The sequence below is a fragment of the Populus alba genome, chromosome 1 (genome assembly GCF_005239225.2).
Source record: "Populus alba chromosome 1, ASM523922v2, whole genome shotgun sequence".
In the NCBI taxonomy this organism is placed as follows: domain Eukaryota; kingdom Viridiplantae; phylum Streptophyta; class Magnoliopsida; order Malpighiales; family Salicaceae; genus Populus; species Populus alba.
In genome coordinates, this window is record NC_133284.1 from 3890663 (window position 1) to 3957808 (window position 67146).

General features: G+C 33.6%; 4 protein-coding genes and 2 pseudogenes across 7 annotated transcripts; 4 read left to right on the forward strand and 2 right to left on the reverse strand.

The window, feature by feature from the left end:
- LOC118033914 (wall-associated receptor kinase-like 22) overlaps nt 1-1385 on the forward strand; it is a 4214-nt pseudogene extending 2829 nt beyond the window's left edge.
- A 22834-nt stretch (nt 1386-24219) lies between these two features.
- LOC118033903 (wall-associated receptor kinase-like 8) lies at nt 24220-28642 on the forward strand (annotated as a pseudogene).
- Nucleotides 28643-37594: 8952 nt separating this feature from the next.
- LOC118033898 (wall-associated receptor kinase-like 8) lies at nt 37595-41148 on the forward strand. Its single transcript, XM_035039037.2, has 3 exons — nt 37595-38661; nt 38839-38952; nt 39817-41148. The coding sequence occupies exons 1-3, from the start codon at nt 37761-37763 to the stop codon at nt 41028-41030; spliced, it is 2229 nt and encodes a 742-aa protein (XP_034894928.1). The 5' UTR covers nt 37595-37760; the 3' UTR covers nt 41031-41148.
- A 1842-nt stretch (nt 41149-42990) lies between these two features.
- Nucleotides 42991-45629, reverse strand: LOC118033875 (uncharacterized). Of its 3 annotated transcripts, XM_073410989.1 has the most exons (3): nt 45320-45629; nt 44334-44698; nt 42991-43605 (listed from the first exon to the last, which is right to left on the reverse strand). In XM_073410989.1, exon 3 carries the CDS (start codon nt 43564-43566, stop codon nt 43282-43284), a length of 285 nt encoding a protein of 94 aa, XP_073267090.1. In that variant the 5' UTR covers nt 43567-43605; nt 44334-44698; nt 45320-45629; the 3' UTR covers nt 42991-43281. The 3 variants fall into 3 exon arrangements, with proteins under 3 accessions (XP_073267090.1, XP_034894912.1, XP_034894907.1); XM_035039021.2 differs by lacking the exon at nt 44334-44698 and having other exon boundaries at nt 42991-43600; XM_035039016.2 differs by lacking the exon at nt 44334-44698 and having other exon boundaries at nt 45320-45626.
- Nucleotides 45630-46769: 1140 nt separating this feature from the next.
- On the forward strand, nt 46770-50429 carry LOC118033855 (uncharacterized). Of its 2 annotated transcripts, XM_035038997.2 has the most exons (8): nt 46770-46925; nt 47012-47210; nt 47299-47538; nt 48092-48203; nt 48301-48475; nt 49382-49622; nt 49923-50239; nt 50374-50429. In XM_035038997.2, the coding sequence occupies exons 2-7, from the start codon at nt 47027-47029 to the stop codon at nt 50213-50215; spliced, it is 1245 nt and encodes a 414-aa protein (XP_034894888.1). In that variant the 5' UTR covers nt 46770-46925; nt 47012-47026; the 3' UTR covers nt 50216-50239; nt 50374-50429. The 2 variants fall into 2 exon arrangements, with proteins under 2 accessions (XP_034894888.1, XP_034894879.1); XM_035038988.1 differs by having other exon boundaries at nt 49923-50429.
- Nucleotides 50430-52570: 2141 nt separating this feature from the next.
- LOC118033867 (ubiquitin receptor RAD23b) lies at nt 52571-57559 on the reverse strand. Its single transcript, XM_035039009.2, has 12 exons — nt 57402-57559; nt 57153-57314; nt 56273-56308; nt 56093-56169; nt 55959-56000; nt 54407-54584; nt 54192-54332; nt 54034-54105; nt 53479-53526; nt 53290-53399; nt 52955-53033; nt 52571-52842 (listed from the first exon to the last, which is right to left on the reverse strand). Exons 1-12 carry the CDS (start codon nt 57465-57467, stop codon nt 52726-52728), a joined length of 1128 nt encoding a protein of 375 aa, XP_034894900.1. The 5' UTR covers nt 57468-57559; the 3' UTR covers nt 52571-52725.
- Between the last annotated feature and the right edge of the window lie 9587 nt (nt 57560-67146).

A 67146-nucleotide genomic window follows, 5' to 3' on the forward strand; every position in this document is an offset into this window, starting at 1 on the left:
TCTTCGTTGTAAATAATGCAGTTATAGGCGCAGTTGTCCTGGCATTGTCATCGCTGATGGGCATTTGGTGGTTGTATAAACTTGTAAAGAAATGGCAAAAGATTGAACTCAAAAAGAAATTCTTCAAACGAAACGGTGGGCTATTGTTACAGCAGGAATTACGTGCTGCTGAAGGTTGGGTTCAAAAAACAAAAATATACAGTTCAAAGGAGTTGGAAGTAGCCACTGATCGTTTTAATGTGAATAGAATACTCGGTCAAGGTGGTCAAGGCACAGTTTATAAAGGGATGTTAGCAGATGGAAGGATTGTTGCTGTTAAGAAGTCCGTGGTCGTTGATGAAGGAAAGCTTGAAGAATTTATCAATGAGGTCGTCGTTCTTTCACAAATCAACCATAGAATGTGGTTAAGTTGCTCGGTTGTTGCTTGGAGACTGAAGTTCCGTTGCTAGTCTATGAGTTCATTCCCAATGGAAATCTTTACAAGTATATCCATGATCAAAACGAAGATCTCTTGTTATCTTGGGAGATGCGATTACGGATTGCCATTGAAGTTGCCGGAGCACTTTCCTATCTACACTCAGCAACATCCATTCCGATTTATCACCGTGATATCAAGTCTACAAACATACTCCTAGATGAGAAATACAGAGCAAAAGTATCTGATTTTGGATCTTCAAGATCTATATCCATCGATCAAACTCACTTGACCACTCTTGTGCAAGGTACTTTTTGGCTACTTGGATCCCGAGTACTTCCAGTCTTAGTCAATTTACAGAAAAGAGTGATGTTTTATAGCTTTGGAGTGGTTCTGGTTGAGCTCATAAGCGGACAAAAACCGATATTTTCTGTAAGTCAGACAGAGACTAGAAGTTTAGCCACGCATTTTATTATGTTGATGGAAGACAATAGACTGTCTGATATTCTTGATGCTAGAGTTAAGGAGGGCTGTCAGAGTGAAGAAGTTATCTCTGTTGCTAATCTTGCGAAAAGATGCTTGAATTTGAATGGGAAAAATCGACCTACAATGCGAGAAGTCACATCAGAGTTGGAGAGGATAAATGGATTGTCTCAAAAAGAGCTAAATATATTCAAGAGAACTGTAAAATATCAAAAAACACCATGGATGATGCAAGCAATGATTGGGATGCAGTTTCGACATCAATCAGTGGTGAATTTGATACTGGCAGGACTACATCATCCGATGGTGAACCGTTGATAAATATTACAACATGCTGATTTTTACAAGACATATCAATCGCTGAAAACATTCATGCGTCTCTGTTTTTCTTTTCCCTTGTTCCCTTCTGTTGGTTCAAATTCTTATGTTTGAGATTTCGGTTAAATTTCTCCATGGTAGAATTTCAATAAAATATGATTAATCAACGGACGAAAATGGAAATTTCTTAGATATATGGACTGGATTTGATGTGTTGACGATCCTATTTATGGGATCAAACCTTTATGTGTGTTAGTGTGTGTTTATATATAATATAACAAATTATTAAAAGCAATCTATCTATCTATCACATTAAAATGATACTCTTCACAAGTAATATTATGGGCAAAGTTTTCATTTTGACATATGGACATGCCAAAATATGCCAATGATTCATAAACTTGCTCATCATAATATGCCACATGTAAAAATTATAAAATGAGATAAATCTTTTATTGATGTGGGATATGTTGTGAAGATGTTTGTAAAAGATTAAACAAGACAAAGCTAATGAAGAACTCAGGCGTATTAACTAAAGCAATTATAACTTCAGAATATTCAATAAGCCCAGTTTTATAGAAGGGTTAGCTTACTGTAACTAGTTAAGGTCCGGAAGGCCTTCATATTAGGCATAGAATGTAAACCCCATGTTAAACAACACCACTTCCAAGTGAAAAATAATAAATTTAAAAGAAATTTTGTCATGACTAGGGGTGAAAATCCATGGTAATTAGCAGGGGTGTTTAAAAAAACCAATTAACCGAAAAAACCGATGAAAAATTAACCGAGAAAACCGAATTGCAATGAAAAACCAATTAAACTGATTTTTAAAACCATAAAATCTTGCCGGTTCAGTTCAATTTTGGTTTTACAATTGAAACTGGTGAACCAAACCAAACCAAACCAACCATAAAATAAAAGACCTATAAATACTACAGTAAACCTAACCCTAATTAATAACATTACATGAAAAGCCGCCGCTCAGACCAAAGATGATTTATCCCTTTCTTCCTTTCCCTTTCAATTTTCATCCACTCTGTGATGCAAATCAGGAGGAGACAAAGGAAGGAACCCTGTAAAACACAAAGATTACTGGAAGACAGAAACATGGGAAACCAAGGAAACGTGAAAGCTGATTAAAAGCTTACTAGCTGTAGTTTAATATTTCCTAGTCAGGTTGATTAAGAAAACTTATCAGTTGTAGTTATTATTTTCCTAGTTAGCTAGCAGTTTCCTAGTTAGACTAGGATTAGAGTTCAAATATGTATTAGATTATAATTCATTAGTAGAGGGTATTTAAGAAGAGAGCATAACATAAGAAACGACAGTTTTTGTAATCAGGCAATTTGCTATTCTTAATACAAATTCTAGAGTGATTCCTCTACAGAGAGATTCTGCCTTAGATTGTTGTTCTTATTGTAAGCAACAAAAGGTTGCAAAGAGCAATTACACTACTCTGTGTCTCTTCCCCCTACATCTATCTCTTCTCTAACAAAACAATAACCCACATCTCCATCTAGTATACTTGTAGCCAAACAAAAACCCTTGGGTTCTCTCTTCACTTGCAACAGAAAGAGAGGGCTCCTCCATTAGAGAAAAGACGGCAAGGTAAAGTTTATCCATGTGTTAATTCTGGCCTTCGTGTGCTTGTATCATTTGTTTCAAACTTTCATGCTTCTCTGACCTTTTCTTCTCCTTTTTCTATCCTCTTACAACTAGGGTTTTTGCATATTTCTTCAAGTTCACCCCCCTCCTCTCTCCTTTATCTTGTTTCAGTCATGCCTTTTGTCTTATTTGATTTTCTTGAGTTCTTGATTCCTTTGTTTAGTATTATTAACTTTAATATGTGGTTTTGATTTGTATTATCAACTATCAATCCGTTTTATCCTGATTGCTAGTGCCTTTTATTTGCCTTGAATTGATAGACTATTTTATGGTCAAGATTTTGTTGTTGATTTATGGATAGACTTGAGTTGGTAAAAGCTTGTTCAACTATCAATTCTGTCAGTATGGTTGATGTAGTGGGACAATGGATAGGTTACAAAGTTGGCTATAATGTGAAACTATAGTTGTTGGGTGTTATGTTATATTTATAATAAGTTCAAGTTTACTGTTGATTTTTTTGACTTCATGGTTTGTTGAATTTTTAGATATTGATTGCTTTGTTCAGTTAAAATTATTGTGTGTTTTTGCAAAACCTTTTCCATGGAAATATTTGATTTTCATGTATGATCTATTATAAACCATTGTTCCATTATAATGTACACCTTGTTTGAAATTTTTTTGCCTAGTCAGATGTTGGAGCTCATTATGATGTGTATTTCTATGAGTAGTATACAAGTTTTTTAGAATAGAGAGGTGACAGATGCCTTTTTGCAATTTTATGAACCTAACATGATGCTCAACTTTTGCTTGATTCACCAAAAGGCTTTTTTCTTGCTTTTGCATTAATTGGCAGAATAGTGGGCAATTGGGTAGAATAGTGGGTTTTTTTTCTTGCTTTTGCAATTGGAAATAATTTCTGGTCTTTAAATCCTCTTTGCAATTGAACATGTTAGCTTTAACTTTAAAATTCATGTTTTTTATTTTATTTTTTATTTTTTATTTTTTATAATTTTAGATGGGTAATCGGGAAGATCCTACACCAAATGAATCAAAATCCTTCAAGTTCGGATCCTAATTCTTTGCCTATTCCAGTTCCAGTTCCAGGTGCTATTTCTAGTACAAATAGCAACACTGAAAGTGAAGGTAATCCACCTTTTAAATCTAATAAAAAAAAACATCCCAAATTTGGGATCCTTTTAAAAAACTAGATGGTAATCCTAAAGCTCATAGGGTTACATGTATGTATTGTGGAAAAGACTATGCATGTCATACTATACTTAATAGGACTAGTAACTTGTGGAGTCATCTAGTTGTATGCATAAAATTTCCTTTTGTGATTGACCGAAAATAAAAAAACTTTAGTTTTAAAAACCTAGGCTTATAATAAAGGGGGTAATAATGGAGAGGAAAATTTGATGACTATTAAGGCAGTAGGTTATAGTTATGAAGAGTGTAGGAAAGCCCTGGGAAAAATAATTATACTTGATGAGCTACCTTTTAACTTTGTTGAAAACCAAGGATTTAAATCATTTTGTCAAGTAATGTAACCTAGATCTGATGTTCCTTTTCGTTTGATGATTTGGAGAGATTGTTTGAAAATTTATGTAGATGAGAAGGAAAAATTAAAGAAAGCTTTTAAAGATCAACGTTTATGTTTAACAATCGATACTTGGACATCAATCCAAAATATTAATTATATGTGTTTGACTGCTCATTGGATTGATGAAGGTTGAAATTTGAATAAAATAGTTCTAAATTTTTGTCAAGTTTCTAATCATAAAGGTGAAATAATTGGCCAAGCAATTGAGAGTTGTTTATTGGAATAGGGAATTGATAACATTTTAACAGTTATAGTAGACAATACAAGTTCAAATAATTTGACAATAAAATATTTGAAGAGAGTAACAAATAATTGGGCAACTAATATATTGTCAAAATACTTCATGCATGTTAGATATTGTGTACATATTGTCAATCTTATTGTATGTGCGGGATTGAAAGATATTGATGATTCAGTTTGTCATAACCCAATTCTGGGTTACTCCCAAAAATTAATTTCTTTTTCAAAAATTAAAATAAAAAAATAAAATAAAGGCTGACAACGTTGAGAAAGCAAATCGGGGAATCAAGCTGCAATTTTGAAGAAAATTCAAGGCCTAATTGTACCTTATTATGCCCAAAAAAGAAGAAAAAATTTCAAATTCAAGGTCAAATTAAATGATTATTGGACGAATTTGCATAAAAATTACGTTCAAAGACATAATTAAATTTTTAATAGGCCAATTTGATTTGATCATAGCCCAAATTAAATTTTAATTATGTTTAAGAATTAATTTAGGTCCAATTAAAGGATTTAATTAAGTGCAATGACTTAATTATACTTTAAATGGGTCAAATTAATTTTATTTTGGGCTTAAGTGGTGAAAAATTAAGTTTGAGAGCTTAATTAGGGTTTAATTAAGAAGATTGGAATTTTAAGAGATCAAATTTGATTTTAAGCAAGATAATTGATTGAAATTAAGGGCTTAATCGCATTAAATAAAAAAGGTTTAGGGTCAATTAGGGTTCAATTGACAGCAATTGAAAGAGAAAGGACTGAAATGAACCTTGGCCAAAAACAGATTTCATCACTGTTCATTATTTTTTTTTTCTTTTGAAAAAACTGGTCCAGTTGACTACTTTGCCGCTGCATTGAATGTATCTAATATCCACCAAATTTGACAAATCTTATACTAAAATGATCCTTTGCACTTTCTCTGCAACTCCATGTGACCCGTTCAGGCTAAATGACAATATATTAGCACTGGTGGCAGCCTAAAGAGTCCTACTCAGTCAGCTTTTGTCTGCAGAATTGCGACCCATGATGCCTAAGTTAAGCCAATGGTTGGGATTCTTCCCAACTAAATGAAGGGCTGAAATTTCCCCCCCATGTAGACAAGATTGCCCTCTTCCACCGTCTATAAATAGAGGTGGATTTCATGGCCTGAGAGAGGAGAAAATCGGGTCTAAAGTCGGCAAAAAAACTAGTTTTTCTTCCGGTTTCTGCACATTTCTTCTTTCTCTCTCTCTCCATCGTGGCCTTCAGCCACCACCACCCTCATCACCGGTCTTCCCACCATCATCTGTACCACAAGAAGCCAACGCAACCACTAGCCGACCACCAAAAGCCACCGTCGGTTTCTCTCTCCTCACTGCAGCCCCTCTCGCGTGTTTTTTTCTTCTTTTTTTGCTTCCTCTGCAACTTTTCTTCTTCCCGCCGTGACCTGCAACCAACTCCAACTGCCAGCCACCAACTCTTCCATCGTCCTCAGCTAGACCAATGACGGCAGCCACCACCACAGTTTACATATCCACGGTGATTGTGGATAGACTAACAAAGTCTTCTTTGTTTTTGCCTATGAAGATGGGGGATTCGGTTGAAAAACTAGCTCAATTATATATTAAAGTGGTGGTGAGATTGCATGGTGTACCAGTTTCTATAGTTTTTGATAGGGATCCTCAGTTTACATCAAGGTTATGGCCGTCTATACAACGGGCTTTGGGTACTAGATTGAATCTAAGCACAACTTTTCATCCACAGACTGATGAGCAATTTGAAAGGGCAATACAAATTTTAGAAGATTTGTTGCGGTCTTGTATTCTAGAGTTTGGAGGTCAATGGGAGGATCACTTGCCATTAGTAGAATTTACTTATAACAATAGTTATCAATCTACTATTAGAATGGCACCATATGAAGCATTGTATGGACGAAGATGTTGAACTGTAGTATGTTGGGATGAAGTTGGGGAAAGAAAATTATTGGGACCTGAACTGGTGCAAATCACGGTTGATAAGGTGAAGGTGATAAAGAAAAGGATGAAAGAAGCTCAAGACTAGCAAAAGAGCTATGTAGATAATCGACGGAGACCTCTAGAGTTTCAAATTGGAGATACGGTATTTTTAAAGGTTGCTCCATGGAAGCATGTGATTCAGTTTGGAATGAAAGGAAAATTAGCACCCAGGTATATCGGGCCTTATAAAATTATAGAAAGAATTGGGACGGTTGCCTATCGTTTACTGCTACCACCACATTTAGATAGGATACATAATGTGTTTCATGTCTCGATGCTGCGGAACGCAAATTTGAATCCCACACGAATTTTGCCACAAATTCCGATGGAAGTGCGGGAAGATTTAACTATGGAGGTACAACCTGTGCAAATTATGGACCAAAGTATAAAGGAATTACGAAATAAAAGTGTGCCGTTAGTAAAAGTATTGTGGAGAAACTCTCAAATAGAAGAAGAAACCTGAGAGAGAGAGTCAGAAATGATGAAGAAATATCATGAATTATTTTCTTATATATAATTATTAATTTAAATTTCGAGGATGAAATTTTTTTTAGGAGGGGAGAATGTAAAACCTCCAGATGAAAAATCATAAATTGACTAGTTTTAGGTAAAACAAAAAAATTTGTAACTCTTGATTGGGTGATCAAAAACTTCTAAAAATTTGTGTGGAGCCTTCTAATATCATGCTTTAGCTTGGGTTAAAATTTCATAATTTTTAGAGAAATTTAGAAATTTGACGAAAAATCATAAGTTGACTAGTTTTAGGTAAAACAAAAAACTTCGTAACTCTTGATTGGGTGATCATAAAATTCTGAAACTTTGCGTGGAGCCTTCTAATATCATGCCTTAGCTTGGTTTAAAATTTCATAATTTTTAGAGAAATTCAGAAATTTGACAAAAAATCACAATTCGACTAGTTTTACGTTATTGGACGTAATTTTTAATCCGACCATCGGATTGAACTGAAATTTTATGAGGAACCTTAAAATATACTGAATAAAATCTAGTTAAAATTTTAAGATAAATGGAGCTCGGCAGTGCTAGCAAAAAAATAAGGACCGTCAAATAGAGGCAAAAATACTCATTAAGGGTAGAATAGTTATTTGCCATTGAAAAGAAAATATATAAGCCCTCCTTCTCTTTTATTAACTGCCGAATGGGCATAAACAAAAAGATGAAAAGAAAAAAACAGAGCATAACGTGAGAGAAGGAGAGAAAAGTAAGGAAAAACAATAAGGAAATTGAGAGAATAACTTTATAAACTTGCAAGTTCAACCTATAAAACACTAAATCAAGTGAAGGAAGGAGGATTTGAGAAGGGGAATTCAGCTAACCTTGGAAAACAAGAGAAATTGGAAGAAAAGCAATAGGTAAGTGTCGCACGTGTGCGGCGGCGCGACGATCGTCCACCCTCAAGGAATAATCGGAATATTTATTCCTGGAAAATAAAATAGGGAGAGACAAGGAATTCTTGTCTCTATATGTGAAAATATGGACTGGGAGTCGCCACCTAGTATTCTGGTTACTAGGAACCTTAACTGGTCTTTAGAGATCGGGTACGGAGACTGGTTGCGTAAAGGGAAGGTATTAGCACCCCAACTACGCCCTACCTAAGGTAAGCTGCATTGTTTTGTCTGATAAAATCTAAAGTCTTGTTGTGGTTTGTAATTGTTCGGAATACGCATTACATGTAATGTCATACCCCAGGTTCGATTGTCCGGAAAAAAAGAATTAATATCCAGAATATGCATTACATATAATGTCATACCTCGAATACTAAGAGACAAACAAAATAAAGTTTTTTGTTGTTTTTGAAAATTTTGGCCAATATTCTCTTGACTTTAATAAACTGGTTATTAAAGCCAAAATGCATGCTAAAACATTGTTTTTTTTGGTGTATGAAAAATACAATATGATTTTTTAGCTTTGAGACACTTGGCCGTATGCACAAAAACATTTTTTCTCCTTTTTTTTAATTTTTTTTGTATTTTTGGAAGTTTTTGATGAAAAACCGGGTAGTTTAATACCAGATTTATATTTTTACGACATAAAACTACTACCCGATATTAATAAAAAATAAACATAAATCAACAGTGGGAACATCATAAATATTTTTTTAAAACAATAATATTTTTTTTCTATTTTTTTTACAATGGGCCGGATCAGGCCCAATTGCATGGGGTGGGCCAAACCTGGCCCATTTACATGGGCTGGCTGACGTCCCAGCCCAGGCCCAAATGGGCTGGTTACTGTGCACACAGTAACCAGTGAATTAATTAGCCAGTTACTGTGCCCATGCACAGTAACCGGGTAATTAATTCATGGCTTGCAGAACGTGCACAGTGCACGTTCTGCATGCAAGAAGATGAACAGTAAAACGAGATAAGGGGTTGAGGGCTGACCTGTGGTGGCTGTCGTTGATGGCGGAGCTGCTGGTGGCGACAGGAAGCGGCGCTGACAGTGGGGTGGCCGGCGGTGGCTCTGCGTTTTCCTTCTCTCTCTCCTCTGTTTTCTTCTCTGCTTCTTCCTTTCTCTTCTCTGCCTTCTCTCCTCTCTTCTCCCTCTTCTCCCTCTCTTTGCTCTCCCTTCTCTTCTCTTCCCCCTCTCTTGGTCTTCTCTTTTTTTTTTCTTTTTCTTTTTTTTTTTTTCAGCAGCCCTCCCCTGTATTTATAGGAAAACAGGGGGGGCGAATGGTGGGGCGGCCACTGTTGGCCGCCCCTGCACTATCTGTTCAATGGATAAAAAGGAGGCAAGTGGGCGTCGAATGGTAGGCGTCTTATTGCGCCAAATCCGGGAAAGAAGTTCGGCGAAAAGTGGAGAAGAAAAATTCTTCTCCCCTGTTCTTTGCGTGCGCAGGGAAGAAGACGATGGTGCCGTTTCCAAACAGCACCGTTTTGCGTTTTTTTTATAATATATTTTTTGAATTTTTTTATTTTTATTATTTTTTATGTGGGGACCAAAAAATGGGTTACAACAGTTGCCCCCCTCTTTACAATGCTTACAGAGCAAAACTTTGTGCATAGTAAGTGTTGTAAAGATAAAATAACATTGGTCTTTCGAAACTGGTCGTCTCAAAATTTGATTGACCTAAAACTTCAACCGGACCCAAAGTCCTGTGTGTGGTTGGGCTAAATTGAGATTCCTTTCGCCAATCCCCTTTAACCCGAAACTTCAATACTATGTGTGTGTGGTTAGGATAGACTGAGATTCCTTTCGCCAATCCCCTCTAACCATAATCAAAATCCTGTGTGGTTGGGATAGACTGAGATTCCTTTCGGCAATCCCCTCTAACCAAAACCAAAATCCTGTGTGGTTGGGATAGACTGAGATTCCTTTCAGCAATCCCCTCTAACCAGAACCAAAATCCTCTATGTGGTTGGGATAGACTGAGATTCCTTTCGGCAATCCCCTCTAACCAGAGCCAAAATTCTGTGTGGTTGGGATAGACTGAGATTCCTTTCGCCAATCCCCTCTAACCATAACCAAAATCCTGTGTGTGGTTGGGATAGACTAAGATTGCTTTCGGCAATCCCCTCTAACCAGAACCAAAATCCTTTGTGTGGTTGGGATAGACTGAGATTGCTTTCGGCAATCCCCTCTAACCAGAACCAAAATCTTGTGTGGTTGGGATAGACTGAGATTCCTTTCAGCAATCCCCTCTAACCAGAACCAAAATCCTATGTGTGGTTGGGATAGACTGAGATTGCTTTCGGCAATCCCCTCTAACCAGAACCAAAATCCTGTGTGGTTGGGATAGACTGAGATTCCTTTCGGCAATTCCCTCTAACCAGAACCAAAATCCTGTGTGTGGTTGGGATAGACTGAGATTCCTGTCGGCAATCCCCTCTAACCAGAACCAAAAAAACTGTGTGTGGTTGGGATAGACTGAGATCCCTTTCGGCAATCCCCTCTAACCAGAACCAAAATCCTGTGTGGTTGGGATAGACTGAGATTCCTTTCGGCAATCCCCTCTAACCAGAACCAAAATCCTCTATGTGGTTGGGATAGACTGAGATTCCTTTCGGCAATCCCCTCTAACCAGAACCAAAATCCTGTGTGTGGTTGGGATAGACTGAGATTGCTTTCGGCAATCCCCTCTAACCAGAACCAAAATCCTGTGTGTGGTTGGGATAGACTGAGATTCCTTTCGGCAATCCCCTCTAACCAGAACCAAAAAAAACTGTGTGTGGTTGGGATAGACTGAGATCCCTTTCGGCAATCCCCTCTAACCAGAACCAAAATCCTGTGTGGTTGGGATAGACTGAGATTCCTTTCGGCAATCCCCTCTAACCAGAACCAAAATCCTGTGTGTGTAGCTCGGTCAACCTAAAATCTCATATGGAGATTCCCTTTAACCAACGCTACATGAGATCCCATCTGGCAACCTCATTTAACCAAAACAAAAGAAATGTGGAAAAAAAAAAAAAAACAGTCTTATTATAATGGGTGACCTACCCAGGTGGAAAGAATGAAAAAAACGGTCTCATTATGATGGGTGACCTACCCAAAGAAAAAGGAAAGAATGTGAAGTGCGGCCTCATTGTAATGGGTGACCTACCCAGATAAAAAAAACATGGAGAAATGGATGGCGAGGGCTTAAAGGCACACTCAAAATGGTGGTGAGGGCTCAAAGGCGCACTCAAAAGGAGGTAGGGTTAGAAAACGCACTACCAAAGGATGAGGGCTCAAAGGCGCACTCAAAAGGAAGTAGGGTTAGAAAACGCACTACCCAAGGGATGAGGGCTCAAAAGCGCACTCAAAATGGAGGTGAGGGCTCAAAGGCGCACTCAAAAGGAGGTAGGGTTAGAAAACGCACTACCTAAGGGAATGAGCGCTCAAAGGCGCACTCAAAATGGAGGTGAGGGCTCAAAGACGCACTCAAAAGCAGGTAGGGTTAGAAAACGCATTACCCAAGGGATGAGGGCTCAAAGGCGCACTCAAAATGGAGGTGAGGGCTCAAAGGCGCACTCAAAAGAAGGTAGGGTTAGAAAACACATTACCCAAGGGATGAGGGCTCAAAGGCGCACTCAAAATGGAGGTGAGGGCTCAAAGGCGCACTCAAAAGAAGGTAGGGTTAGAAAACACACTACCAAAGAGATGATGTTGAAACAATGATTTGTCAATGTTGAAAAGCAAATGCATTATGATTGATATGCATGTATACTTACCTGAGAAATATAGGCCCCCATTTCTTCATGGTGTCTTTTTTTCTCTCAAAAGTTTTAGTGTTGGTAGTAACTTCAACGGCTTTTCCACTTCTACTTACTCGGGGTACATATTGTGATCTTGACCTCTGGGAAGGGTTTGATGTCATCATCATACATCTTTGTCCTTCACCCATCTTAAGAGTTACCAATTTTGCCCGACATTTTCCTTAGAACAGGAATTATGGAGTCAGTCCTACCATGTGTGTTTGATTGCCCCCCAGCTTGATCATGCCCCCCAAGTGTTCAACTTGGGTTTAGTGTGGGGTGAGGATATGTGAAAGTAAGTTTGAGGGTTTCTTGTACAATGAAATGTTTTCATGCAAAATTTTTGAAACTTCCAAGTTATTCCAATCACAAAAATGATTTTGATATTGGTTCAAAATAAACTTGTTCTCAAAAATTCAAGTGATTCCTATGGACAGGTTTCTTGAAGTGATGAAAGCTTTTTGCTTTTGGTTTTTAAAGATGAAGTGACATCTGGTTGGTCACAAAAGGTTTAAATTTCAATTTGAGGGTTATTGAGAACCAAATTGAGTCAAAACATTTATTTTATTTGCATGAATAATGATTTGACTTGCACATGAAAGCACTACCTACTAATCTAGATTGCTTGCCTTTGATCAGAAAGGGCTTTATCAGGTATGTAATGTAGGCTTTGGCTATTGGTTACAAAGAAAAGGATATGTTGCAGGCTCAAAAGGTGTTTAAGGGATTTCTCGACTAGGGATCAATTGTGCTTGTTTCCTGACCTTTTATCTTTTGGATTTGTTTTTTTTTTCAAAATATTCTTCATGCCCCCCAGTGTCGGGTTTGGGCTTTTCTCTTTGTTTTCTCCATTTTTGTTTGGTTGAGCACGATCATATCAGTTGTTTGTATGAGAAGCTCAAATCTTTTAGATCCTTTAGATCTTCTTCTTTTCTTTTCTTAACCAATCACTGCTTTATTTAGATGATAATGAAAGATTAAAAATTACATGATCAAATCCAGCACCCATCTTCACTGCTTTGTCTGGATGGGTACAAACTCTATTATTTTGCCCCCCCTAGTGTGGGGTGTGATCCTAGTCAAGGTTATTTTCAAAAAACATTACTAGGCTCAAAATGGGACTGCAAAGGATATATTTTAGCCTTGTGAAAGGATTATCAAAGATGGCCTTTCCTCATCTCAAACTCATGCATTGAGGATCGATAGGTCTTGCTTTCATGCGCGTATGCCAAATGATTTATTCAGTCAAATAAAACTCAGCTTTTGAGTCACCTCATAGTGTTGTTTGTCTTTGTTGTCTTTTTTCTTTCAAGTTTTCTAGGTGTATATGTACCTATGTAAGGAATCACTTGAATTTTCAAAATGCATTTGTTTTGGACAAATATCAACACTATTTTTGTTTTTTTGTACTCACTTTGGAGGTCCCAAAAAATATCCTTGAAAACATATGAGATTATGTATGGGTTTGGAAGAAAGGAATACCAAAGGATTCTTCATGTTGTAGAGTTGTGAGCAAAGTTGCGCTCAAAATGTTATTTACATGTAATAACAACAAAGAAGAGAGTGATGTGAACACAAGAAAACACATGATCTTATTTCACAAGAGAAGCTCATTAACAGAGAAAGTCTTGTTCAAAAGCATTAACAAAAGGCAATAACAAGGCAGGCTTTGGTGAATATTTTCATAGGCTAAAACCTCCTCTCAAAAGCTCTGCGTAGAGGACTCAAAGACAATGCGGAACAACAGCACGGTCAAAAGTTGAGCTATCATGTTGGACCATTGATGCTTTCCAATTCCCCAAACTTTCCATCCTAATATGCTTCAAGCATGATTAGGTAACGGGTTCGTATTCACATTGGGGGCATCTTCCAATTCTATCCACCCAGCCTTGATTAATTGCAGAAGCTTTCTCTTGAAGGCATTGCAGGTATAGATGTTATGCCCAGTAATACCGGCATGGTATTCACAATTGAGTTTTGGCTTGTACCAATTAGGATAAGGTGGCTGCAGAGGTGTTAGAGGTTCTGGAGCTATTTGTCCAATGCTCAAAAGCTTTTGATACATCTCATTCAGGGGTAACGGTAGTGGAGGTAGTTGTTCTTGAACCCTTTGGAAATTTCCAATTTGGCTTTTGGCTTGAAAGTTTTGGGGTTCAGGTTTTCTGATGTTGCCAATTTGGGATGGAGTATGGTAATTTTGGGATGTATTTGTTGTTTTACCCATGTAGCCATCTTCAACATGGTGAACCTCTTTTCTTTCGACGCCTCTTTTCTCGGTTTGTGCAGCAATTCTACCACTCTTGACACCTTGCTCTATACGTTCACATACTATCACAGCATCAGTGAATTGTTGGGCTGAACTACCCATCATATGTTCGTAATATGGTGCTTTGAGTGTGTTGGCAAATAAAGAGACCATCTCTTTGTCCAGAAGTGGGGGATGTACTTGAGCAGCTAATTCTCGCCATCTTTGAGCATATTCCCTTATGCTTTCTTTATCCTTTTTCTCTATATTGGACAAACTGGTTCTGTCGGGCGCAATGTCCATGTTGTACTTGTATTGCTTGACGAAAGCATCCACAAGATTTTTCCAGTTGCGAATTTTTGTGTTATCCAATCTCATGTACCAACTCAAAGTTGCCCCACTTAAACTGTCTTGAAAAAAGTGCATTAGTAGTTTTTCATCATGTACTACCTCAACCATTTTATTGCAGTAGGACCTGAGATGAGTCATGGGGCATTGTGTTCCACTGTATTTGATGAATTCAGGAACACGAAATTTCTTTGGGATAACCACATTTGGGACCAAACACATCTCTGCTGCCCGTACCGGGTCATATAAGTCTATCCCTTCAATGGCTTTGAGTCTGGCTTCCAGCGCCTCTATCTTAGCTTGTTCAATGCTATCAGCTGACTTAGCTTTGTGGGACTCATTAGCAGATGCCTTCACGACTGTTGGGGATGGTGCAGGTGTCGTTGACTGCATAAATGTTGGATTTTGCTGAGGTTCTTGACCATGTTCGCTCATTCTTTCCTCAGGCTGAACTGTAGTAGGAGCCGGATCAAAGGTGATCGGTCGATTAGAAGGACCTTCATCAGAGGTATTTCTTAATGTTTGCTTGAGTAAGCTAGTGAGGTGAGCCACACTTATTTTCAGAGACTCCAACTCGTCGTGCAAATAGGCCTCATGTTGGGCACGCTCTTCATCTTCCATGTTTCTTGCTCGAAGTCGGGTGTTGTAGACTTTTTGGGGACCTATATTTCAATCTGACATGTATGCATGTTAAATGTATGAACATGTAATTTATATGATGAAATTGCCCTTAAAGGGGTGACATGATTTTTTTTTTTTTGTGTTTTTTATTTTTGTATGACATATTTTGTAAAGAAAGATAGCGCATACAAACTAAAGACAGGGTCTATTCATGAATAGGTTTTCTACCTGGTCTCAAAAAGGTCTCATATCTGCCCAGTGACGTCCTTCGTAAAGGCAGTATGGGGGCGTTGCAAAGAACAGTTAAGGCACGTATGCCCACTATTACCAAGCAAGCTCTCAGATATGAGTTGGGTGTTTCACGCATCTAAACCCGACCAATAGTCAAGGGCAGATCGTTAATTCCCCACTTAACTTAGAAGCTTGTGTGTGCTTGAAAAATATAAAACATGTGATGCATGAGGCAGTTCTATGCATGTATGAACAAATATGTACAGAAATTAAAGCGCGTAAGAAATAAATAAGGAAATGCATATTTAAAAATAAACACGCAAACCACAACAAAAAACATAATAATCAGACAACAACAAAGCTTAGTCCACAAGGTCCCCAGTGGAGTCGCCATTCTGTCGCACGTGTGCGGCGGCGCGGCGATCGTCCACCCTCAAGGAATAATCGGAATATTTATTCCTGGAAAATAAAATAGGGAGAGACAAGGAATTCTTGTCTCTATATGTGAAAATATGGACTGGGAGTCGCCACCTAGTATTCTGGTTACTAGGAACCTTAACTGGTCTTTAGAGATCGGGTACGGAGACTGGTTGCGTAAAGGGAAGGTATTAGCACCCCAACTACGCCCTACCTAAGGTAAGCTGCATTGTTTTGTCTGATAAAATCTAAAGTCTTGTTGTGGTTTGTAATTGTTCGGAATACGCATTACATGTAATGTCATACCCCAGGTTCGATTGTCCGGAAAAAAAAAGAATTAATATCCAGAATATGCATTACATATAATGTCATACCTCGAATACTAAGAGACAAACAAAATAAAGTTTTTTGTTTGTTTTTGAAATTTTGGCCAATATTCTCTTGACTTTAATAAACTGGTTATTAAAGCCAAAATGCATGCTAAAACATTGTTTTTTTTTGTGTATGAAAAATACAATATGATTTTTTAGCTTTGAGACACTTGGCCGTATGCACAAAAACATTTTTTCTCCTTTTTTTTAATTTTTTTGTATTTTTGGAAGTTTTTGATGAAAAACCGGGTAGTTTAATACCAGATTTATATTTTTACGACATAAAACTACTACCCGATATTAATAAAAATAACATAAATCAACAGTGGGAACATCATAAATATTTTTTTAAAACAATAATATTTTTTTTCTATTTTTTTACAATGGGCCGGATCAGGCCCAATTGCATGGGGTGGGCCAAACCTGGCCCATTTACATGGGCTGGCTGACGTCCCAGCCCAGGCCCAAATGGGCTGGTTACTGTGCACACAGTAACCAGTGAATTAATTAGCCAGTTACTGTGCCCATGCACAGTAACCGGGTAATTAATTCATGGCTTGCAGAACGTGCACAGTGCACGTTCTGCATGCAAGAAGATGAACAGTAAAACGAGATAAGGGGTTGAGGGCTGACCTGTGGTGGCTGTCGTTGATGGCGGAGCTGCTGGTGGCGACAGGAAGCGGCGCTGACAGTGGGGTGGCCGGCGGTGGCTCTGCGTTTTCCTTCTCTCTCTCCTCTGTTTTCTTCTCTGCTTCTTCCTTTCTCTTCTCTGCCTTCTCTCCTCTCTTCTCCCTCTTCTCCCTCTCTTTGCTCTCCCTTCTCTTCTCTTCCCCCTCTCTTGGTCTTCTCTTTTTTTTTCTTTTTCTTTTTTTTTTTTTTCAGCAGCCCTCCCCTGTATTTATAGGAAAACAGGGGGGCGAATGGTGGGGCGGCCACTGTTGGCCGCCCCTGCACTATCTGTTCAATGGATAAAAAAGAGGCAAGTGGGCGTCGAATGGTAGGCGTCTTATTGCGCCAAATCCGGGAAAGAAGTTCGGCGAAAAGTGGAGAAGAAAAATTCTTCTCCCCTGTTCTTTGCGTGCGCAGGGAAGAAGACGATGGTGCCGTTTCCAAACGGCACCGTTTTGCGTTTTTTTTATAATATATTTTTTGAATTTTTTTATTTTTATTATTTTTTATGTGGGGACCAAAAAATGGGTTACAACAGTAAGCATGAGAAGTTTGGATTTAATGTTGATTTAGATGTTTTCCTAAGCTTATTTGATTAAGTTAGGAAGTAATTTCATGAAACTTTACCTTAGTTTCCCTTAAATCCTAGATTTTTGAACTTAGGGTTCTTATGTGAATTTGGGGGAATTAGGAGGGGAAGGGAAAATGATGAAATTGAAATGGAATAGAATGAAAACAAGTTGAAATAACAAAGATTTGGGGGAGGAAAAAGAAACACCACATTCGGCCAATGAAGGGAAAAAAAAAAAAGGGAGAATGAGTTTTGATGTTAATGTTTAGAAAAAAAACCATGTTTAATCATGATAAATGAAAATGTAAGAAAGACTAAATGAAGAGATAGCATTTAAGTTTGAGAAAATAATAATAATAATAATAATAAGTAAATTCAAATTAAAAGAGAAATAAACTAGTTAAAAGAAAATATGAAGACAAGATGCCTAGATTGTGTTTGAATATAGTATTTAGATTAAATAAATAATATGATGTGAGGGTATAAAGAATAGAAGAATTAGTGGATGGAGGAATTATGAACATAGAGTAAGCAAAGAAGTAACTTGAGTTAAATATGAGGTTGTATGTAAAATAATGATGTTATATTTGAGAATGAATTTTTATTAGAACAAATTACAAATAAAAATATTACGTACTTTGTGTTTCGGCACGTTAGAAAAATATTGATGGACTAATGATATAATGACATTTGATTGATTCAGGAGCTGTGTTTGGAGCTGGTTATCAGACAGGAGGAGCTGGGTCATCCCGAGCAGAAGGTAGGTGATTCGTCACCTCATTTTGTAATTTTTAGTTTCCCTAATTATCGATGCTGCTTATTTATTTGATATTAAACGAATGGAGCAAATGAATAATTTGAGTTATGATTATGTGAAATTACCGGTTTTACTGGTTAACAAAGAAGTTAACTGGATATGGGGTAATTTTAACCGGATATGGGGTAATTCGTATGGAATTACCGGATTGTTTGGCTAATAAAAGAGATTAGCCAGATGCTGGGTAATTCGAATGGAATTACCGAATTAATTGGCTAACAAAAGAGATTAGCCGGATACTAGGTGATTCATATGGAATTACCGGATTGATTTTGCTAACTGAAATGGGTTAGCCGGATTTTTGGGTAATAAAGAGAATTACCGGGTTTATTGGTTAACAAAGAGGTTAACCGGATAAGGAGTAATTCATATGAAATTACCGGATTGATTGGCTAACAAAAGAGGTTAGCTGGATGATAGGTAATTCGAATGGAATTACTGGGTCTATTGGTAACCGAGGAAGGAAAAACAAATTTTTGAGTAATTCTATGAAAGTGTTAGAGTTATTTGATAATTAAGAGGAATTAGCTGGATTTTTTTTAAGTCTTAAAAAGATTATGTAAATTATGGGATTAAGTTAGATTAAGTAGAAGTACTAAATTTCAAAGGTTAAGAGTAATTAATTAATATAGTGAGAAAGTTAATTAATATGGTTGTTGTTGAAACAGGTACACCACGAGGTGATGCAGATCGTTAGATGTAGGATTTCTCCTGTGTATGAATTACCATTTTGGAATGTAATATTCATGTCTTTACTTTCAGTGTAAATCCTTTTGTTTTGGAAAAAATCAAGTAGAAGGTGTAATAGGTAGTGGATGTATTATATATATGTATAGTTATTAGTATGACCAAATCATTTTCAAAATGATAAGATAAGATTTATTATAGACATAATATGACTCTTAATCTTAATGTTGTATTTATGGAGTTTAAAGGAATATATGTAGTTAGTAAGCATTTATCATGTTTGTGATGAATTTGTTTATCTTTTGGGTTATTTTGGGAGTACATTTATGTTGATTTACTAATTAATAAGTAGAAGTATTGCGTTATTGTTTGATGACTGGAATGTGATCTGGGATGATTGGATCAAGATAGAAGTCATAATGACATATAATAGAAGTGTTGTCGATAACTTGGTACCAACAAAAATAGAGGAAACTTTGCCAAAAAAAATTTTTATTTAAAAAAACCCATAAATTTAGACATATTAACCAATACTTGACATTGGTAAAGAAATGTTTGGAGTTTTCATGACATTATGATTTGAGGGCGTTACAGTTTTTCTCTCCTCACTACAGCCCCTCCCGCGTGTTTTTTTTCTTCTTCTTTTGCTTCCTCTGCCGCCAGCCACCATCTCTATCATAGCCTCAGCCACCATTTCTAACCACAACCGGCCACCAAGCAGCCACCGTGATCTTCTTTCTCTTCTCCTTCCAACATTTCTCTCTCCTCTGCAACTTTTCTTCTTCTCGTCGTGACCTGCAACTAGCTCCAACCGCTGGCAACCAACTCTTCCACCGTCCTCAACCAGACTAATGACGGCATCCACCACCACGCCAGGTTTTCCGCCCTCTCTCCCCTTCCCCTTCTTCTTCTTCTTCTTCCTGCGTGAACAGTAGGCGTGAATTTTATATATATATATATATATATATATATATATATATATATATATATATATATATATATATATATATATATATATATATATATATATATATAAGTTTGTGTGTGTGTGTGTGTGTCTCTTATAATATTTTTAAAAAATAAAAAATAAAAAATCCCAAAATCATTTAAAAAAATGTGATTTTCTCGCATAATTTTCTACCAATTTTGTATAATATTGGCTTGTATATTTACACTGTAAAATACAAATCCGATATTAAAATACTCGGTTTTCTCCCAAATATTTCATAAATAATAATAAATATTTGGTTGCAAAATCCTAACATGTTTCTAAGCATATTTTTCATAAAAAAAACAAAAATAAAAAATTACTTCTTTTTCATGTTTAAAAAATAAAAAATGGATATCATAATCAGTTTATGATTATTCATTAGGATTTGGCCAACATGTTAAAAATCTTTTTTTTCAATTTTTTTAGGATCTAGATGTTGACTTTAATATTTGTGGGTTGTAAAATTACACGATAAAGTACACCCTCAGGTATTAAAGATACAAGGTGTAGAAATGCGATGCTAAAATTCAGTCTTTAGAACGGTTATGATTTAACTCAATAAGATAGAGACTTTCTCATGAAGAGAGATCTGCCTTGAGCCTAAAAAAAGACCAACAGAAACCCAACTCAGAAAAAACAATCAAACAACAATGCAGCTTACCTTAGGTAGGGTGTACTAGGGGTGATGTGTCTTCCCCATGCATAACCAGTCCTTTAATCAGACTCTCGCAGATCACAGGTTCTTAGTGACCATAATACTAGGTGGCGACTCCTTAATATTAATCATAATTTTATAATTAAATCCAAAAAACATTCCCAACATACCACACCTCACACAGGAGGCACGATAAAGGGCCTCTGTCATCGCAAGACGATGTCGCGTCGCTCGCGCTGAACGACACAATTGTTAAGATTAGGAATGTAGTGAGGTTTGTTAGATCTTCTCCTTTTAGACAACTTGTTTTTAACTAATGTGCAGAGAGGTTGAAAATTAGGAGTAAAAAATCTGTTTGCTTGGATGTTGTAACTAGATGGAACTCTACATATATGATGCTAGATGCGGCTGATAAATTTGATGTGGTTTTTATGAGTTTAGAAGAAACCAATCCTAGGTATTTGAGTTACTTTCAGGTTGATTCAAAAGGGAAACAAAAAACTCAGGTGCTCCTTTTTAAGAAGATTGGGAGAAGGCTAGATCTTTTGTTAAGTTCTTGAAACTATTTTAAATGGTTACAATGAAATTTTCTAGCTCGTTGTATGTGACATCTAATTCTTTCTTCTATGAATTGATTTCTATGCACACAAGCATATTTCAACTTTATAGAAGTGAAGATGTTTATATATGTAAAATGAGCAAGAATATGATGGCAGAGTATAAAAAAATATTGGGGGGGATCAAGATACATAATTTTTTTTTGTATGTGGCTATTGTGTTAGATCCACATTTCAAATTGAAGTATATGAGATTTTGTTTTGGAAGATTGTATGATGTTGAAGAGGCTGAAAATTTTTACAATTAAGGTTAAAGATACTTTGCTAAGGTTGTTTGAGCATTATATGAATGTTGATGAGAATGTTGAGGTTGTTCATAGTGTTGGAACTAGTATAAATGAAAATGTTAATGTTGATTTAACGGTGGTAAATGATGATATATTGGAATGACTTAGCTTCTCAATTCAAAAAACATTTAGAGGAAGAAGATGATGTCAAAAAAAAAAAAAAATTAAGGTTGAGAGGTATTTGGGCGATGATTGTGAGGATCCTAATGATTTTAAATTAGATATTTTGGGTTGGTGGAGGTGTAATGCTACAAAATACAAGATTCTTTCTAAGGTGACACAACACATGTTTGCTATCTCGGTATCTATAATTGTTTTTGAAGCAGCATTCAGTATTGGCAGTCGTATATTAGATCTATTTCGAAGCTCTTTATCTCCATCGATAATGCAAGCACTTGTTTGTTGTCATAATTGGTTGAGTTTAGCACCAATTCCAATCAACATCAGAACCTTCATGTATTATATGAAAAATTTGAGATGATTGAGTCAGGTAATTTTTTTGACAAATTTAAATGTAGTTATTTTATAATATCATTTATTTACATATGTTTAATCTAACATTTTAATTTATGTTTATGTAAAATTTGGTGAAAGTTTAAAAATGTCAACTGATTGTTTGTAAGTTGTATTGATGATGTTGGTATAATCTTGGAATATAATTGTTTTGGGTAATTAATTTACTTTACCTTGTTAATTCCTTTTAAAATTTTGCATTGCTAATTTTTTTAATAGTCGAACTCTAATATGTTGCTAATTTGCTAGTATTTCTTTATAGCATTAACCTTGCTGGATCTTTTGGTTTTTGCTATTGCTAGAGGTTTTGGATGCTGTTGTAGTGCTGGTACTGGATTTTTTTCTTCAAATTATACCGAATATTTATGATAATTTATTACTAGTTGCTATTTGCTAATGTAAAGTTTTTAAAAATCCATAAAAAAAAAAATCCAGAGTGGAGAGAAAAAATTGAAGAAACGAAATCTAAAAAATAACACCATCAAATAAAAGTTCTCCTTATTAATGTTTTACTTTGTTTTGGAACAAAGAATATAGTACACTCCGACTGATAGCGAGGCGCAGGGTAATTACTTAATAATTTAACTATTGTATTTTCATAGAAGTTTAAATAATCTAAGACGGTGCTACAAATTTATTTATTTTTCTGTTTTACTTTTCAACAAAAAAAAAACCCCAATATAACTCTTAAATTAAAGCTTATATATTTCAAGTAATTTTGTCCGTTGATTAAATCAATTTTTTTATAGAAATTCTATATCATGGAGAAACTTAACCGAAATTTCCAATGTGAAATCTCAAACCCTAATCCTCAAAATTAAGCATACTGCATGTTTATTTGTTTAATTCACATCAAAATAGCAACAAGGGAAAAGAAAAACGGACACACGTGTGTTTTACAGCGATTCAGCAAACTTTATTTTTATTATACAATAACAACGGGAAAAATTCAATCATCTAATCCCGTTGACAAGTCTTCTTAAATCACCATGTTTCAATATTTATCAGTGGTTCACATTGGAAGATAACGGAGATGATGTATCCCAGTCATGATTGCTTGCATCATTCATGACGTTTTTCTTTTCTCTTCATATATATTTTACAGTTTTGTTGAATATTTGGCTCTTTTTGAGACAGTCCAATTATCCTCTCCAATTTTATGTGACTTCTCTCATTCAAGGTTGACTTTTCCCATTCAAATTCAAGTATCTTTTTCCAATATCAGCAACAAAGATAACTTCATATCTGTTTAATTTGTTCTCTCTAGTTTAGTACTATTTTATAGTTCTGAAATTTCAAAAAGAGAAAAATTTAATTTAATTTATTAACATGTTGCTAAGATAGTGTTAGGTACTATCTCAAAAAAAAAAAAAAAAAAAACCATGGACATGGTTGGGCGGGATAGAAGAGACATGTTTCATGTCTTTCTTGTATCATTTTTAACTGAGATTTTTTTTTTTTTTATCACGAGAAAAAAAAATATTGCCATTCTCTTAAAAACCAGGATCATGAAATAAGGAAAATGAAGTTTAAAATCAAAATTAAATTTTATAAATTATTAAAGATTGAAAGTTTATAATTTTAAAAGTTAAGGGATAAAGTATATATTTAGCCATAATTTAAGAATTTCTTTGAAATTTCTCCTCCCCTTTTTTGAAGCCAAATTGTCCGCATTGTAGAAGAAAGAAGGTAAATTTTTTTATTTACAACAATCCCACTATTTTAAATATCCTACATGTTATTTCCATCGAATACTTGGCCGTCGGTAAATTTTCTCGGGCATATTTATTCTTTTAATTGTCCACTGTTTTACACTAATTACTAGACCTATTTATGGTTCGGTTCGATTTAGTTAGAATCATGAAAACCAACTAAATCAAGTAATTTATATTTTTAAACTTTCAAACCAAACCGAACTGAATTCCGGGTCAAACTGAACCTGTTCGGTTCGGTTAAATTCAGTTTTTTGGCTTAAAAACCAGGAAACTTAATCATTTAATTAATGGGTTTTTTTTTTAACTTTTTTAAATGAGCTTAGATTAAATTGAGCTTTTAAAATTTTCTTGTTGGGCTAAGTTTATAGGCTTTTTAATCAAAACTCTCTAAAATTTTCTAATGTGATTTAGTTTGTTATAAGCTTTTTAATGAAATTAAAAGATTGATATTTTTTTGAAATGTTTATAATAAAAATAAATTTTAAAATGCTTCACATCTTGCTATCTTATTATTTTTAACATGCAAAGAAATAAGCTATGAAAATCTAAATTAATATAATATGTATGATGCATAATCAAATTTGAAAACCTCAAATTAAAAGAGGCGTTCACACAAACGACTTTTCTTCCCCCGTTTTATTCATAGCATCTCGTCTGCACGCTACCTTTCTATCTTTAATATCTCTATTCCGAGTTCCAACACATTTAAGTGGTTCAAAACCTACTGTTTCTTCTCTTTACTTTTAGACTAATCGTCTTTGAATTAAAAGTCCTAATTTATAGTCTTGTGGAATTTATACATTATTAATCGAAGCTTGGAAGTTGGGAAGAAACATCCTAGCTCTAAATCCTACGAATACTCGAATTAAAAATATGGAAGGCCACCATATTATATATATATATAGATAGATTGAGAGAGAACTTTTCATTGTGTTTACTCTTTTAAGGTAGTCTTCTCTGTCTCAATTAGTATTTTTTTCTTACATATATAGGGGGCAACGAAAGATCTTCCCCCCCCCCCTCTCTCTCCTCTTCCATTATTGATCTCCAGCAGCATCTAAATCTGCAATAGAAGGGAAGGCATGATTCCTCGTAGTGTCTCTCTAATTTTTTCTTCTGCTATTTCTAGTCCCGGAAATAGCGACTGTATCAGCACTTATGACGAAGCCTAATTGTTCAGAGACTTGTGGAAACATTAGCATCCCTTTTCCATTTGGAATAGGAGCAGGTTGTTACATGAATGACTGGTTCTCAGTTGATTGCAACAAAACAACTGCGGATTCTCCCAGCAGGGCTTTCTTAAGAAGAATCAACATGGAGGTCTTCAAGATTTCATTAGGGAACAGTAGGGTTCGAGTAAACAGTCCAATAATTTCCTCCGGCTGTTCTGGTAGAGGTGCCAACTTAGCCTTTAATATGACTGGAAGTCCTTTCGTCTTCTCTTCGTTAAATATCTTCATCGCAATGGGCTGCAACAATCGTGCTTTATTGAACCAAATTGAGCCAGAAATTGTTGGGTGCACGTCAACTTGCGGTGCTAATAACTTGACTAGTTCTAGTACAGAAGGTAAAAAAAAAGAGGTACTGTTCTGGTAACAATTGCTGCCAGACCAGAATTCCCTGGAATCTCCAGGTGTTCAGTGCAAGTTTGGGGACCACAGAGGACCCTAATGATCAAGGAAGAAATCAATGCAAGGTAGCTTTTATAGTAGACAGAGCATGGTCCCTGGACAACATAAAAAGTCCCGAGGCGGTGCAAAGATTTGCAGCATGTCCCAGTATTTCCTGGATTGGTTTATTTATAGTGATGACATCCGTGTGGAGAATTCTGATGCAAAGAATTGCAGCCCCCCTGTAACATTAGTTTCTGGTAGGTGGGGTTTGAGTAAAATAACATTGCATTCCAATTCAACTAATTGTAGTTGCAACCTGGGCTATGATGGCAATCCGTATCTTCCTGATGGATGCACTGGTATGATTCGAACACGCTTAATGTGATTTAATCTTTCTTTCTTAAAAAAATAATAATGGAGTACTGAAGCTTTAGAATAGAGTTGAAGCATAAATTCACCATGCAATATCATTCTACTTTTGGATGGCTCCAAGCACATGAACATACTCACTCATTGGATTTCCTGAATCAGATATTGATGAGTGCAAAAATCCCAATGGAAATTGGTGTTCGGGGATGACAAAATGTGTGAATGTACCGGGTGGGTACAAGTGCGAGCTCGACAAAGCTAAGATCACTTTCTTGAGTAAGTTCCTGTCTCTTAATTCTTTTTTTCCTTCGTAATTTATAGGAACCTGAAACATTGGTTTAGAGCATAAATTGTGTTTGGGAGAGTAGATTTTATATATTTTCCCTTGTCTGAGAGGATGGAAAGGGAGCTACGAGAAAATTGTCGTCCATGACTCCCTTTTTTATCTCCACAAAACGGATAGAATGAGGCAATGATGATATAGTACTTTCTTAATTATTAATTTACGTCTTTTCCCTTCTCTAACCCTTGGTTCTCCTGTAAATCAAAGCATACGATATAATTTTGTTCTTTTTTAATTTCACTCTCTTTTTCTTTTTTAATTAATTAAATATAGATAAGAATTGGATGCTTAAATTTATAATTACGCTTTTCCACTTATATCAGAAAATTTTAAAATTTTTGCATGTTTTTTTTTGTTAAGTGTTTTGGCATTGCTATTGTTATATACAAGTGTTTTTTTATACTAATCGATTCGGTATGTCTGACATGGAAAGTTCTGCATTTGCACTTCAAGAAGAAAAAAAACCATTTGTAAAAAAGAAATTGATTTTATTTGCAGGAATAAAAAGAAAAGTGGTAAGTTAATTAAAAAAATTAGGTTAATTGATTTGTTTATATTTATGTATTGTGTTAGAGAATAATATAAATAATATCTTGAAATATTAACTAATAACTTAAATTATTAAGTTAAGATAACTCTTTGACATGTTTAATTTATTCTTCCATGTTTTATTTTCATAATTTTCATTTAAAGAAATTTTCACTCTTTGTATGCACAAATATATAGATATTTTTCTCTTATATACTCTTTTTTGCTACTTTTTGGATAGAAATACCCCTAAGACCTCCAACATAAAAATTAAGTATTAAAATATATCAAAGTAAAAAAAAATTGAAAAACTTAACAAAACATGAAAAAACTAGAAAACAAAAATTAATTTTTTTTAAATTACCTAAAAATGAAAAAACCTGGAGAATACCAAAACATTTTAAATAGATCATAGATATTTTAAAAGAAAAATCGGTAACTAATAAAAAATTTGAAAAATCCATATGCAGTGAAACTTATTGTGTTGCCATAGATATAATTTCTAGCTGTGAGGCTTTGTTGACATGATTTATTTTTTATTTTTTATATTACTCAAGTAAGTTTTTCTTTTTGTTCACTTTTCAAAAAAATTTAATGTTTTTGTGGGCTTTTCATGCTTTTTTATATATTTTTTTGAAATTGTAGTTTTAGGCTTTTTAAAAATTAAATTTTCTTTTGGATGTTGTTGTGGTTTTTTTGTTCAAAATAGTGAAAGGATACATGAGAAAACAAAATGTGAATATACAATAACATATACTAATTTAAAAAAAAGTACGTAAAAAAATACACGGCAGAAGGTTACCTCAACCCAAAAAAGATTTAATAATATGTATGTATGTATCTAACAATTTTTTATTTTATTTTCTCTTGCGAGCAATGGCAGTTCTAGGTGCGGCCACTGGATTGTTGTTGCTGCTTGTTGGTATTTGGCGGTTATATAAGCTTGTAAAAAAACGGAAGAACATTGAACTGAAGAAGAAGTTCTTCAAACAAAATGGTGGTTTATTGCTGCAGCAACAATTATCCTCAAGTGATGGAAGCATTCAGAAAACAAAAATATTTTCTTCCAAGGAGTTGGAAAAGGCAACCGATCGTTTTAATGATAATAGAATACTTGGTCAAGGTGGCCAAGGAACTGTTTATAAAGGAATGCTAGCAGATGGAATGATCGTTGCTATCAAAAAATCCAAATTGGTGGATGAAGAAAAGTTGGAAGAATTTATCAATGAGGTCGTCATCCTTTCACAAGTCAATCACAGAAATGTGGTCAAGTTGCTAGGTTGTTGTTTAGAGACGGAAGTTCCTCTGCTAGTCTATGAATTCATTCCCAACGGAAATCTCTTTGAGTATATTCATGACCAGAAGGAGGAGTTCGAGTTTTCATGGGAAATGCGACTAAGGATTGCTACTGAAGTTGCTAGGGCACTTTCTTATCTTCATTCCGCAGCATCCATTCCGGTTTACCACCGTGATATCAAGTCTACAAATATAATGTTAGATGAGAAGTTCAGAGCAAAAGTATCAGATTTCGGAACTTCAAGATCGATCGCCATTGATCAAACTCATCTAACCACTCATGTTCAAGGCACTTTTGGATACTTTGACCCAGAGTACTTCCAGTCTAGCAAGTTTACCGGAAAAAGTGACGTCTACAGTTTTGGTGTTGTTCTTGCAGAGCTCTTGAGCGGGCAAAAACCAATTTCTTATGAAAGGTCGGAAGAAAGGGGAAGTTTAGCCACTCATTTTATTCTTTTGATGGAAGAGAACCAGATATTTGATATTCTTGATGAACGAATTATGGGGCAGGACCGTGACGAAGAAGTTATCGCAGTCGCTAACCTTGCAAGAAGATGCTTGAACTTGAATGGAAGGAAACGACCAACAATGAGAGAAGTCGCGATAGAGTTGGAGCAGATTGGGCTGTCAAAAGGAGCTCTTCATGCACAACAAATTAGTAAAGAACTTGAAAACATCAGGGATGGAGTTCCCAACGTATGGGAAATTGCTGGGACTCCTACTTCAGTAACAATTGGCGATTTTAGAAATGGCACGGCTCCATCTTTGGATGTCCAAACATTGATTTCTCACGAAACATGGTGATTAAGATTTATGTTCATTTGATTTGCATGAGTTTTAGACAATTTTAAGATTTTCTTGTTGTATTTCCGATCCCTTCATCAGACGTTCCTAAACTAATCAAACAACATGTATAATTTAGTATTTTGTGCCTCTTGGTAGTTCTATTAATTTATGATCTCTCCGTGTGATTTTATCACTCCTCTTGGTAGTACTCCCAACAAAAGTTACTCTAAATCCGAAAGTTGAAAGATTATATTTTAGTTTCATTCATTTTTGTTAATTTTAGTTTTCATTCATAGTTTTTTAAATTTGGTCAATTTTGGCTCAGGTTTTAAATTTAAAAAAAAAAAAAAAGATATTAATCCTGTCAAGTTCAATATAACTCGGCAAGATCAGAACCAAGTATTTTTTTTAAAAAACAAATAACAAAAAATAATATCATTTATAAAAAAAAATATTGATCAAGGATCCAATAATATATATTTTTTAAAAAAATTAGACCTCAAATCAGGTTAAAAGAACACTTGATCATATGTTAATTAACAAATAATTCCTTATGAGAAAGGATTCCAATTGTATATTTAGTGGAAACAATGGTATTGAAAGGTATATTAAGTAATATTCTAAAAGGTATGGAAAAAATTCTTTCCCACACCATTATTCAACAAGAAATAAATCATGGTTGATTGCTGCGATGATTTTTTTTAATCCCTCTTCTTTATTTTTATTAATTGCACACATTTATTAAGGAATGCAAGATTCAAAGATAAGTAACTAAGATGAAAAACACAATAAAAAAGATGGTTTTGCTAAAATTGGGGCAAAACATATATTTTAGTCCCTTAACTTTTAAAATTATAAGCTTTCAGTCCTTAATAATTTATAAAATTCAATTTTAATTCTAAATTTTATTTTATTTTATTTCTTTATCCCTGGTTTGAGAGAATGGCTGGATTTTCATAGTAAAAAAAGAAAATCATAGTTGTGATTGATACAAGAAAAACACGAAATATGTCTCTTTTATCCCAGCCCAACCATGTCCATCTTTCTTTATCTTGAGATGGTACCAAATACTGTCTTGGCATGCACTCTAGAGAAACGACTTTTCTTCCCCCGTTGTATTCATAGCATCGTCGTCTACACGCTACCTTTCTATTATCTTTAATTTCTCTATTCCGAGTTCCAACACATTTAAGTGGTTCAAAGCCTACTGTTACTTCCCTTTAGTTTTAGACTAATCGTCTTTGAATTGGTTAGACGAAAGTCACCATCACTCATCAATTTGAGAATCTTAATTTATAGTCTTGTGGAATTTATACGTACATTATTGATCGAAGCTTGGAAGTTGGGAAGAAACATCCCAACTCCAAATCCTACAGAAACTTGTGGAAATATTAGCATCCCTTTTCCATTTGGAATAGGAATTCGATTTCAAAAAGATACCCTCCTTCTTGAAGTATTAAATTCCTATGATTCTGAAATTTATTTTGTTTCGACTTCTAAACAATGGATTTACAATCTTTCTTCTCTTCTTTCTGTAGCAGCCAAACAAGAAAAAAAAAAAAAAGAAACTTGAAAGAATTGGAAATAAAAAATTGTAACTCAGTTGATGTTAGTGTTTTTTGTTGGAATAAAAAACTAGTGTTGTAGTAGTTTAAGGAGAGCAAAACAAAGATATAAAACTAAAGAACAAGAAAAAGATTTGACATGTACTAAAGAACATCTTGGGATTTCTTGCAAAGGGATTACCAAATTGGGTTAATTGATTGTGGCAAGATGTTTCTATTGCTCTAAATGCACTTTCTTTTGTTAATTTTTATGGCGGATTGAAAATCCCCAAATTTAGAAATTTAGGGTTTATGTGTGTTTGTATTTGGAAAGGTGACATAGTGTAGTTATTGGTTAATTTTGGATTAAATAACATGGCTAAGGATTAAATTAAAGATATTAAAAACTAAATTTTTGAAATTTGGGACCATAAGTGGACAGACATGGTAGGGATTTTGGGGAAATGTGTAAGCTTGATTAAATTATGTGATTTTGATATTTTAAAATGATGTTGGGAATGCTTGGGGTCGAAATGGAATGTTGTGATATGGATAGCTAGGAAGTTAGTTATTGCTGCAGTATGTTGGAATGGTGTAAATGTGTAATTTTGGCTAAATTGTGTGGTTTTGAAGGATAGAAAGATGATCTGATGCTTACACTTGAATAGTATTGTCGATACACGAAGTCAGGCAACGACTCCACTTTTTTGTTTACTTAACAAAAAGATTTTTTTTCGATTGATTGGGGAAAATAAAGATTTTATTAGAGTTGTCATCTAGTAATATGAGAGAACTAGAAATCCCAAATTAGACACTAGTCCTAGAGATTCAGATACTGGATTAGTTATGATTAAGGGAAGGTAGACACCACCCTTAAAACATCCATTCAAAAGAAAGGTTACCCTTACTTGTGTGTTTTTTTATTTGATTCAAATGCTATTATATTTTGAGCTTATTTGCAATTTTGTTTTTTTTTTAAATGGTTAACGTCGGTCCCTAAAAATAGGAGACAAATTAAAAATGACATTAATTCCTAAAAATAGGAGACTCGTCTAAAATATCGACGTTTAACCCTAAAAAGGATATTTACGTCTGAGTTATCAAAAGAAAATAATAGACATAATCCATAGTTATTATAAATACCCTTGACATCGGTCCTTTTCTATAAAAAAAGACGTGTCGACAAACAACGTTCGTAGGAGACGTGTCGACAAACAACGTTCGTAGGAGACGCATAAAAAAAATGGATGACATCCATTCCTAAAAATAGGTGGCTTGTCTAAAATATTGACGTTTAACCCTAAAAAGAAGAATTACAACTGAGTTACCAAAAAGAAATTATAAACATAATCCATATTTGGTATTTAAACTTTTGACATCGGTCCTTTTCTGTAAAAAGAAACGTGTCGACAAATAATATTCATTTATAAAACAAAAATTATTCTATATTCGAGAATTGGGCTTTGGACCCATGAACAATAACATGATAAGATGGGTGTTTGACCCGCGTTGTTATTCCTTTTATACTTAAATCAGTATTAAAAAAAGCCTGTTTCAACCGCAAAAATAATAATATTGAAACACAAAAGAAAAACATTTGATGGGTATCAACCCGGTGAACCGGGTTTTGACCGAAAAATAATGATGTTGACCCAAAACAACTTGAAAACTCATTTTTTACCCCGGTTCACATGATTGGACCTGTATTGACCCGGTGGACTCGGTTTTGATCCAAAATGACGGTTTTGACCGAAAATGATGGTTTTGACCCGAAACGTAATGGAAACTCATTTTTTACCCCGATCGACATGGTTTGACCCATATTGACCCGGTGGACTCGGTTTTGAAAAAATAACGGTTTTGATCGAAAATGACGGTTTTTGATCAAAAGATGGGCGGGGTAACTTGGCAGCTCTAGCTATGCATATGGCCTCTTTCGGCCTATCACAACGTCACTACTTCTGCAAGTCCTTAACAAAAAGCAGAAGTCTAGCCATGCATTTTATTATGTTGATGGAAGATTAGAAGATAATAAACTCTTTGATATTCTTGATGTTAGAGTTAAGGGTGCTATCAAAACGAAGAAGTTATCTTGTTGCTCATATTGCAAAAAGATGCTTGAATTTGACAGTGGCAGGACTCCATTATCTCATGCGAACCACTGATAAATATTAAAACATGGTGATTTAAGAAGGCATAACAATGGAGTAATGGGATTATTTTTTCCTGTTGTTACTGTTATTGTATAATTAAAACTTAAAGTTTGCTGAATCGCTATAAATTAAACACATGTGTGTCTGTCTCTGTTTTTCTTTTCCCTTGTTACTATTTTGATGTGAATTAAACAAATAAACATGCAATATGCTTAATTTATCATGAGGGAGTAAATTATGCTGATTTTGCAAGTCATTAACTTGTCAAAGAATAATGTCGTTCGATGTCAACTTCTGTTGTAATAAAGGAGGAGAGAAAAATAGGAGGATTAGGGTCCACACAGAAACACTCAGTTCAATAACTTGAGTTCGAGATTTCATGTTGGAAAATTTCGGTTAAGTTTCTCCATGATATAGAATTCTATATAAAAAATCATTTAATCAACGGACAAAACTTGAAATATATAAGTTTTAATTTAAGAGTTATAATTATTTTTTTGTTGAAAAGTAAAACAGAAGAAAAAAATTGTAGCTTCCTCTTAGATTATTTAAAATTCTATGATAATACAATAGTTAAATTATTAAGTAATTGTCCTGTACTTCCCCTGTTTTATTCATAGCATCGTCGTCTACACGCTATTCTCTTTAGTTTTGGACTTCTCGTCTTTGAATTGGTTAGACCAAAGTCACCATCACTCATTTTGAGAATCTTAATTTATAGTCTTGTGGAATTTATACATTATTAAGCAAAGCTTGGAAGTTGGGAAGAAACATCCCAACTCCAAATCCTACAGAAACTTGTGGAAATATTAGCATCCCTTTTCCATTTGGAATAGGAATTCGATTTCAAAAGGATAACCTCCTTCTTGAAGTATTAAATTCCTATGATTCTGAAATTTTTTTTTTTCGACTTCTAAACAATGGATTTACAATCTTTCTTCTCTTCTTTCTGTAGCAGCCAAACAAGAAAAAACAATTAACGGTAAAAAAAAAATAAAAATTGAAAGAATTGGAAATAAAAAATTGTAACTCAGTTGATGTTAGTGTTTTTTGTTGGAATTAAAAAGTAGTGTTGTAGGAGTTTAAAGACAACAAAACAAAGATAGAAAACTAAAGAACAAGAAGAAGATTTGACATGTACTAAAGAACATTTTGGGATTTCTTGCAAAGGGATTAACAAATTGGGTTAATTGATTGTGGCAAGATGTTTCTATTGCTCTAAATGCACTTACTTTTGTTAATTTTTATGGGGGATTGAAAAACCTTAAATTTAGAAATTTAGGGTTTGTTTGTGTTTGTATTTGGAACGGTGACATAGTGTAGTTATTGGTTAATTTTGGGTTAGATAACATGGCTAAGGATTAAATTAAACATATTAAAAACTAATTTTTTTTTTAAATTTGGGACCATAAGCGGGCAGACATGGTAGGGATTTTGGGGAAATGTGGAACCTTGATTAAATTATGTGATTTTGATAATTTAAAATGATGTTGGGAATGATGAGAATTTCAATTAGTATATGCCACCATCTTACTTCTATAAATTGAAGTATTTCAATTATCAACCGCATCATTCTTGATTTTGAAGGAAACATCTCCAGTTAGTATCCCAAATCACTTTAACAGACTCCTTTATTACTTCTATCTCAGTTGAAGGAACTCACACTAATGGAATGTCAGGTATATGCCACCATCTTACTTCTAAAAATTGAAGAATTGTTATTTAAACGACTCCTTTATTGATTCATATATGTGTGTATGTTTGTATGTGTGTCATGAGCTTCAAAGTGTTTCATGGGAAATTTTGAATAATTTTAAAGTCAGTTATAATGACAGACTTATTAAATAAATTTAGAGTTCATCTTAATAACAAAAACTTGTTGAGTAAATTAAAGTTCATTGTTATGATGGAGACTTTTTATACAATTTTTAAGTGAGCTATAATGATGGAGACTTACTGGATAAATTGAAAGTTGGCTGTTATAATGGAGATTTAATGATTCAATTCATAGTCAATCATGATGATAAAGACTAACTGAATAGACTTAATGACGGAGATTTATTGGATAAATTTTTGTTGAACTTAAAAAAAAAATTCAAGTGTTGTTAACATATTTTTTAAATAAAAAAACATGATGTGGAGGTTAATCCGATGTGACGTAGTCAACTTTACAAGTCCAAATATAACTCGAACAACCGATAAAAAATATAGTTTGACTAAAACAAATCAAGACGATATCTTTTTAAATTTTTTTGAGATGACAATGTATTGGATCTACTTGGATTTACTTTGAATCGGCTCGGATTTACTTGGATTAACTCATATTAACTTGCTAAAATCTTCGACCCAAATCATGAGACCTTGATAACCCTTTAGAAAGCAAAAAATATATATATATATATATATATATATATATATATATATATATATATATTAACCTCAATTCTCAATTAATATAATATTGAAGGATGAAATTGAAAAAAAAAAAATCAAATTCAAAAAATAAGTTAAGTCAGCCTGGGTTAACCTTTAAACCTGAGTCATGAGACTGAGATAAACCGCATAGAAAAAAAATTAAAATAAGTTATGAAATTGAATTCCCAATCAACTCGATGTTAAAGGATGAAATTAAAAAAAAAAATCAATTAAAAAAAGGACACGAAGGAGTCAACCCAAACTAACCGACCAAACTCGTGATCTAAGTCGTGAGACTGGGATAACCTCGTAAAAAACAAACTAAAAGAAATTATGTTGTTTTATTCTCAATTAACCTAATGTTAAATGATGAAATTAAAAAAAAATAACAAAAAAACTGAGGCAACTTGGCTATTGCGTGACCATGTTCATGAGATCATGATAACTCCATAAAAAAAAACAAAATGAAGTACACTTCTCAATCAACCCAATGTTGAAGGATTAAATTGAAAAAAAAATGAAAAAGAAAACAAACAAAAAAAATCCCAAGTCAACTCAGGTTAACTTGACGAACTCGAATCATGAGACCGAAATAAATTCATAGAAATAAAAAAAAATATAAAGTCAAAATTTCAATCAACATAATGTTAAAGGATTACAATTGAATAGAAATTCAATTAAAAGGAATTAAAAAAACCGGAGCCAATTTGGCTTAACCCATAAAACTTGCAACTTGAGTCATGAGACCGTCATAACCCCATAAAAAGTAAATAAAAAAAAATATGAAGCCAAATTCTCAATTAACCAAATGTTGAAGGATAAAATTGAAAAACAAATCAATTAAAAAAAAGAACAAAAAATTTACTCGAGTTAACCCAGATTAACCTGTCAAACTTGGATCATAAGACCAAGATAATCCCATAAAATATAAATAAAAAAAAAATTATAAAGTCTAATATCTATTAAACCTAATATTAGAGGATGGAATTGCAAAAAAAAAAAATCTTTGAGGACCAGATTGTAAAAGGCCAAATCATTTCATTGTTAATTGCTACAATGAAATGTCAAGACCTTTTAATATATGTTAATTATGTAAAAATAAATTAATGATATAAATCTCAAGAAATATTATGAATTCTACTTTACATGAATGTGGAGATTAATTGTGATTGAAGTTCTTTTAGTAGTAAGACTGAATTTGCCTAAGCATAGAGCTCCCGTGTAGGACAGACTTGCTGGAATTTTGTTAAATTGAATAAATTATTTGTTTGAATGGAAAGTTCCTTGTGTGATTGACATGCATGTGAAATATATATATATATATCATTTCATTGACAATCATTGTGTTATTTTTTCCCATCAAATTATGGAATATCAGATTTTTTAGAAAAATATCATATTCTTCCCTACATGTTTCTCTGCAAAATAGGGTTGTATAACCTAAAAGGGCTTAGTGTTGGATGCTCACGACGTCAGGAAATTAAACTGAATCATGGTTGATGCTCCATTTAGAAAAATAAAATGAAATTGAATTGAATTAAAAAATATTAAAGCTATTGGGACTGGATTTGAACACTAGACAAGTGTTGAACCTCTTTTCTTGCAAACATCAAGGACTAAATTGCATAATCATGGAAGAGATTTAGCTCTTTCTGTTTTTTTAGATCCCTTGATTGTATTTCCTTTTATATGGGATCCCATAATGTTGAGGAAAAGTATTTGATACTCTGTTTTGCGGGAGAAAAAAAAAAAAAAAAAAACAATTTCATTGATGTAAAATTAACAATTAAGGCTCGAGAGATCAATTGTTTTAAAAAAAATCAGGGACCAAAAAAGACTGGCGGGGTAACTTGGCAGCGGTTGCAGGATGAGACGGTGGCGCTATTTCGATGCATGCGGCCTCTTTCGGCTGCATTAGAAACGTCACAGCAGATCTATCTATTTTGTGCAAGTCCTTAACAGAAAGTAGAAGTCTAGACATGCATTTGATTATGTTGATGGAAGATAATAAACTCTTTGATATTCTTGATGTTAGAGTTAAGGAGTGCTATCAAAACGCAGAAGTTATCTTTATTGCAAAAAGATGCTTGAATTTGAATGGGAAAAGTCGACCTTGAATGGGATAATTGGACTGTCTCAAAAGGAGCCAAATATTCAACAAAACTGTAAAATATGAAGGGAAAAAAAAAACGTCATGAATGATGCAAGCAATGACTGGGATACGGGTGATTTTGACAGTGGCAGGACTCCATCATCTCATGTGATAAAACATGGTGATTTAAGAAGGCATAACAATGGAGTAATGGGATTATTTTTCCTGTTGTTGCTGTTATTGTATAATAAAAATAAAGTTTGCTGAATCGCTATAAATTAAACACATGTGTGTCTGTCTCTGTTTTTCTTTTCCTGTTGTCTCTGTTGTTTCTGTTGTTACTATTTCGATGTGAATTAAACATATAAACATGTAATATGCTTTATCATGAGGGTGTGAATTATGCTGATTTTGCAAGTCAATAGTTTTTAAATTAATTTTGTCAAAGAATAATGTCGTTCGATGTCAACTTCTGCTGTAATAAAGGAGGAGAGAAAAATAGGAGGATTAGGGTCCACACAGAAACACTCAGTCCAATAACCTAAGTTTGAGATTTCACGTTGGAAATTTCGGTTAAGTTTCTCCATGATATAGATTTTCTACAAAAAAATCTGTACAATTATTAAGTAATTGTCCTGTACTTCCCCTGTTTTATTCAGAGCATCGTCGTCTACACGCTATTCTCTTTAGTTTTGGACTTCTCGTCTTTGAATTGGTTAGACGAAAGTCACCATCACTCAATTTGAGAATCTTAATTTATAGTCTTGTGGAATTTATACATTATTAATCAAAGCTTGGAAGTTGGGAAGAAACATCCTAGCTCTAAATCCTACGAATACTCGAATTAAAAATATGGAAGGCCACCATATTATATATATAGATAGATTGAGAGAGAACTTTTCATTCAATTTGCTTCAAATGATTTGAGAACTTTTCATTGTGTTTACTCTTTTAAGGCAGTCTTCTCTCTCCTTCCATTATTGATCTCCAGCAGCATCTAAATCTGCAATAGAAGGGAAGCCATGATTCCTCGTAGTGTCTCTCTCATTTTTTTCCTGCTATTTCTAGTCCCTGAAATAGCAACTGTATCATCACTTATTATGGCGAGGCCTAATTGTTCAGAGACTTGTGGAAACATTAGCATCCCTTTTCCATTTGGAATAGGAACAGGTTGTTTCATGAATGAGTGGTTCTCAGTTGATTGCAAAGAAGCAACTGCGGATTCTCCCAGCAGGGCTTTCTTAAGAAGAATCAACATGGAGGTCTTGGAGATTTCATTAGGGAACCGTAATCGTATGGTTCGAGTAAACAGTCCAATAATTTCCTCCCGCTGTTCTGGTGGAGGTGCCAACATATCCATTAATATGACTGGAAGTCCTTTCGCCTTCTCTTCCTCAAATACCTTCATCGCAATGGGCTGCGACAATCGTGCTTTATTGAACGGAATTGAGCCAGAAATTGTTGGGTGCACGTCAACTTGCGGTGCTAGTACAGAAAATAGTTACTGTTCTGGTAACAATTGCTGCCAGACCACAATTCCCTCTAGTCTCCAGGTGTTCAACGCGAGTTTGGGGACCCCAGAGCACCCTATTAATGATCAAGGCAGGAATCAATGCAAGGTAGCTTTTATAGTAGAGGAAGAATGGTTCCGGAACAATATATCAAGTCCCGAGGTGGTGCAAGATATGCAATATGTTCCAGTAATCCTGAGTTGGGTTATGTATTATGGTATTGACATCCCTGAAGGTGTAACATTGTATTATGATGCAAAGAATTCTGATCCAATGTATTGCTACCCCCCTGTGAACTCAAGTACTTCTGGTAGGTGGGGTTTGAGAACAGTAACATTGTATTCCAATTCAATTACTTGTTGGTGCAACGATGGCTATGAAGGCAATCCGTATCTTCATGATGGATGCACTGGTAAGATTCGAACACGCTTAATGTGATTTAATCTTTTTTTTTTTTTAAGAAAAAATAATGGAGTACTGAAGCTTTAGAATAGAGTTGAAGCATAAATTCACCATGCAATATCATTCTAGTACTTTTGAATGGCTCCAATCACAAGAATATACTCACTCATTGGATTTCCTGAATCAGATATCGATCAGTGCAAAATTCCCGGGGGAAATTTGTGTTCGGGGATGACAAACTGTGTGAATGTGCCGGGGCGGTACAAGTGCGAGCTCGACAAAGCTAAGATGACTTTCTTGAGTAAGTTCCTGTCTCTTTCTTTTTTCCTTCGTAATTTATAGGAACCTGAAACATTGGTTTAGAGGATAAATTGTGTTTGGATAGAATGGAATGGAAGCGACGAGAAAATTAATTCTCGTCCATGACTGCCTTTAAGAGGATAGAATGAGGCAATGATGATGATATAGTATTTTCTTAATTTTTAATTTACATCTTTACCCTTCTCTAATTACCCTTGGTTCTCCTGTAAATCATGGCATACGATATAATTCTGTTCTTTTTAATTTCACCTTCTTTTTCTTTCTTTTTTTAATTAATTAACTATAGACAAGAACTGGAAACTTAATGTATAATTATCTATAATTACGCTTTTCTACTTATATGAGAAATTTTTTAAATTTTTTGTATGGTTTTTTCTTTTTTGCGTGTTTGAGGTGTTTGACATTGCTATTGTTGAACAGTTTTTTTTATATTAATCTATTCGGTATGTTTGACTTGGAAAGTTCTCCATTTGCACTTCAAGAATAAAAAAACTATTTTGTAAAAAAAAATGATTTTATTTGTGGGAATAAAAAGAAACGTGGTATGTTAATTAAAAAATTAGGTTAATTGATTTATTTATCTTTATGTATTGGATTTATTCTTCCATGTGTTATTTTAAGAATTTTTCTTTTTAAGAAATTTTCATTCTTCGTATGCACGGATATATAGATATTTTCTCTTATATAGTTAAAAGGAAAAAAAAAAGTACATAAAAAAATATACGGCAGAAGGTTACCTCAACCCAAAAAATAATTTAACCACCTTGTTGACATAGATTGTTGTTCAATAATATTACGCATGTATGTATCTAACATTTTTTTTTTCTCTTGCGAGCAATGGCAGTTCTAGGTGCGGCCACTGGATCGTTGTTGCTGCTTGTTGGTATTGGGCGGTTATATAAACTTGTAAAAAACAGGAAGAACATTGAACTGAAGAAGAACTTCAAACGAAATGGTGGTTTATTGCTACAGCAACAATTATCCTCTAGTGATGGAAGCATCCAGAAAACAAAAATGTTTACTTCCAAGGAGTTGGAAAAGGCAACCGATCGTTTTAATGATAATAGAATACTTGGTCAAGGGGGCCAAGGAACTGTTTATAAAGGAATGCAAGCAGATGGAATGATCGTTGCTGTTAAAAAATCCAAAATGGTGGATGAAGAAAAGTTGGAAGAATTTATCAATGAGGTCGTCATCCTTTCACAAGTAAATCATAGAAATGTGGTCAAGTTGCTAGGTTGTTGTTTAGAGACGGAGGTTCCTCTGCTAGTCTATGAATTCATTCCAAATGGAAATCTCTTTGAGTATATCCATGACCAGAAGGAGGAGTTCGAGTTTTCATGGGAAATGCGACTAAGGATTGCTACTGAAGTTGCTAGGGCACTTTCTTATCTTCATTCTGCAGTATCCATTATGATTTATCACCGTGATATTAAGTCTACAAATATACTTTTAGATGAGAAGTTCACAGCAAAAGTATCAGATTTCGGAACTTCAAGATCGATCGCCATTGATCAAAATCATCTAACCACTCATGTTCAAGGCACTATCGGATACTTGGACCCAGAGTACTTTCAGTCTAGCCAATTTACCGAAAAAAGTGACGTCTACAGTTTTGGTGTTGTTCTTGCAGAGCTCTTGAGTGGGCAAAAACCAGTTTCTTATGAAAGGCCGGAAGACAGGAGAAGTTTAGCCACTCATTTTATTCTTTTGATGGAAGAGAACAAGATATTTGATATTCTTGATGAACGACTTATGGGGCAGGGCCGTGAAGAAGAAGTTATCGCAGTGGCTAATCTTGCAAGAAGATGCTTGAACTTGAATGGAAGGAAACGGCCAACAATGAGAGAAGTCGCGACAGAGTTGGAGCAGATTCGGCTGTCAAAAGGAGCTCTTCATGCACAACAAAGTAGTAAAGAACTTGAAAACATCAGGGATGGAGTTCCCAACGTATGGGAAATTGCTGGGCCTCCTACTTCAGTAACAATTGGCGATGTTAGAAATGGCACGGCTCCATCTTTGGATGTCCAGCCATTGATTTCTCACGAAACATGCTGATTAAGATTTATGTTCATTTGATTTGCATGAGTCTTAGACAATTTTATAATTTTCTCGTTGTATTTCCCTTCATCAGACGTTCCTAAACTAATCGAACAACATATATGTATAATTAGTATTTTGTGCCTTGTGGTGGTTCTATTAATTTATGATCTCTCCGTGTGATTTTATCACTCCTTTGATTTTCTCTATCTCACCCCAGTACTTCCAACAAAAGTTACTCTGAATCCGAAAAGTTGAAAGATTATATTTTAGTTTCAGTCATAGTTTTTAAATTTGGTCTATTTTGGCTCAGGTTTTAATTTAAACAAAAAAAAAAATATTAATCCTGTCAAGTTCAATCTAATGGCAAGATCAACACCAAAGTATTTAAAAAACAAAAAACAAAAAAATGAAATAATATCATTTATAAAAAAATAAAATTGATCAAGGATCCAATAATATGTTTTTTTTTTTTTTAAATTAGGCCTCAAATCAAGTTAAAGAACACTTAATCATTTGTAAATTAATTAACAAATAATTCCTTATGTGAAGGATTCCAATTATATATTTAGTGGAAACAACGGTATTGAAAATTATATTAAGTAATATTCTAAAAGGTATGGAAAAAAATATCATTCCTCGCATCATTATTCATTAAAACTAAATCATTATGGATTGATGCGATGATTTATTTTAATCTCTCTTCTTTTCTTTTTCTTTTTTTTAATTGCATTTTTATACACCCAAATTGATAACCAATTATAACACATTTATTAAGGAATACAAGATTCAAAGATAGAAAGATAGGTAACTAAAATGAAAAACACAATAAAAAGAGATGGGTTACAACAAGTGGCATGAGATAGCGAGCTCTTGTCACGATTTAATTGAAAGATAGTACCAGGGAATTCTGTGTCCAAAGCAACCAAGGGGAAGCGAGAGATCGCTTCCTTGATTACAAAAAACTCATATACGAGGTTGTCTGCCCAGACTTCGCGCAGATGTACTGGTTTGCTGCTGTTCATCGTTGACGCTGTTGTGATTTGAAGATCTAATGCAAGTTGAGCTATTTCAATGGCTTAGGTTGTCAATCTATAGCCAAGATCTGGTCCAAAGTTGATGAGGAGTGTATGGAATCCTTGTTTCTTCTGGTTTTCCATCTCAAAATTAAAAAAGGAGATCATTCCTAGGTTTCCTGCCCTGAGAAGGATTGTCCTAATGGAGTTCTACTTTCAGTGTCTTAAATTAATTCGGTTTATAATTACAACCTCTTTATATAATCAAGGAGTCCTTAACGAATAAGACACTTAATTACCTACCTAATATCCAATCAGGGAGGGATTAAAAAAACAAATTGCATGTATTGTTCAATCCATCTGTTTCAAAGATATTATTTCATTTAACTTTTCAGCAATTATTTACGTATCTTATTTCAAATTATTTTATTCATCATTTGAAAGTAAATAAGAGAGAATCTTGAGAGGAAGAATTAAAATAAATTTTAATTAGAGGTATAATATATAGTAAAATCAAGTAATTAATTGTTTAATTTTTTTAATCATGGATTATAATTTTAGGACTGAAAGGTGAACAATATCTTTGGAATAGAGGGAGCGGTTTTCTGTGACAAATTATGGTTTTGCTAAATGAAGAAGACAAATTGTCGGTCTAAATTGTTCTTGATTTGAAGAAAGCACAGGTGCTAAATTAACATGCAATCGGCAGCCGGGGATTGGGAAATTGATTGAGCAATCCAGAACCAGCAGAAAAGGTCTTCCTCTTGGTGTTTCATGGTGTGCCTGCCTTTTCTTTATCTGTAAGCAAAGAAACTCTGAAATTCCCCTGTTAACAGCATTTCTCAAGCTGTTCTTTTCACTGTCAAACACAAATGGTGGAAATCTGCAATTTGTCAAGCAGCTATTTATCAAGAAAACAGACTTGTTTGCTATCTGTTACAGCTGGGAACTAGTCTGAATAGGTATAACTTTGTAGCAGGTCGATCCTGCTTCTCGTTCATTGAATAATGATTTCATACATCAAAAAACTTACAGCACAGATAAACTATATCTAGAAAATGGGAGAACATAATTTAGCCATAAAAGAAATCACCTGTGTAATTGTTATAAAAACAATGAAGAATTATCAGTGGATGTGATTAAAAATTTTAAAGACAAATTCTGGTACATCATCATGTATACAAAGTCACTATGGAGCTCATGCATGAGGCAGAGAAAACACTACCAAGAACCGATTGACTGTGTCATCCGTGCTAGAAAAATTTGAGTTTTCCATTGCCTACCGAATCCTTTGCCACCTCCAAACGACATAATGTCTTTTTGGTACCTGTCAGTCCAGAACATGATTCAGTGGCCCCTAGGGTAACGGCGAAGTAGAGATAGATTGTGCATAAGAAAGCCAAGAGAGCCAAGGCTGTTAAGAGGAAACGGTGTCGCTGAAGGAGTGTTGACCAGCTACCCAACTCATCCCGTGGGAATGGCTTCCGGAAAGATGGTGATCTCCGGTGAGGAGAATTTATCATGCTATCAAGAACCATACTTGTATTCTCAGCTTCCTTGGACAACCCGAAACTATCCTAATTTGAGTTCATGGTGGAGGGTAAGGAGACATAATAGAATCAAAATTTCATTAAAAAAAAAAAACAAATACCAAGAGGAAATTATTCTGAGCATTACTGTCATCATCTAATATAATTTAAGAAAGCAGGGTTTATTACAATGTTTGAGTGGCTTTAAATTTGGTTGAACAATATCTTGCTTGGAGAATGAGGGGAGCACACAAACACCTCTAATTCATCTCCCTCGCTTGCTAGATTCTCTCTCACATACACACACAATAGACAACACATAATTCCCAGATAATTAGAGGAACTATAACCTATCTTCACTTTTTGCTATTTAAGTCTCGCATCTTTATAGGCTTTTGGGTGAGCATCAATATAGCAAGAACTGCTAAGCTAAAGCATGTTAGAAAAAAAAAAATTGAGGTATTAGGATACTGTAAAGACATAACCATATGTGCAAGAGAAAAAACCACCATGCAGCATCAGCAAAGTAATCAATCTTGCACTAGAAAGGAAACAACGTGGAAATCAAGGCTGTTTCATCGTCCATATTCTTGAGTTCGGTTAAGCAACAAAACATCCAAGTTACAATGAAGGTAAATAAAATCATCTAAAACGATGATTATTTGCAACTATTCTCAAGTCCATTATGACATAGAACAAAGGCATCTAGCGCATACACCATTTGGCAAATCCATCCATACAGCTGCTATATAAACATAATCATTGTGCAGGAATACCTGAGCAAGTATCTACAGGATCCAAATCTCCAGAGCAGTGAAAAGAGCAACACACACATGACACACCTCCCACAAGTTTTATCTTCATATTCGGTTGATTATCACAATGGTCGATCGATAATCACTCACAAAAAAGATCGAGAAACTACAAGAGAAATCAGTCCGGCCAAAAATACCCTGCCTAAGCACTTCAACAAACAAAGAGCTTAAGCAGTGAATTGTTCAGACAATATCCAATTGAAAGATCCAAGTGGGCCAAAAAGGAATGACGTTTAAAACAACGACTTATTAAAGACCGTCAACAATGCCCGCATATCAATGAACTTGTGTTCTATCTAGTAATAACGAGCACACCGGCGAGGGAGCTGTGTGTAGAGCAATGACTGTGGATTAAGACTGCGTGAAAACAATCACGCACTGACATGAGTCATAAGACTGCGTGAAAACAGGAAACGTATGCAATCGCACATAATGCCTGACTATGGATCCAATACCAATCTATCATTAATCCAGAGCAAGCAACAACAATCAGCACTTGAGAAACTCCAAAATACATGTCAAAATCAGCGTCCATAAAAAGCAGATCTTTTTCTTATAACCAGTCAGTAAAGTAGACAAGATTAAGAATCAAAGTCATATTTTTGCACATAGATGGGCCATCTGAGCACTGCCCATCCCAATTGATTTGAATAAATTTCACATTGACAGCTAGCTATGGTTCAAATTCTCTAAAGATTTATCACATTAATAAAGGAAAAGAATATACAAAAACAAACGTCCAACCAAATAGCAAAACACCCACATTGCAAAAATCAAACATCAAGCTCCCAAATTTCACATCCATTAAAAAAAACAAAAAAATTCTGGGAAACACCAATCAGATCTGAAGAAAAGAATCAGAAACTTGCGGTTCAAAGAAGATCAACAAAATCAGGTAAGAGAAGCTATAGCTTTTATCTTTCTAGAAGAAGCTTGTATCGTTTTACCTTGTAACAACGATAATGTCTTGTTTCTTCTCCGTTTCTCTCGGCAAAAAAGAGATTGAAAAAGAGAGATGGCTTGGATGAACGTCTATGCTATTCCCTCCCCTTCCCTTCACTACCCTCAAATAGTAGAGGAAAAAAAAAGAATCGTTTTTTATATAGGAAAAAAGGGACGACTCCTACGTGAAAAGTTAGTGAGAGACTGGCAGATTGGGCGTCCAAGGCTTTGCTTTGTGTACGATCGATGTTGGTTTGGTTTTATGAAGGGTATAAGTTGGGCCATCAGAGCATAAAGCTATGCTTCTTTTGGTAGGTTGGCGTTTGGAAATTTCAAGCGACGGATTAGGATTTAGGACCTGTTCCACATCAAGACAAAGACAAGAGGCTCTCCTCCATATACCATCATTGATTAGTACTCCCACCTGGACAGACAATGATTGTTTAAAACTAACTATGACTAAGTTCAATAAAGTCCCACCTTGGATTTTTTTTTTTTTTTAGTATAGAAAAATGGCTGTCCAATAAATAAATGCTGCATGAAACATGGTGTCTTTTATTCCCAATATATTTTGAAAGAATTATCGTTGGGTTGTGTTTAGTTAATATTCTGAATAAATGAATATATACAAAAAACTAATAGAAACTTATTTGATTAGAGAAATGAAAATAAAGATATGAAGTAAATTTGTGTTTATAATAATTTTTAGTGAGTTTCTATCCTTTTAAAATACAAAATACAAGGAGGACATGCACATCCTATTTCTATTATTTTTATTTTTTATATCTCGAGATTATAAATAAACCCTTTATTAAAATAAAAATTAATCTAGCAAGATGCATTATCTCTCTCAAAATTAAAAAAGGGCTTTTAACTAAAAACTTAGATTGAATAAATTTTCTCTTTGTTGTTTAAATCAATTGTTAGAAACTTTTAGATAAACAGTTAGAAATAAGTGGAATTTGTAGAAGGTGAAGGTCAAGGGCTTCAAATTCATGTGAAAGCCTAGACATGTTGATTTATTATATTTTTAGTGTTTATGGTGGTTTAAATATTTATTACAATCATAAATTGTTGTATTTTTTGTAAGAAAAAAAATCTATCCCCAGTTAATAATCCATTGATGCAAGGAAAATTGTAAAGATAAAACAATTGAAGTTGATATTTTATTTATAGAATTAAGATTTTTAAATGGTAGCAATTGGTGTTCTTATGATTTGGTGATCTAAAAATCTTCAGTCCTTCTTTCCAATTCCATTAGGATAAAACATCCAAGAGAAAAATTCAAACGAAACTAGATGAATGGACTAAAACTACCCAGATTTTATTATACATCATAAGGGCTCGATTGCACAGTTGATAGTACAGGGCTTAATGTGTAAGGAGATTTAAAGTACAGGGACTAAAAAGGTTATAAGAAATTATAATCCCTACCGTACATAAATTGCGACTTCACCCGCACAACCACGTAATCCAACGGCAAGCATAACGAACTTTCTCGGAAAAGCAGAGAACCACGCAGTAGAGCCAAAAGCACCAGTCTTTCTTGAGCGAGAAAACAAAAATTCGTAATCAAAGCATTAAGAACACCTCTTCCTCCAATTCTCTCAGGTACCCACAATCTAGTTTCTCCTTCTCAAATTAGGGTTTTAATTTTTTTCAATAAAGTTTTGATTTTTTTGAAATACTTTGCTCAGACTGTTGAAAACAAGATGTGGGCAGCTTCTTGCCTGGCGTCATGCTGCGCTGCCTGCGCGTGTAATGCATGTACGACTGTAGTATCTGGGATTAGCAGACGATCCGCCAGGATCGCCTACTGCGGTCTCTTTGCTTTGTCTTTAATCGTTTCCTGGATTCTCCGAGAAGTTGCGGCTCCTCTCATGGAACAAATACCTTGTAAGCCCTTTAATTCCCGTTGTTTTTTACCAATTTAATTGTGATGATGATGATGGTGCTAACAATTTTTGTTGGTTCTGAATGGTAGGGATTAATCATTTTCATAAGACGCCGGATAGGGAATGGTTTGAGACAGACGCGGTTTTGCGTGTTAGTTTGGGAAATTTTCTTTTTTTCACTATATTGGCTATTATGATGGTTGGTGTGAAGAATCAGAAGGACCCACGTGATAGTTTGCACCATGGCGGATGGATGGGCAAAGTTGTTTGTTGGTGTCTTTTGGTGATCTTCATGTTTTTCCTTCCGAATGAGATTGTCAGCTTCTACGGTAATTGGTTGTGACTTGCTGGGATGCTGTTTATGTATTTAATTGTGGTTTTGTTTAGTAGCTTTGTTGTTTCGAAGTGTCTTGGCTTGTCATTTTTCAAGAGTGTTTTTCGGTTTGCTATGCAATTTGGCGAGGACTTGTTAAGACTTAAGTATACTGAATGTCAATGGCAAAAAGGTTTCTGTTTACGTACTCACATAAAGGGTGATATATTTGCAGGTCAATGACCTACTACTTTGAGGAAAAAAGTATTAGCCAATTTGAGTAGGAGTGACAGAAATGAACTTATTTTAGGACTTGAATATCCTATATTGTGTCTGTTAGTTGGTTCATTTTACTTACCAGATTCTGTTTGGGGTCATTGATAGATATTAATTTGAATTATTGATATGATGTTTGCTAAGGCGACGCCTAATCTGAAATTCTTAACTTGTGCTAACTGATGACATGCTTTGGCAGATTGATTGTCTGCTTTTGATGTTCCTGTGCCTTTCTTTTCCTGTAAGACATTTTTTTGTCTGACAAACTGACAAGTTAAATTTTTTATTTGCAGAGTCAATTTCCAAATTTGGCTCTGGATTGTTTCTTCTTGTTCAAGTTGTGCTTCTGTTGGATTTCGTTCATGGATGGAATGACAAATGGGTTGGATATGATGAACAGTTCTGGTTAGTTTTGCTTTTTCTTTCTTTTCTCTTAGTTGTCTTCTTGTTTCCATTCCACAACCAGATTAACCAATTCTATTTTGCAATTTTATTTAAATAGGTACGCCGCTTTATTTGCTGTGTCGTTTGTCTGTTATGTGGGAACATTTGCCTTCTCAGGACTTCTCTTTCATTGGTTCACTGCATCTGGACAGAACTGTGGACTAAACACTTTCTTTATTGTTATGACCCTGATCTTCGCGTTTGTTTTTGCTGTCATTGCACTACACCCTGCAGTAAGTTTAATTCTTTTTGTGTTCCAACTTCCAATAAATCCAACCATTATGACTATTCATTTTACCTTGTCACAGATGTTGGTGAAACTGATGCATTGCAAGAGGGATGTGATTGATGCCACAATTGTTTTGTTTATATATGTTCTATTCTAATGTAGTTTGAACAGGGTAACCCTTCAAAATTGGTTCATAAGGAGAATAATACTTTTGGTTATGCAATTATCAAAAAAATGGCTAATCATCTCTCATCCAAATCATCAAGAATTACAGTTGAACATGTATTCTACAATAATAATAATAATAATAATAATAATAATGCAATTGGTCCAGGAATGATACAAAAATGAGAGCAGGATTTAGCTTGATCAATTAGACCACTGGTCCTATGACCAATGTCATGAGATTTTAAGCTTTTAGTAGTTCTAAGTTACATTAACCTATTATGGTTATAGGATGTTTTACTGGCCAGTCCATTTTTATTTCATAAAAAGGCTCTCTTCAATGTGTTAATAAACTTTGGAGTGCTGTACTCTTTGCATATGTAAATGCAAGATGTATCTAATATTGTCTCTGTATCGAGAGACTTTATGTTTTCCACGAATGATAATGTAAATGTTGGAACTTATATTGATTTCCCAGATGCAACTGAATTCCTCATGGTCTGCAGGTATAAAGAAACTGCTGTGTCATGCTCATTTTATGTGTTCTTTGTCAAAGAAAATCCTGTTTTGATTTCTCTCTCATGAGGATGCATATAGTTGTTCTATTTGCATGTTTGATAATTTCAAATTATTGTTTGTTATGTTAGTTTTGAGACGGCTAGAGTGCATAGCTTCACTTGCTTCTTTCCTGGTAAAAGAACTCTTGGTTTGCCGTCTCATAGGCTGTCACTTTCTTGGTACACAGGTAAATGGAAGTGTTTTGCCTGCTTCAGTTATATCCTTGTATTGCATGTACCTATGCTATAGTGGACTTTCCAGCGAACCAAGGGAATATGAGTGCAATGGTCTTCACAGGCATTCAAAAGCTGTTTCTACCAGTACTCTTACCATCGGTTTGCTTACAACTGTTCTATCTGTAGTCTATTCTGCTGTCCGTGCTGGATCCTCTACCACCCTGCTCTCCCCACCAAGTTCACCCCGCGCTGGTAAATCTTTAGCAAACATTTCAGACTTTTGATATGTAGTGTCCATATGATATCTCAAGAATCTGTTCAGAAATCTTTTGAATAAAAATGTTTATACACCTGAAAGTTTCCAAAACTTAATCTATTATGTCCGTTACTGATATGAGGTAATTGAGACTGCCTGCTTTACTGCGGATGTTATTTTTTCTCTTGGTTAGGACCTTATGTTAAATGTGCTTTCATGAGACTTTGTTATCACTTCCCCTATCCCATTGATATGACAATTTTTGCTTGGAATCTGACATTTGGCTTCTGGGTTAGGTGCCGACAAACCTTTGCTTCCACTGGACAGCAAGCCAAGTGAGCAAGAAGAAAAGGAGAAGGCTAAGCCAGTCACATATTCTTATACCTTCTTCCACATCATCTTCTCTCTTGCGAGTATGTACTCTGCAATGCTTTTGACTGGATGGTCAACCTCGGTTGGGGAGAGTGGAAAGCTGGTAGATGTGGGGTGGCCCTCTGTTTGGGTTCGTATTTTGACTGGGTGGGCAACTGCAGGTCTCTACATCTGGTCTCTGGTTGCTCCTATTCTGTTCCCAGACAGAGAGTTCTGAGTCTCCTACTCTCCTGGGTGGAAGGTACTGTAGGAAAAACTATTGTAATCCAATGTGCAATGGTGTGGATGAACAGTAATTTTCCCACGTCCTGCTTTATGTATAATATATATTTCTATTCTAATTCACTAGGTGAACAATGTTTTCAATGAATGTAGGTGAAAAGTGTTTTCTATGATTTGAATGAGACGTCAACAATGCACCGTTAAGTTCACTGTTTGGGAACGATGGAGCATAAGTGAATTTATTTCCAAACCTTTTTCAAAAGGAATGGAGATGTTTTAGATTTCCCCCACCAAACAATCATATAAAAAACATTAAAAGAAAAGGTTGGAGCCCGATTTCCTTTATTATGTGATTCATCTTCTCAGTTAATACCCAAAATGTTTTTTTAAAAGAATTTTTGTCATTTAATTTTTTTTATTTTCTATTTAATATTTCACTTAGTAGTTGACTTTGAATTGAGTTTAATGTTTTTATTTTGTTTTGGTTGGTTTTACAAGAGAGGCTCTTGTTGTATTAAAAATAAATTTTGATATTGAGTTAATGCTTGATTAGTTGATTTGGTAAAATAAAATTTAATTTTATTAATTTAATATAATTAAAACTTTAAAGACCTGATTTCAAATAAAAATAAATATTTAGTTTTTTTAAAAAATAATAATAATATTTTTATCTCTGCTTAGCAACTTAATATTTGATTGAAATCAACATATTTATTTTTATTTTTATTATTATTATTATTATTATTATTTACTAGCATAAATAATCATAGTCCCACTTAACTCGTGACCGCGAACTTACACCAGGTCGACTTCCGTGTCAGGTTTGAAAACTATATAATAGATAACTTTTTAAAACCCATGACACTAGTCATTGAAACAAATCATTATACATAGGATCTAAAATAAATAAAAAAAACAATTAAAAGAATAAGAGTAAAAAATAAAAATAAAAAATAAATTAAAGGAAAAAACAATTCGATAATCAAATGGTTAAATTGATAAAAAAAAAAAATATTAAACATTAGGACAAAAAATTTTAAAAGAATAAGGATCAAATTATAACTCAAACTGGGTTGAATAAGTCAGTTTTTATTTCAAGGAAACATTAAAAAAAATTGGCAATGATAGTAGATGAATAATTTAAAAAAAAGAAAAAAATGACCACGATAACCTAGAAAAACAAATACATGAAAGTATATAATTGGATAAAAAAAACTAGGCTCAAGTAAATGAAGATGTTGCATGACAAATATATAACCTAGATAATAAGAAGCAAGTCAAATCAAGTTAACCATAAAAATCTATGAACCAGATAATAAGATTGAGATAATCTGACAGATCACTTTTTTAAAATTTCACTTGACTCGACAATTTCACTTATGACCTGAGTGATTTAAGACACAGGTCAGGTCGGGGTCCAATAAAAAAAAAAATTGACGGGGTATAATCTCATCAAACAACTTTATTGATTAAGAAATTAACTTTCAATGTTTATAAAATTTACCATAAAACCTATTTGAAAAGGTCTAAAAAGCAATTGGGTTCAGGGTTCATTTTTCCTTCATGGAAAAGGCAAAGTTGACTTTTAACTATATATTTAAAGAATGAAAAAAATATATATTCTTGGTCGACAACTTTTTTAAAAAAATTTGAGGTAATTAAGTAACTTAATTATTTAAAAAATTATGAACAAGATATTTCTATCTTGTACAATTATTAAATGCCTAACAGACCATGTAAAAAAACCAAGATATACCCTAAATTAAGGCTTATTATTTTCTTGGGAAGGGCAAAAACATCATAGCGGTGAATAGAAAAATGTATTTATTTCTATAGGAAATTTGCCTTCCAATTTAATTGTTTTTTTGTGTGTGTTTATGTGCATAATTATTAAAAATATATATCATATTGACAAATCAAGTATTTTAATTATTTAAAAAAAAGAGTTGAATTTTCGCGAATGAACCAAGCACAATAATTGACATCTGAAATTTTAAGGAACGCAGTCTCAATCAACCAAGCACAATTAATTGACATCTGAAATTTTAAAGAACGCAGTCTCAATAGAGAGCACTTTTGATCCCCACAAGTTTCTCCCTTCCAAATTCTAATTCACTCTTGAGCACGCCGGAATATATAGTGGATAATTGCCTGTGTTGTGGTGGAGAAGGGAGTTTAGAGGTGATAATGGCAGCGGCAGCCGCAACGGAATAGTGGTAGCAACGTGCACCTAATCAAAGTGCATTGAGTCCTTATAAGTGCATGATCTATCCAAACCATTGATTGTGAGAAGTAATTCATTCGCTATCATATTTCAGCTAGACATTAGAGAGTACAAGAGATGAAGAGATAATTTAAGGCAGCTTTTATCAAACGCCATTCCAAAACCCATTATCAAAATTAATTTTCAGGATTCATAGTTAGAAACTATAAAGTAAACCAAACACTACCAAACTAAAGTTTATCACAAGGACAAGGACCCTTATATAAAATCAAAACTACAAATCAATCTTCAAAATCTGCACCATTTTCCAGTAGATAGTTGGCTGCCAGCTCCTCGTTGCGATCACAAGCCAAAAATGCCTCGATGACGAGGGCTCTATCGAATCCCATTGCCACAAGCTACAACAGGAGAAGAATAAGTGTAAGTAAACACAGAAAAACAGCAAAAGTGTCAGAACAGAAACCAAACAAACAATACAGTTCAGAAACGGAGTAAACAAAGTAGGCATACCCGTTCAATAGCCTCTTGTTCAGCTGGGGTCACGTTGATAGCATGGGGCATATCTTGGTCAGGTTGATCGAATATATCCCTGAGAAAAACCGATCATGCCATACTGTGGCATCAAATATTCTATCATAGAAATTATGGGAAAAAGATTTATGTAGCAAATATGAAATATATATATATATATATATATATATATATATATATATAACTACCAAACTCAAATGAAGATGAAGACCTAATTAACCACCATCAGCTAGATCGCTTTATCTTTTATGAACCAAGATACTTGCTTAGAAGACTTTTCAGATTTCACCATATACACCAATAAAGTTACTCACCCTTCAGAACCATCAAGCGGTTCATTTATTAACTGAAGAAACTCTGCATTATGCTCTTGAATCATTCTTAAAAGCTGGGGGTTTTGCTTTCCAAGCTCCTGGAGCATGGGCTGTAACAGAAGTAGCTGATTTAACTTTGAGACAACAAATGTCATCATAAAAAAAAAAAAAAGAGAAATGAAAAGGTACCTGCAAGATTTGTGGATTTGCTTGAACCATTGAACGCAATGCTTGAAACTAAAATGCAACAAAGATGGAAAAAACAAAATTATTTGACGTCAACATACAAACTTGATAATCACTGGAAATCCTAAATCAAGTAGTGTCTATGGTTATTTGGCAATAGGCAGTAAATGAAACATAGAAACTTGATAAACATTAGAGATCCTAAATAAAGCAATATCAATGGGTAATTTGGCAATTGGCATTAAATGAAATTTAGTATCCACCCCAAAACCCATCTAAGCATATCAAGCAAAACAGTTATACACTTTAGTTATAAATCCATACCTACATATTTCCTGCCTTTATTCATGATTTTCTCACAATTTATTACACTATTTTTAGATCCAATACCATGAAAGAGCAAGAGAAGTAACTTTTTTTAATAAGATAAAAATGGCCCAAGCACATGCACATGCACATGAAGATTGGTGTGAGATGTGAAGACCAATGGGTTTAGCATTAAATGCATTGCATTTAAAATCCAATACAAGAATAACAACAAGGTGTAAGGAACCATACTTGTTGATTGTTTCTAAGGAAATCAAGAGAGCCAAGTACGAGGCCAGCATCGCCTCCACCACCAGAAAGTGTCTGCCAGACAGGTTTCAAATCAATAACAGTAACAAACACTATACAGCTAATACATGATAAAAACCCTCTAAAATCTGAAGCTTTACCTCAGGAAACATATTCAGTGGAGAAGAATTAGGTCCTCCTGGTGCAAGTGCAGGTGCAGCCGGAGCTGCACCTGTTTCAATGCCCTGATCTGCAGGAAACCGAGCCACTGGGACAGCAACTTCTGCTGTTTCTGGAATGCCCTGAGACAGAATACTGGTGTTAATGCTAATCTAAGCAACGATTGCTACAGGCTACACACAGGATTTAGACTTACAGAGTACAAGTAGTCCACTGCCCGCTCTGGGTTATTATAGGCAGCTCGAAGTGCGCGAGTAACTGTTTCTTTGTCCCAGTTTCCACCACCTATATCCATTATTTGCTGAATAGTCTGCTCCAAACTACTGCCAGCAACTAAATTGGAAGCAGCTTGACCATAGGTATCACTCTGTGCACTGCAGCAATTACACAGTATTATCACCATTAGAATAGGCAAGAACAAAAGCTGCGGATTATAGATAACATGTTTCTTAAAAAAGGGTAAATTTTATAAAATCACCCTCAACAAGATCAGATTGTTAGCCCTCAATTGTACACAAAGCAAGAATTACATCGAACTGAGCTGGATCAGGCATTTACAGCATGCACGCACTAGTAGGTTTTAGTTAATATCGAGAACCAAAAAATCAACATTTTCTTCAGGAAATGCTAATGGCGACATTAAGAGAATAAAAAGAAAATGTATACTATGAAATTGTTAGAATAAGATTTCCTTAAAATATCACACACGGACTTAAAATCCGTGTAAGGAGGGTAACACGCATCTGACCACTCTAATCAATTTTGGTATTGACAGATATTGTCTCTCCTTGACCACATTATCCGAGAACTAAAAGATGGCAGAACTTAGACCAGCAGCAAGTTACCAAACAAAAAAACCATGCCCTCTACAATATCTAATCTGGTTTTTTACAGAAAATTTACATGGGCCTAGGATTTATGCTTTAAATGAACTTTAGCTTCTTATATTCAGGACAGCTCACACTGACAAGTGATGGAACTATCCATAAGAAGCCCTTTGAATCAATTGGATTGCCGATAATCCTCTCTGAAACATGCATGGTTGTATGGAAAATTGTCATGCCATCCCTAATAGCAAAGAGTAACTTTGTTATGTAATTTCAAACGGGAGCTTCCAACTCTGGTTAGAAGTTTGAGGACATATCTTAAAATAACAAGAATATAAGAGCAGAACAAAATCTCATCCTCTTAATGAATAAAATCCTGTCTTCAAGTTTCTTGCTATGTAATTTTAAAGATCTCATATATGTTCCAACTTTGGCTTGAGATGGTGAGAATAAAAGGGAAAACTTATAAGCAAAGCAGACCACTTGAGGTTGTTGCTAAATTTCCATGGCAAGTACAGAATTCTTCCTCAATACAAAACATATAAACCAGTAGCACCAGTGTCCCCCACAGCAAAGCTGTCACCAGGAACTAAGTTACACCTACTAGACCGGTATAGTGCATTTACTACCAAATATTATGGCTTGAGTTTGAGAGAAGAAAAAGGAGAATTGCACTATAAGCAATGCAAACCGCTTGAGGTTGTTGCTAAATTTCCATAGCAAAGTATATGATTCTTCCTCAATACAAAACATATAAACCAGGAGCACTGGTGGTCCACAAATCAAAATAGGCCGAGAAATTAACCAGTAACTAAGTTTCATATACTAGATCGATATTGTGTATTTACTGACAAATATTATGGCCATATTGTCTTAAAATAACCAAAATATATATAATGCAAATAGAGATAAAGCATGTACTTGGCTGTTGCTGTGTCAGAAGCAGATGCACTCTTTGAGGCCCTGCAATGACAGATTTATTATATAAGAAAGATAAATTCCGTTATTTCAGAATCGTTAAAAACAAAAGGTATTTGCGGTATATTTAAGCTTACGGTGCTTGTGCATCAGGTGCGGGAGCATCAGGAGTCGAATTTGAAGTTGGTGTGGTGGTAGGTGGTGTAGAAACAGGCTGGTGTACATAAACATAAGAACGGGATTAATTAAAAAGAATAAAAAATATACAAGAACAAGACACTACCAGGAGAAAGGTAAAAACCAAGGATGAAAAATACCAGGGTGGATGAAGTCCCAGCTGCAGCTGTTTTACTCTGTAACGATAGCAGATTGATGGAAGTAAATGTTAAGGGTCAAGCAAAAAACAGAAGCATTAAAGCATAAAGTCCACAACTGCTCATGCAGTTCATGAACAAAACACATAAAAATGATGTTGGTAACAAATGTGGATAAACACAAGCCAATGCGCTTGCAAACGCTATGCAGTTTCTACAAAATATTAATTGGAAAAGGCTAACAGGGCCCCTTAGGGAACTCTTTAAGTGATTAGCAGTTAAAAGTGGTTAAGTGTTGTAATAATTAGACAACTTTGATTTCAAATTTTCATCTAACCACCATTACCTACCCGTCAATTACAGGTTAACAGCCACAGATTTCATTTCCAAATTTGTAACGCTGTTGGATGAAATGCTCGAAATTCAACTGGTCTAATTATTAAAACATTTAAAGACCGTAAGCTACGACAAATAATTCGGATACTATCAAGAGATCAGTTATCGGTAGTTATTAATTTTACACCGGATTTACTCACAAGGAAACTACAAAATCTCTCAGCTCCACATAAGAGTCTTTACCTGAATATATTGTTCACCAAAACAATCAAAATACACCAGTAATGCAATACATGATCGCACACTAAAAGCCACGAACAAAAACATCCAAAATTTCATACAAAAAAATCCCAAAACACCAAATACAAGCCCCGAGGAAATTCACATTGACGTCATCAAAATCATCAACATAAATATAGCAGGGATTAAACATTAACAAAAAAAAAACTTCCAAAATAATCAATTAAACATTAAAACCACAGCATAGGATTAGCAAATTAAAGACTGGACAAAAAGAAAACAAAAGTAGAACAAAAAAAACTATTACCTTGCTAAGCATGACAACAAGAAAACCATCTTCGGTAACCTTATTATCAACTAAAGTAGTCTCATCTTTCAAGACTTTCCCATTATGAATCAACAATTGTTGTCCACATGGGTAATTGTCTTTTCCTTGCACGTCTTCGATATTCTTCTTTACACCCATTACCTTGACATTTTTAAAAAATATTATTGCTCAAAAAAATAAAAAGAAAAATGCAGTGCTAAGAATTATAATTAAGGTTTAATTACTTACAGTGTCGGTGGGTTGAACCTTAATTTCGAAATGGCTGCCTTTCAGTGTCTTGACGGTGAGCTTCATTGTGGCGGGGAGATGCAAAACCGACAGCGTTGTTAGGAGGAAAGAAACCCTAGAGAGGATCAGAATGGGCTGGTTGTGGCAGGTGCAGCAATTTATAAAGAGCTACCAAATTAAAAGAAAGAAAGAGGTGAATGCGCGAGTGGATTTTTGGGTTTAATTTGCTGCCTGCAGCTGCACGCTTTGGTCACGTGACTTCAGCCATTTTAAAAAAACAAAACAAATAAGAGCTACCATAAAATATTAAATAGGATATTGATGGCCAATTCTTAAAATTTGTTTTTTATTTTTTTATTTTCTACTCTTGCAAGAATTTAAATTAATTAGTGCAGAAAAGGCATTAACCATGTTATGTTTTCGGAAGAAAAAAATGTTTTGAAAAATATATAAATATAAAAATAGTGCATTCAATAATCATGCATTTTTTTTTTATATAAATTTCGAGATATAATTTTAATTTTTTTTATAGGATAAACACATTTGAATGTACCTTTTTAATTAAAAAAGTGTATTTAATATTACAATTTTTTTAATTTTTTTATATCAGTATATTAAAATTATAAAAAATAAAATAAAAATTTAAAAACACACCAAAAAAACATAATCGTACTTGGAACACTTCAAAATTCTTGATGGTATATTAAAAGGCAATTATGATATCAAATGTTTCTTATAATTTATATATTTTCAGTGTAACTACACGTGTGGGATTCAAACTTAAGATATCACTCCTTTTATCTTTGCATGGGTATTATTAAGCATATAATTAAGCAATATTCTAATACACTAATTCACTTACTTATATTAATTAATATAAGATTAAATATTTACAACAATAATTATACAGAAGCCGTGCATTAGGATTGGAGAGTGGTAAGAGATAATTCAATGGAAACATGGATCCCAAATTTGTTCATTGAAACTTGCTACGATTTTGGATAAGGATATCTTAAAATGAATATCTTTAACATTAATTTTTTAGCCATTTATAGCTTAAAATTATTTCCTTGTCAGGAAAAGGACTTGGATTCTCCAACGCATCAAAATTTTCAAATTCTATGTACAGAGTTAATTAGATAAGTCAAGTTTAAGGTTTATTTTTACATTTTAAAAGTATTTTTTAAAAATATTTAAATTTATTTAAATTTATTTTTATTTTAAATTAATATTTTTTTTGATATTTTTTAAATCATTTTGATGCGCTGATGTAAAAAAATAATTTTTAAAAATAAAAAAATATATTATTTTAATATATTTTAAAGTTAAAAATATTTTAAAAAGCAACTGCAACCACACTCACATACACGGTAATTATTGGTTGCTTTTTCTTGAAATACTTATATTTATATATAAAAAAAAAAACACAAAGAAAAATAATAATAGTAAGAAAAATATTTTTAAATTTGGATGAAAATATTCTTATAATTTTTTATAGTTAAATATAATTTTATCTTTCATAACCTATCTATGTGTATTTATTTTCGGAGCACACTAGAGTTTTTCTATTTAGATTTCGTTTAGAGTGTTTTTGGTACTACGCATGTAGATCACGTGACTGACGAAAATTCACTATTTTTGTATTTCTCCGTTTAAAGATTATTGCCAAACATGCTCCCTTCTTTTAAACCTGTGACTAGACTTGTTCACATGCTAAAAAGCCCATCATCCAGGCCCAAGGTTTTGATTAAGGTCTGGACAAGGATTTTTTAAACTCCAGGTTCCGCCCAATACAGTTAGAAATAGAGCTTGCTCGGGCATCATTTATTAATAATAAAAAAAAAACAAATTCAAGAATGAAAATCTAAAACTAAATAGCAAATCAAATCAAATTAAATATTAAAAAATAAAATAAAATAATAATAAAAATATTGCAATCAATATAATAAATATCAAATTCAAACTTTAAAAAGGTTTAAAATTCAAATAAATAGTAATTAAAAAAAAATGACCAAAATTAATAAGATTACAAATTAGAGACACAATTGTTTTTTTAAAAGTTCAAACGTGATTTTCTAGGGAATAAAAAAAGAAAAAAAAGAAGAAAAAATAAAAACCTCTACTTCAATCCAACCAGACTTCCTTAATGAGCATGTGTCATACCGCCAAAAAATAAAATGGCGCATCATCCCTAACGTCGAGGTGGAAGTAGGATTTTGGTTGTTGTACGAACTCTTATGTGCTACTTGAATGGCGCGGTGGTTGTCACGCGCCAATAATTTTTTTTAATAATATTCTTAAATCTAAAATTAACAAGATGCCCCTATCAAAAATCTAAGAATAAAAAAAAGTCTAAAAAGATCAAAACACCCCGTAATTAGCCTTTGATTATTCAAATTACAAGGGTAATTTTGCCATTTAAATATTAATATAAGAAAATGATAAATAAACCCCTTTATACATGTATACTCTTACTGTTTTATTATTATTATTATTATTATCTTAAAAACAAAAGAACTCCTTACTTAAGGATTAATTTTTTGTGCTTCCAAGGGCAAATTAATATTTATATTGCAGCAAAAAAAAATTTACATACCATTTTTACCCCTAGTCAAATATACAATATCAATGTATACCATAAAAACATATTTATACTCCTAATTAAATGTTTAGTCAGTTTTTTTTAGCAAGCGCAAAATCATATTCACACTACCTCAATTTACAATAATTTGTGTCATGGTGAATAAAAAGATCGTCGACTTAATTTTGGGTTTTTTTTTTTTTCCTTAATTCTACAGCCTCCGTAACATGCATGTTATTGAATGGTTGAAATATCCTAGGCGGTAGCCATGGGAGAAAGAAAGGATATTAATAGCGTGTTTGTCAGATTTTAAAAAAATTATAACTTTTTATTTTTTTTATTTTAAATTAATATTTTAAATTATTTTAATATATTGATATTAAAAATAATTTTTAAAAAATATAAAATATATTTTTATAAAAGAAATTACTTTTAAAAAACAACCATTATTACGCTAACCACACTATAATTCAATAATCTTACCTCCACTAACATCCGCTTGAGTTTGTCACACACTCTTTCACCACCAATTGAGATATTCCCATTAATACCGCCATATATAGTAAGATAGTCGAGCTGGATTATCCACGATCGGCATAGTTACCGAATCACGATTATACTGTGGAAGTAGACACAGATCGGAGTAAAGTTTAGAGCATTCACCTGGCTAACAAGTGAGTGTTCACCTCGATTAATTAAGACCCAAGACTCCTGTGACCCTTCCTCTTTTTGTTCCACGTCATCATCTTCCTGGGAACATCCGAAAACCATCCGGTCAAGCATGACTGCGCTGGTTAACGTCGATGACTCATCAGAAGCTAGCTAGGTCATCTCACAGGCACAGGAATAATCAGTACTGTTGCGACAAATAAGCTTCCCTTCTTTGCAAAAGGGATCATCGCATCTAATAAAACGATGGGGAGATGAATTGCTGGGATCTTACATGGGAAAACTCTCGATCTTAGTACAGTCTTTTGCATGGATTGCATCGCCGCCATGTGAGTTCATCAGAACCCGTGTCGACCAATAAGAGGGGTGCCTGCAGCTTGAAATACTGCTACAGAGGCTCTATCTTTATCATACAAAAAACTAAAATAAGGAATATGTACTAGTCTTAAAGTTAATAAAAAAATAAAAAATATATAAATATTTTTAAAATGCAGAAAACTAAGAGAGAAATTTTTATTAGTTGGTTTTTTTTTAACAGGCTCATAAGTCTTTTTTTAATTCTCCATTTGGGTTTTTTTTTAAAATTTTATTAGTTTGTTTTTTAAATTATCATTTAATATTGAATTTGATGATAAATTACTTTTATATTTTTTTATTATTAAATTAATAATAAATTAATTTTATTTTTTATTATATAAATAAGTTTAATATATTTCTTTAAATATTTTATAAAAAATTTCTTGTTATAAACTCAATAGATTGAAGCATGCATGTCTTATCCTAATATCGCAGGTTGAACAACAAAGGAGCAATATATAACATCAAACCAATAATAATCAGTATATCGTTGATTAGTTTTTTTTTATAGCTTATTTGATATGGTGATAATAATTGTTTTTTTAAAATATTTTTTATTTGAAAATATATTAAAATAATATTTTTTATTTTTTAAAATTTATTTTTGATATTATTGTATCCATCTGAAAACATAAAAAAAAATTAAAAAAAAAATCAATTTTTTTCAAAATCTTTTTAAAACACCAAAACAGAAGTTATAAAGCGGGGAGACCCAGCGACGATAGGCGACTCGAGCCTGCATGCTAGGAGCAAACTCAAGTTACTGTTAGTGAACGTAACTTGAAACAAGTGTCAAGCCCCGGTCAACTCCTCGGGAACATCCAGAAACCATACGGCCAAGCATGACTGTGCGGGTTACTGTTCTTAACTTATCAGAACCCACTTCACCTGATCACCTCTCTGATTTCTCCTCCATCCTCCTGATTTATCTGGTAGACACAAGAATGATCCCTGTTTCGACGAAAAGAAATCTCTCTTTTGTGCAAATGGGATCATCACAAGTAAGGATTTCTTACTTTGCCGTAATATAATCCCAATTGATCAAGCCTTTTGTATCTTTTGTGAAAATGAGATTGAGACTTCAAATCATCTTCTCCTCCATTGTAGACCAGTGTGGAAATTATGGATGAAATTCTTGGATTGGTGGGGTATTAGTGGTTGCCTTCCCTGCTGTGTGGATGATCTTTTACATCAATGGCCCAACCTAGTGTTCGGAAAATTCCAGCGTAAGCTTGGGTCTATGCTTTCTTGTTGTGTTAGCTGGAGTATATGGCTTATTGAGGAACAAGGTAATCTTCAATGATGGAACTGCGACCTTCGAAGATATTTTCTCCTTAATTCTTTATCGCCTCTCAAATTGGCTCAAGTCTGCAGATAAGTTTTTCATGGCTACTGACACTACTTTAATTATGGGTCCTGAAGGTATTATAGATTGGTCTAACACCAAATAAAGGCTTTTAGCATGGCGTATCAACTTCTTCATTCCTAATGTCCTTTTTCGGTTATGTATCTGTTGACTTTCTTTTCCTTTCTTTTTGTGTTTGTTTTTTGTTATTGTGATTCTTTTCTTTTCATGTATCTTGTTTTTGGCTACCTTCTGGTTAGCCCTTTCAATATATCGACTTATTCCAAAAAAAAAGTAATAAAATTAATAAAATGACGAGAGGATGATCTTCTGGGATCATACATGGGAGATTTCCTCCGCTGAGTACAGTTTCTGCATGGATTTCAATGCCACCAAGTGAGTTCAGAACCCGGGCCAGCTTGACATACTGCTACATAAGATCCAAAATAAGGAACATCATAATCAGTGGGGTAATCTTGAGGCTCAAAACGAGAGGCTCTGATTTTCTTGATCCTTGATATGTCATGGCGTATAATACGAGCTTGAACAAGGGATTTATGGTCCAGGAACATGGATTTGGTAAATAACTCTTTGTTTATATACAGGAAGGCTAAGGGAGGAGGATCGATGATGCAGACGAGATAGGGGAAAAGATTGGATTCTGCTGTGTTGGCTGACATTAAATGATCAATCGTTTGTGATGTATGTTCTTGTATCATTGAGAATAATAGTGCTGATTTCTCTGCTCGATGATAAAATCACAAAAAGTGGAGAAGATAGGAGGATTGACAAAATGGTTAGAAAATAGATATTGAAAATCGAGTTGTTGCAAAACAAATTAATTCCAATCCCTCTAGTTAATTTGTTCCACGTTAAATAATCAGTGTTTTTTTCTAGAAGTAGTGGCTAATTAGTACTGAAAAAGATATATATTTTATTAATCCAAAGAATAATTAATATATTGCATGCACCATAAAATTTAACATGGAACATCATTAAAGTTCCATTATTAATTATAAATCTTTTATAAGAGAAAATATATTTTTTAAAGAGACTAATGCAGGATTTTTTTAATATATATATATATATATATATATATATATATATATATATTTTTATTTTGTATTATTATATTTATGTGTAGAGTTTTGTAAGGCTTCTCTATTACTTTTGCTTAATTTCTAATTAATATAGAGTTGATTAACCAAGATTTTATTGATATATTTTTACCAAAATATATTAGACAAGAAAAACATATGAGTATATTTTCTCGAATCCTTAGGCGCATTGGGGTTGACACATGCCAGCATCAAACACGCCCCAATGGAGGCGCACTCATGGGTCTGACCAAGTTATATTCTCGTTAGGTATGATGTTAATCAGACTAGCTATAATTGGGCTTGACAATGTACCAGTCCAGACGCACTGATCAAATCCAAGAGATGATTGCGTTTAAACATCATTAATTCTATAAATTTTTATATAAAATTTTAGAAGATTAATTATTTCTCAACAAATAGGCTTAATTAAATAAATTTACACTTTACCAACACCATTAGGTGTGTCAAAGTCTTTCATAACCATCATATATTAATTTATTATTTATTTTTATATTATTATTTTATGTGTAGAGTTTGTAAGGCTTCTCTATTACTTTGCTTAATTTCTAATTAATATAGAATTGATTAACCAAGATTTTATTGATATATTTTTACCAAAATATATTAGATAAAAAAAAACATATGAGTATAATTTTCTCGAATCCTGGGTGCATTGGGCTAGCACATGTCAGCACCAAACACACCCCAATGGAGGTGCACTGAGTCTTTGCCAAGTTATATTCTCGTTAGGTATGGTGTGTTAATCAGACCTAGCCATAATTGGGCTTGGCAATGTGTCAAGTCCAGACGCACTGATCAAATCTAAGAGATGATTGCGTTTAAACACCATTAATTCTATAAAATTTTTTATATAAAAAATTTAGAGGATTAATTATTTCTGATAAAATAGACTTAATTAAATAAATTTGCACTCTATCAACACTATTAGATATATGAAATTTCTTTCATGACCCATAATATCTTCATCTTTTTAGCCGTATAAAATATATGAAAATACAAATTAAAAATATCATAAAGGTTAAAATTACACTTTAGTCCATCTCTCCGCAAAATAACAAGACTTAAGGGGTTATAAATATACCATGAAACCTTCAAAACAAAGGTTCATGATTTTTATTTTTATTGTATATTATTTTCAGAGAAATCTCACTTTATTAATATTATTGTATTTTTTCTCTCTAAAAACATACTTATAATTTAAGCATCAGATAGTCTCGACTTCCACTAAAAAAACCATTTAATTTGCAAGTACTAGTCATAAGTTGCATTGACCTACCAAGTACCAAGTATAAACTATTAACCACCTTAACTAAAAATAATGAAATAAATTGTTAGAACCAATTGATTAATCAATTATTCAACTCGTAAACTTTCATCTTGAAATACTTGGATTTTTGAGATTTCATTGATTTTTAATAACACTTAATATTCTTATCGTATGTTTTGATCACTATCTTTCAATTTTAGGAGAATTCTGCGGTCACAGATTGTAAGTTAGTTGAAAGAAACTACTTGTTTGTTTCATGTCCAGTGTTGAATTTAATTATATTAGCTTCAACAGATTGAAAGTTAATGAAATAACTACATAAAGTATTTAAGATGGAACATCATTAAAGGTTCGTTATTATGGATTTTTTTTATAAGAGATTTAATTAAGGAGATATTCTCTGCATTTAATTCTCCTCTTTTTTCTATTTTTATTTGCTTGATTGTGATTTCTCTCTGTTTTTTTTCCCCTTCTTATTTCCAAGAGCGTGCTTCCCGTTAATTTATTGTGATCTTTTTGCTACCACTGAATAGAAATAAACCAGTCATTTCAGAATTATTTATGTCAATAAATGCAATAAATAAATAAATTGTTAATTAATAAATTGTTTAATTGTTTTGATGAACAAAAAGAATTTAAGATGGAAAGTCACTGAATTTGCATTATTATAAAATATTTATAAAGAAAAATTAGTTAAGGGAGAATATTTGCAATTATTTTTTCTCTTTTTACTATTCTTTATATATTTGCTTGATTGTGATTTGTTTCCTGTTTTGTTCTTATTTTCAAAGAGCTTGCTTCGTTAATTTATCGTGATCTCTGGCAACGGCTGAATGGAAATAAATTATCGTGTCGTCTAATTATAATTACATTTATTATTAATGGTAGGATCCACTGCATCCATATATGGGTCCTATACCTTCTAAATTGTAGCCTTAATTATTATTAATTCACGTTTCTTTTTTCTCACACTATACTGAAAAAAAATAAAATAAAAATCCCCTTCTAGTTTGAGTTTTTTGGTGGGATCACGTAAGGATTACACGTATAATTAACTAATTCTATAATTGTATCAATTAAAAAAGATAAAAATTTCTTTGATGGTACAATTGATATATAAAAAAATAATATACATTAAATATTATTAATGTTGATAAACTATAAGAACTAACTTATAAATTGTACTAATGTTTTAAGTAAATGAGTTGTCAAATTTGGATCCGAGAATATATAATAATTTGATCAAATATATGAAAGAGTGAGTAACGCATTGGAATGTGGATTTTACATGATTTATTGTTTGCAAGTAAATATTATACTGGTAGCACTTGCTTGTTGAATATTATAAAATTCTCCTCTTTTCTTTAATTATTATATTTTATTTTGGAAGTAGATTATTGATAAGTTTAAATTACATTTTTTTTTTATATTTGAGATAAATAAAAAAAAGATTATAGATATAATTGTGTTTTTCTTAAATTAAAGGGTTTTTTAGAAAAAGCATTTAAACAAATAATAATAATAATTGCTATAGATACTACACGTTAAAATTTTGACCTGACTCATGAACTTATTTGGTTCAATAATTATTTTTTTTATCCAATTTTTTTAGTCTAAATATAAAATAATAAATAAACAAAAAAACTAATAAGCCTGAACATGAGAGCCTAACTTTATTTTTTTAAAAAATTTTTGAAAGGGGTCATTCGTCCTATCTTTTTTTTTTTAAAAACAGCAATCTACGCATTGTCTACTTTTTGTAGATTCAGTTATCAGAGGTTGCCTAAAAAATAGGGCTTTTTTTTTGAAAAAATTTTGGCTTAATTATTTAAAAAAAAAAAACTGAAAAAATCAAACAAAATTTTGAAAAAACAATCGGTTCGTTATGATTTTATAAACCTGAAATAAAAAAAAATCGAACCAAACCCAAATAAAAAAAAACAGGAAAAAACACGAGTCAAACCGAAAAAAAACCAAAGTCAAACCGAAAAAAACCAAGCCAAACCGGTTTGACTAATTTTATCATTAAAAAAAACGAATTGAATTTAACAAAAACGGTTGGTTTAAACCGGTTTTGTGGTTTTTTTAAAAAAAATGATTTTGTTATTTTTTTTTTATAAGAACCAAACCAAACAAAAAAGAATTACCCCCTAAACTTAAAACTCTTAGAAAATACCCTAAACATTTTTTATAAACCTATTAATAACCTAAAAAACCTAGAAACAACTTTAAAAAATTGAAAATCATCTAACTGGAAAAATATTCCACGGTCAAGTTTGTTTTCTTGGGCAAGAAGAAAAAAAAAATAGTAAGGTGAAACAACAATAATTAAATGAATCCAATTAATATCGATTTCAACTATTCAATTTTGAAATAGTAAAAATACTAGTGGATTAGTATCTTTT

What these genes read in the sequence shown, in the direction of transcription:
- LOC118033898 (XM_035039037.2), top strand. Translation starts at nt 37,761, where the DNA reads ATGATTCCTCGTAGTGTCTCTCTCATTTTTTTCCTGCTATTTCTAGTC. An exon ending in TCTTCATGATGGATGCACTG is followed by an intron (nt 38,662 to 38,838) that starts GTAAGATTCGAA and finishes TTCCTGAATCAG; the next exon opens with ATATCGATCAGTGCAAAATT. An exon ending in AGCTAAGATGACTTTCTTGA is followed by an intron (nt 38,953 to 39,816) that starts GTAAGTTCCTGT and finishes GAGCAATGGCAG; the next exon opens with TTCTAGGTGCGGCCACTGGA.
- LOC118033875 (XM_035039021.2), bottom strand. Translation starts at nt 43,566, where the DNA reads ATGGTTCTTGATAGCATGATAAATTCTCCTCACCGGAGATCACCATCT.
- LOC118033855 (XM_035038988.1), top strand. Translation starts at nt 47,027, where the DNA reads ATGTGGGCAGCTTCTTGCCTGGCGTCATGCTGCGCTGCCTGCGCGTGT. An exon ending in TGAGATTGTCAGCTTCTACG is followed by an intron (nt 47,539 to 48,091) that starts GTAATTGGTTGT and finishes TTTTATTTGCAG; the next exon opens with AGTCAATTTCCAAATTTGGC. An exon ending in ACCAAGTTCACCCCGCGCTG is followed by an intron (nt 49,623 to 49,922) that starts GTAAATCTTTAG and finishes CTTCTGGGTTAG; the next exon opens with GTGCCGACAAACCTTTGCTT.
- LOC118033867 (XM_035039009.2), bottom strand. Translation starts at nt 57,467, where the DNA reads ATGAAGCTCACCGTCAAGACACTGAAAGGCAGCCATTTCGAAATTAAG. An exon ending in TTGTTGTCATGCTTAGCAAG is followed by an intron (nt 56,309 to 57,152) that starts GTAATAGTTTTT and finishes CTATCGTTACAG; the next exon opens with AGTAAAACAGCTGCAGCTGG. An exon ending in TCCTTAGAAACAATCAACAA is followed by an intron (nt 53,527 to 54,033) that starts GTATGGTTCCTT and finishes GTTGCATTTTAG; the next exon opens with TTTCAAGCATTGCGTTCAAT.